Source organism: Ranitomeya variabilis, chromosome 7 (assembly GCF_051348905.1).
Source record: "Ranitomeya variabilis isolate aRanVar5 chromosome 7, aRanVar5.hap1, whole genome shotgun sequence".
Lineage (NCBI taxonomy): Eukaryota > Metazoa > Chordata > Amphibia > Anura > Dendrobatidae > Ranitomeya > Ranitomeya variabilis.
The window spans coordinates 114,904,559-114,976,647 of record NC_135238.1 but is presented as its reverse complement, the minus strand read 5'-3'; the positions used below and the strand labels follow the sequence as shown (position 1 = coordinate 114,976,647).

General features: G+C 45.1%; 1 protein-coding gene across 1 annotated transcript; it reads right to left on the bottom strand.

The window, feature by feature from the left end:
- Positions 1-23,757: 23,757 nt before the first annotated feature.
- On the bottom strand, positions 23,758-45,347 carry LOC143786251 (myosin-1-like). Its single transcript, XM_077275527.1, has 11 exons — positions 45,051-45,347; positions 38,590-38,755; positions 36,051-36,175; positions 35,282-35,590; positions 34,819-35,022; positions 34,505-34,630; positions 34,247-34,417; positions 29,125-29,229; positions 28,958-29,053; positions 28,396-28,533; positions 23,758-23,954 (listed from the first exon to the last, which is right to left on the bottom strand). The coding sequence occupies exons 1-11, from the start codon at positions 45,345-45,347 to the stop codon at positions 23,931-23,933; spliced, it is 1,761 nt and encodes a 586-aa protein (XP_077131642.1). The 3' UTR covers positions 23,758-23,930.
- Between the last annotated feature and the right edge of the window lie 26,742 nt (positions 45,348-72,089).

Here is a 72,089-nt window from a genome sequence, read left to right as displayed (position 1 = left end):
CCTGACCAACGAGCTTCCACCGACCTCGCCCACCTGCTTCCATTTCTATAACATCATTTTCAGAAGACTTCTGAAGATAATGGATATGAAGCAGATAGGATGCAACTATTACAACCCGAGTGACGCCACCAAAGTCAAAGCCCACCGATTCTCCATATGCCTGTTATCTGTGGTAATGTGGTGGGGGCGGGATTATCTGTAGTAATGTGGTGGGGGGCGGGATTATGTGTGGTGATGTGGTGGGGGGGCGAGATTATGTGTGGGAATGTGGTGGGGGGCGGGATTGTGTGGTGATGTGTTGGGGGGTGGGATTATGTGTGGTGATGTGTTGAAGGGGCAGGATTATGTGTGGTGATGTGGCGGGGGGCGGGATTTGGGGGGGGCAGGATTGTGTGTGGTGATGTGGTGCGGATTGTGTATGGTAATGGAGATGGGGTCAGTATTATGTGTGGTAATGGGGTGGGAAGGGCGGGACTATGTGTGGTGATGTGTTGGGGGGCGGGATTATGTGTGAAGATGTGGTGGGGGGCGGGATTATGTTTGGTGATGTGGTAGGTGGGCGGGATTATGTGTGATGATGTGGTGGGAGGGCAGGATTATGTGTGGTAATATGGTGGGGGGCGGGATTATGTGTGGTAATGTGGTGGGGGGTGGGATTATGTGTAGTAATGTGGTGGGGGGTGGGATTATGTGTGGTGATGTGGGGGGGCGGGATTATGTGTGGTGATGTGGGGGGGCAGGATTATGTGTGGTGATGTGGTGGGGGGGCAGGATTATGTGTGGTGATGGGGTGGGGGGCGGAATTATGTGTGGTGATGGGGTGGGGGTGGGATTATATGTGGTGATGTGTTGGAGGCGCGGGATTATGTGTGGTGATGTAGTGCGGGGGCGTGATTATGTGTGGTGATGTGGTGGGTGGGCGGGATTATGTGTGGTGATGTGGTAGGCGGGCGGGATTATGTGTGGTGATGTGGTGGGAGGGCGGGATTATGTGTGGTGATGTGGTGAGGGGGCTGGATTATGTGTGGTAATGTGATGAGGGGTGGGATTATCTGTAGTAATGTGGTGGGGTCGAGATTATGTGTGGTAATGTGGTGGGGGCAGGATTATGTGTGGTAATGTGGTTGGGGGGCGGGATTATCTGTAGTAATGTGGTGGGAGGGCGGGATTATGTGTGGTAATGTGGTAGGGGGTGGGATTATGTGTGGTAAGGTGGTGGGGGGCAGGATATCTGTGGTAATGTGGTGGGGGCGGAATTATGTGTGGTGATGTGGTGGGGGGGCGGGATTATGTGTGGTGATGTGGTGGGGGGGTGGGATTATGTGTGGTGATCGGGTTGGGGGTTGGGATTATGTGTGGTGATGTGGTGGGGGGCGGGATTTTGTGTGGTGATGTGGTGGGGAGGCGGGATTATGTGTGGTGATGTGGTGGGGGGCGGGATTATGTGTGGTGATGTGTTGGGGGCAGGATTATGTGTGGTGATGTGATGGGGAGGGATTATGTGTGGTGATGTGGTGGGGGGCAGGATTATGTGTGGTGATGTGTTGGGGGGCAGGATTATGTGTGGTGAGGTGGTGGGGGGCGAGAATATGTGTGGCAATGTGGTTTGGGCGGGATTATGTGTGATAATGTGGTGGGGGGTGGGATTATGTGTGGTGATGTGGGGGGGATTATGTGTGGTGTTGGGGTGTGGGGGCGGGATTATGTGTGGTGATGTGTTGGGGGGCAGGATTATGTCTGGTGATGTGATGGGAGAGGGATTATGTGTGGTGATGTGGTGGGGGGCAGGATTATGTGTGGAGATGTGGTGAGGGGTGGTATTATGTGTGGTGATGGGATGGGGGGATTATGTGTGGTAATGTGGTGGGGAGCGGGATTTTGTGTGGTGATGTGGTGGGGAGGCGGGATTATGTGTGGTGATGTGGTGGGGGGCGGGATTATGTGTGGTGATGTGGGGGGGATTATGTGTGGTGTTGGGGTGTGGGGGCGGGATTATGTGTGGTGATGTGTTGGGGGGCAGGATTATGTGTGGTGATGTGATGGGGGAGGGATTATGTGAGGTGATGTGGTGGGGGGCAGGATTATGTGTGGAGATGTGGTGAGGGGTGGTATTATGTGTGGTGATGGGATGGGGGATTATGTGTGGTAATGTGGTGGGGAGCGGGATTATGTGTGGTAATGTGGTGGGGGCAGGATTATCTGTGGTAATGTGGTGGGGGCGGGATTATCTGTAGTAATGTGGTGGGGGGCGGGATTATGTGTGGTGATGTGGTGGGGGGGCGAGATTATGTGTGGGAATGTGGTGGGGGGCGGGATTGTGTGGTGATGTGTTGGGGGGTGGGATTATGTGTGGTGATGTGTTGAAGGGGCAGGATTATGTGTGGTGATGTGGCGGGGGGCGGGATTTGGGGGGGGCAGGATTGTGTGTGGTGATGTGGTGCGGATTGTGTATGGTAATGGGGATGGGGTCAGTATTATGTGTGGTGATGTGGTGGGGGGCGGAGCTACTGTGCAGGGGGCCGGATTAGCGAGTAATCACGATGCCTCTTATATATATAGATATCTATAATAGTATTTCAATATTTTCATATTGTAGAAGTATACACTGGGTTATAACAGGATGGTGCAGAGATATAAAAGCTGGAATATATAAGAATAAATGGGAAAAGTATACGTACATCTCATTTTGATGACAGTTCCCCCGAGGGAGTTTTTGTTTCTCATTAGTAACAGGCATCAGAAAAACACCCTTGCACAAAAATTGAGTGACTTTTGCATCACGGAATACGCTCATTCGGGTGTTGTACTGATTGTGGATGATGAGGATGAGGATAAGGAGGAGGATAACAACAAACAGACAAAAACAGGAAGCGAATAGCCATGTGTGGTTGGGGAGAGGTGCATGACAATACACCTCCACAAAAAAGACAATGTATTAGAGGTAATGTTTCACTGTTTTCATTTGGTGGTGTACAGAAATCTTGCCCAATCCAGCCCTTGTTCATTTTTATGAGAGTTAGCCTGTCAGCATTTTCAGTTGACAGGCGGATGCGCTTATCTGTTATAAGTCCACCAGCGGCACAAAAAACACGCTCTGACAGAACGCTAGCAACATGGCAGGCCAGGACATCCAAGGGGAAGAGAGCCAGTTCATGCCACGTGTCCAGCTTGGATACCCAATAATTAAAAGGCACAGAGGAATCACGGAGGACGTTTGTACGATCTGCAAGGTACTCCCTCAGCATATTCCCAAACATTGCACTTCTTGTGACAGCACCCCTTGCCTCTTTGCCTGCACTATGGGAGGGTCTGAGAAAACTGTCCCAGAAATTTGCCATTGCTCCCCTGACTGAGCTGGATTGTACTTCTGTCTCTCTCACTTGGAGTCCTTGATTGTACAACAAACTCTGATGTCTGCTGCCAGCATTCTCACATGGGAATTTTCTGAGTAATTCTGCTACTAGGGCCCTCTGGTACTGCAACATTCTAGCACACCTCTCTGCCTCTGGCAGAAGAGATTGAAAGTTCTCCTTGTAGCGTGTGTCTAGAAGTGTCACCAGCCAGTAAAGTGTGTCACCAAAAATTTTTAGAATGCGAGGGTCACGTGAAACGCAGCGCAACATAAAGTCAGCCATGCATGCCAGACTGCTAACAAGCAAGACTTCCTTTTTCTCACCAACAGGACGACTGAACTTGCTGTCTTCCTCCTCCTCATCCTCCTCCTCCCTGTCCTCAGGCAATCCCAGCTGAACAGATGGTTTGACAGCTGTGCTTGTAGTACCATCTATAGCGCATGAATGTAGCTCCTGTTCTTTCTCCTCCTCATTGCCTACCAATCCACACTGGGAACACATGAGGCTGTGCTGAGTGTCCTGTATGGTTCCTTGATCCATGTCCTCGTGCTCTGCCTGCAATGCATCCTCATTAATTGTGAGCAGAGAGGTTTTCAGAATGCTGAGAAGCGTAATGGTGACTCTAATTATGGCGTCATCACCGCTCACCATCTAGGTGCAGTCCTCAAAATTTTGTAGGATGGCGCATATGTCTGACATCCATGTCCACTCCTGAGGTCTTATGTGTGGAGTCTGAACTGAATATCGACGGCCTTGTTGATGTTGGTAGTCAACAACTGCCCTCTTCTGCTCACAAATGCTTTCCAACATATGCAGTGTAGATTTTCAACGCGTGGGGACATCACACATGAGTCAGTGAGCCGGAAGCTGCAAAGCTGCTGAAGCACGGCAAGGGCGGCTGAAGCTGTAGCTGACTTTCTAAAATCGGCAGACAGACGGCGTACTTTCACTAGCAGATCCGGCAGCTCCAAGTAGCTTTTCCAAAAACATTGAACCACGAGGTTAAGCACATGGGCCAGGCAAGGTACGTGTGTGAGCTCACCTTGCCTTAGAGCCGCCACCAGGTTACGGCCATTGTCACACACAACCAAGCCTGGCTGTAGGTTCAGCGGTGTCATCCAAATATCTGACTGCTCTTTCAGTGCTGTCCACAACTCTTCTGCATTGTGCAGTTTGTCACCTATGCAGATTAGCTTAATCACAGCCTGTTGCCGCTTGGCTGAGGCAGTGCTGCAGTTCTTCCAGCTTCTGACTGATGTGTTGATTTCAGAGATGGAGGCTGAAGAGGAAGAGGAGGAGGATTCGCAGGAGCTGTAGACTATGGGGGCAACCATGATTGATGTAGGGCCCGCAATCCTCAGCGTGGGGAGGATGTGTTCCATCTCAAGGTCCGACTTGGCCCCGGCTTCCACTATGTTAACCCAGTGTGCCGTCAGTGAGATGTACCGTCCCTAACCACAAGCACTTGTCCACTTGTCCGTGGTTAGGTGGACTTTCCCAGTAACAGCATTGTTGATGGCAGGGTAATGTTGTGGGACCCATGCTGGTGTAATGCCGGTATGGCACACGTGGAGAAATAGTGGTGACTGGAGACCGAGTACCTTGAGACTGCCGCCGCCATCAGGTTGCAGAAAGCTTCCATCTCAACGAGCCTAAAAGGCAACATTTTGAGTGCAAGCAGAAGAGAAATGTTAGCATTTAGTACTGTGGCATGTGGAGCGTTGGCTGGGTATTTTCGCTTGCATTCCAATGACTGGGGTATAGACAACTGAAGGCTGTGCCAGGACAAGGACATGAACAGGCTTGATGATGGTAATGCTTGACTGTGGGCAACAACAGGTTCAGGGCTAGAGGCATCTTCACATGCACGGTGTACTGGGGATTGGCTTCTCTGCAAAACAGTGGAAGAAGCAGTGGTGTCACCTGCAGATAGTTCCTGGAGCCTGGGGTTCGGCCCACAAAGTCGGGTGCTTTGCTGCCATGTGCCTGATCATGCTGGTGGTGGTAAGGCTGGTAGTTTTGCTACCCCTGCTGATGCTGGCATGGCAGGTGCTGTAAATGGCCTGTTTGGGATTATCAGCAGAGTCTTTAAAAAATAACCAGACTCGGGAAGATCTAACAGTTGGAATGGCAACTTCCCTCATGTTGGTGTTACAGGGAATGGATGCACACCTTCTGTCTGTGGCCATCACACTGCTTCCTGCCTGTTGGGGTGATATGCCTCCTTCCCCATGTGTGCTGCTGTCCTCGTTCTGTATGTCCTCCTGCCAGGTTGGGTCAGTCACTATGTCTTCCACCACCTCATCTTCCACATCCACACCCTACTCCCCCTCTTGACTTTCTGGCAATTGTGTCTCATCATCATCCACCTCTTGTGACACTTTCCCACCATCACCTTCGTGTGACCGTGGCTGGTCAAAGCTTTGATCTCTACATGTGATCTCATTTGGTCCCACTTCAAGTTGACTGGCCGAGAGTCCGGAATCTTGAAAGGGGAAAACTGAACAGCTCTTCGGAGTGTCCAAGTGTGGGATCAGTTGTCTCAGGGAACTCAGCATGGTGGGAGGAAGGAGGATCAGGGTGAGGAATATCCAGTCCACACTCATGGCTACTCAGACTTCTCCGTGTGAAAGACATGTGATGGTGGTGGTGGCTAAGTGACTGGAAGCATTATCTACTATCCAACCATCAACCATTTCACACTGCTCTGGCATCAATAGTGCTGTGCTGTGATCCCCTAGAAACTGGGAATGGAAGGTCAAGCGAGAAGATGTGGGTCTTTGTTGTGGTCCACTTTCAGCTTGGCCATGGCATCGTCCTCTGCATGCACCATCAGCATCACGTCCACTTCCCCGTCCCTTGCCTTGCCCCTTTTATATGGAATACTGAACTATTTCAAAAGCTCAACACAAATGTATATATTTAGAGCAAAATTATATCTGATCAGTATGCTTTCAAATCTTCGATTTTTCCACCACAGATACAACAGGTCGCAGCCCCAGATAACAGACTGTATAATTTTTTTTTTCTGTTGTTTGCAAAATTTGCAAAAAAATTAAAAAGGAGTACAACAAGTCGAGCAGACAGAACTATGAAACTTATGACTGGGAAGCTACAAATTTTCCAACACAGATACAACAGGCATCAGCCTGACATAACAGACTGTATAAAATATTTTTTTTGAGGGTGAAACACACAGAACTATGATACATATGCTTGCGAAGCTATGATTTTTCCACCACCGATACACCAGCCGTCAGCCTCAGATAACAGACTGATCTAAATGTGGCCTTGATTTTTTGGGGCACAACTAAATTTTGTCAACAAGTTGGCTATGACTAGTGTTGAGCGATACCTTCCGATATTGAAAAGTATCGGTATCGGATTGGATCGGCCGATATTCAAAAAATATTGGATATCGCCGATACCGATACCCGATACCAATGCAAGTCAATAAAACCAAAATATTGGAATTAAAATAAACCCTGTCTTTCCTTGTAGGTTCATTCTACATGATGGAAAACAACTAAGAATAATGTAGGATGTATTGGGGGACGTGGAGGAGACATTAAAGGCAAAGAGTTTTAGCCCAATCAAATGGAATAGCAGGAATTATTATTTTGTTTTTTTTTAAGACGTACAAAGATATTGACTGTGTTAAGATTTTTTTATATTTTGTCAGATATTGATGTTTCACTAATTCCATGCTCTTCACCTTCTTTTTTAATTGTCCGACACTTTATTCTTCATCATCCTCAGCAGCAGCATCTTTTACATCAACAACTTCTTCACCTTATTCATCTTCTTCTTCACCTTCTTCCTATTATACTTTTTTGTTACATTCTTCATATTCTTTTTATTAAACTATTATTCTTCTTCATATTCTACTTCTTCATCATATTCTTATTTGTGACAGGCATTCCTGTCATTGTTATCGATAAAAGTTTGAAGATTACACCTTCCGTTCTGCCTGTCACAATTGAGTTACAACAAGATTTGTCCGCGTTCAGTTTGGCCTGCAGCAGCAGGCTTTTTCCAGGGGCACCACGAGGAGGAAAGGACTCACCCCCATACACTGCTTAGTCTTCTTCTGCTTATAATTTAGATAATATATTTTGCTCTGATTTTTAGTCTTATGCTTAATGTTCTTCTGCTCTTTGTTCTGCAGCTTCTTGTTCTTCTGCTTCTCGGTCTTCAGGGTCGTCCTCTCCAGGGTCGTCATCTCTAGGGTCGTCGTCTCCGGGGTCGTCGTCGTCTTCGGGGTGGTCTTCAGGATCGTCGTCTCCAGGGTCGTCATCTCAGGGGCCGTCGTCATCTTAGGGGTGGTCTTCAGGGTCGTCATCTTTAGGGTCTTGAACTTGGAAATGTAGCAGAAGGTACAAGAAGGCTGAGGAAATGCCGAGAACCAGCTGACGGTACTGGAACCCGGTTACTAAGCAGGAGGTACCCGTGCCAGAAAGCACTACCAAGGACCACCTGGAGGCACCTAAACCAAAGGATCTGCCCGGAACCAGCTGACGGTACTGGAACCCGGATGGCTACCCGAAGGTCCAAGAGCCAATGGAACTACCGAGGACCATCTGACTTACTGGAACCTGGTTACTAAGCAGGAGGTACCCGTGCCAGAAAGCACTACCAAGGACCACCTGACGTTGGTGGAACTCAGATACCCAGAAGGAGGCACCTAAACCAAAGGATCTGCCCAGAACCAGCTGACAGTACTGGAACCAGGATGGGGAGCAGAAGGTACAAGAGCCAAAGACACTGCCGAGAACCAGCTGATGGTACTGGAACCCGGATGGGTAGCCAAAGGTCCAAGAGCCAATGGAACTACCGAGGACCAGCTGACGTTACTGGAACCTGGTTACTAAGCAGGAGGTACCCATGCCAGAAAGCACTACCAAGGACCACCTGACATTGATGGAACTCGGATACCCAGAAGGAGGCACCTAAGCCAAAGGCTCTGCCCAGAACCAGCGGAAGGAACTGGAACCAGGGGGACCTATTCAAGATTGTCTTCCTAAGAACCAGGTAATGGTGCTGGAACTCAGATAGGCAGCAGAAGGTCCACAGTTAAAACAAAAGTTGCTAGGCCGCAATCCGGCCGTAGTTACTGAAAATCCACAGTCCTACAGGGGGAGCTTGTCCTATTGACACTACAGAACCAGCCTTGATTGCCAGTTCCCGCAGCCCACATAGGAAGCACCTAAACTGCAGTCACCATAGAGTCGGCTAACCTGACCACAACAGGACAGGACAATGTATTCTAGGCAAACTGACCTTGACACTACCTGAAAACAGTTGGCGTGCTGGAACCGGGCTGGGCAGGAGGGAGTACCAGTGCCAAAGACACTTCTGAGCAGCAACTGGTGGTGTTGGAGCCCAGGGAATAAAGGAGAAGCAGAGTGTAGGCTGAGGCCTAATTGGAGCAAGTTGAAAGGGAACTTTAACCCCCCCAGGCATTAGCAACTAGAAGAGCCACCTTGTGCAGCAGTAATGCTGCACAAGGAAAAGGTGGCTCTTTTAATTATGCTCCTTGCACACGCTGAACGAAACACTTAGAAAATTAGTCCCCTCATACCGTGAAACCCTCCCGGAGGCGAGACTTTCCTTCTTAATGAGACGCAGCACAGCTGTCATTCATATCCCCTTAGCGCCAGGCGCAGCCTTCTGAGCGTTGTTTGTTTGTGTACCGGAGTCTGCGCTGTTATGTTATCCCTTCGCCATGCAAAGTTAGCGCTGCCCGTCTTCTGACATCATTTGATATCTAATTACACAACAATTGTCCTAGGCAATAGGTTTTGGCACTTCACATTTTATAATAACACATAGAAGACTCAGTAGGAATTTTCCCCTGAGTCAAAAGAAGAGAACAAAGATATTTTTAACAATACAAACTAATTTTTTTGAACATATAAAAGATAAAAAGTACGATACATAAAATCCAAAAAATACCCAGGGAAGACAATGGGTCACTACCCTAGTATATATTTATAGTGTATGCTGAAAAAACACAGTATACTATAACATGCGATATCCTTTTGCCTAGTATAACCGGCTGTATAGAAATATATGTAGATCAAAATATATTTATTTAATAACCCAATTCGGGCATACTTATTAGAGTGTTCTCATATATAACCCCCAGCACAGAAAGTTGTATAAAGAAACTGCATGAATAACATAGCCGATGCGATGGAATGTGCAGATTCCAGTATACAGCAGAGTGAGATAGTCAATTATAATAATGCTATGATGGCATTGTCATGCAAAATAAATATAGAGACAAAAACAGCACTATCACAACATCTATTCAGTGCCCAGTACCGGGTATACCAGTTACACTATCTTGATATATAGTATCTGGCACAAATATGGCGGATAGCAACCATTTGTGCCAGATACTATATATCAAGATAGTGTAACTGGTATACCCGGTACTGGGCACTGAATAGATGTTGTGATAGTGCTGTTTTTGTCTCTATATTTATTTTGCATGACAATGCCATCATAGCATTATTATAATTGACTATCTCACTCTGCTGTATACTGGAATCTGCACATTCCATCGCACCGGCTATGTTCTTCATGCAGTTTCTTTATACAACTTTCTGTGCTGGGGGTTATATATGAGAACACTTTAATAAGTATGCCCGGATTGGGTTATTAAATAAATATATTTTGATCTATATGTATATACTCTATACCGCCGGTTATACTAGGCAAAAGGATATCGCATGTTATAGTATACTGTGTTTTTTCAGAATACACTAGAAATATATACTAGGGTAGTGACTAGTGTTGAGCGATACCGTCCGATACTTGAAAGTATTGGTATCGGATAGTATCGGCCGATACCCGAAAAGTATCGGATATCGCCGATACCGATACCCGATACCAATACAAGTCAATGGGACACCAAGTATCGGAAGGTATCCTGGATGGTTCCCAGGGTCTGAAGGAGAGGAAACTCTCCTTCAGGCCTTGGGATCCATATTAATGTGTAAAATAAAGAATTAAAATAAAAAATATTGATATACTCACCCGTCCGGAGGCCCCTGCACCATACTGCTGTTAACCGGCAGCCTGCTTTGCTTAAAATGAGCGCGTTCAGGACCTTCCATGACGTCACGGCTTCTGATTGGTCGCGTGCCGCTCATGTGACCGCCACGCGACCAATCACAAGCCGCGACGTCATTCTCAGGTCCTAAATTCCTAGAATGAGGAGTTTAGGGCCTGAGAATGACGTCGCGGCTTGTGATTGGTCGCGTGGCGGTCACATGAGCGGCACGCGACCAATCAGAAGCCATAACGTCATGGAAGGTCCTAAACGCGCTCATTTTAAGCAAAGCAGGCTGCCGGTTAACAGCGTTAAGGTGCAGGGGCCTCCGGAGAGGTGAGTATATCCATATTTATTATTTTGATTCTTTATTTTACACATTAATATGGTTCCGATACCGATTCCCGATACCACAAAAGTATCGGATCTCGGTATCGGAATTCCGATACCGCAAATATCGGCCGATACCCGATACTTGCGGTATCGGAATGCTCAACACTAGTAGTGACCCATTGTCTCCCCTGGGTATTTTTTGGATTTTATGTATCGTACTTTTTATCTTTTATATGTTCAATAAAATTAGTTTGTATTGTTAAAAATATCTTGGTTCTCTTTTTTTGACTCAGGGGTAAATTCCTACTGAGTCTTCTATGTGTTATCATTTGATATCTGCCTGACTGCGCCTGTGCGGTCGCGCTGCCCGAGATCAGGCCCCGCAGTGTCTTCTGATTTATTCACACTGCAGGGCTGGGATTCATGGCCTTGCGCAGTGCATATCTTAGCCTCTCTAACTCATCTCCTTCTGCCTTCTTCAGACTGTGCGGTGTCAGCTGATCCCTAATCACATGCCATGGCCGTGACGCCGCACAGTCTGAAGAAGGCGGAAGGAGATGAGTGAGAGGCGAAGATATGCTCTGTGCATGCCCATGAATCCCAGCTCCGCAGTGTCTTCTGATATATTCACACTGCGGGGCTGGGGTTCATGGCCTTGCGCAGTGCATACCTTAGCCTCTCTAACTCATCTCCTTCTGCCTTCTTCAGACTGTGCGGCGTCAGCAGATCCCTAATCACATGCCATGGCCGTGACGCCGCACAGTCTGAAGAAGGCGGAAGGAGATGAGTGAGAGGCGAAGATATGCACTGGGCATGCCCATGAATCCCAGCCACGCAGTGTGAGTAAATAAGACACTGTGGGGCGTGATCTCGGGCAGAGTGGCCGCACAGACGCAGCCAGCCTGACACCAAATGATGTCAGAAGACGGGCAGCGCTAACTGCGCATGCCCAAGGTTGAACATAACAGCGCAGGCTCCGGGACAGATTCAAACAACGCTGAGGAGGTGGCAAACAGCTCCAAGGGGGTAGGAATGATGGCTGTGCTGTGTCTCATTAAGAAGGAAAGTCCCACCTCCGGGACGGTTTGAAGGTACGAGGGTACACATTTTATAAGTGTTAACTTCAGCGTGTGCAAGGAGAAAACCAAACAGAGCCACCTTGTCCAAATGCATCATTAGTGCTGCACAAGGTGGCTTTTCTACAGTAGTTACAAATGTCTGGGGGGGACAGGTTCCCTTTAATTTCTGTTGTTGTGACAGCGTGGAGGTCGCAGGACACATTGCCGGATACACAGCTGGGGATCAGCTAACGTTTCTGAAACCCAATAACACGGCAGCAAGTGTTGACTGTGAAAACGGCACTTCCGGGCTGCAACCGGCAGTGTTGGAGCCCAGGGACAGCAGGAGGAGCTGACTTGAGTGATTGCCGCACACACAGCAGGGGAGCGGCTGGCATTACTGAACCCCACTAACACTGGAGCTTGTGTTTTTCTCTGTGCAGACAGCACTTCCAGGCAGCAACTGGCGGTGTTGAAGCCCAGGGATTACAGAAAAAAAGAGTGTAGGCTGAAGCCTAATTGAAGCAAGTTTAATTTCTTAAGTTGTGTGAGTTTGGAGGGAGCAGGAGCAATTGCCGCACACACAGCAGGGGAGCAGCTGGCGTTACTGAACCCCACTAACACTGGAGCTTGTGTTTTTCTCTGTGCAGACAGCACTTCCAGGCAGAAACTGGTGGTATTGGAGCCCAGGGACAGCAGGAGGAGCAGAATTTAGTGATTGCCGCACACACAGCAGGGGAGCAGCTGGCATTACTGAACCCCAATAACACTGGAGCTTGTGTTTTTCTCTGTACAGACAGCACTTCCGGGCAGCAACTGGTGGTGTTGAAGCCCAGGGATTACAGAAAAAAAGAGTGTAGGCTGAAGCCTAATTGAAGCAAGTTTAATTTCTGAAGTTGTGTGAGTTTGGAGGGAGCAGGAGCAATTGCCGCACACACAGTAGGGGAGCAGCTGGCATTACTGAACCCCACTAGCACTGGAGCTTGTGTTTTTCTCTGTGCAGACAGCACTTCCGGGCAGCAACTGGTGGTATTGGAGCCCAGGGACAGCAGGAGGAGCAGAGTGTAGGCCGAGACCTGCACTCGAGGCAGTTTAATATCTGTTGTACTGTCAGCGTGGCGGTCGCAGGACACATTGCTGGATACACAGCTGGAGATCAGCTGACGTTACTGAACCCCAATAACAGAGGAGCAACTGTTGACTGTGCAGACAGCACTTCTGGGCAGCAACTGGTGGTATCGGAGCCCAGGGACAGCAGCGGGAGCAGAGTGTAGGCCGAGAACTGCATTCGATGCACTTTAATATCTGTTGTAGTGTCAGCGTGGCGGTCGCAGGACACATTGCCGAATACACAGCTGGGGATCAGCTGACGTTACTGAAACCCAATAACAGGGGAGCAACTGTTGACTGTGCAGACAGCACTTCTGGGCAGCAACTGGCGGTATTGGAGCCCAGGAACAGCAGGAGGAGCAGAGTGTAGGCTGAAACTTGCACTCAAGGCAGTTTAATATCTGTTGTAGTGCCTGCGTGGTGTTCGCAGGACACATTGCCGGATACACAGCTGGGGATCAGCTGACGTTACTGAAACCCAATAACATGGCAGGAATTGTTGACTGTGCAAACGGCACTTCTGGGCAGCAACTGGTGGTATTGGAGCCCAGGGTCAGCAGGAGGAGCAGAGTGTATGCCGAGTAGTGTTGAGCGATACCGTCCGATACTTGAAAGTATCGGTATCGGAAAGTATCGGCCGATACCGGCAAAGTATCGGATCTAATCCGATACCGATACCCGATACCAATACAAGTTAATGGGACTCAAGTATCGGACGGCATCCCTGATGGTTCCCAGGGTCTGAAGGAGAGAAAACTCTCCTTCAGGCCCTGGGATCCATATTAATGTGTAAAAGAAAGAATTAAAATAAAAAATATTGCTATACTCACCTCTCCGACGCAGCCTGGACCTTACCGAGGGAACCGGCAGCGTTCTTTGCTTAAAATGCGCGCGTTTACTGCCTTCCGTGACGTCACGGCTTGTGATTGGTCGCGTGCCGCCCATGTGGCCGCGACGCGACCAATCACAGCAAGCCGTGACGTAATTTTCAGGTCCTGAATGCCTAATTCTAGGCATTCAGGATTTGAAAATTACATTACGGCTTGTGATTGGTCGCGTCGCGGTCACATGGGCGACGCGACCAATCACAAGCCGTGACGTCACGGGAGGCAGGAAACGCGCGCATTTTAAAATTACGTCACGGCTTGTGATTGGTTGCGTGCTGTCCATGTGACCGCGACACGACCAATCACAGCAAGCCGTGACGTAATTTTCAGGTCCTGAATGCAGAATTAGGCATTCAGGACCTGAAATGACGTCATGGCTTGCTGTGATTGGTCGCGTCGCGGTCACATGGGCGACGCGACCAATCACAAGCCGTAACGTAATTTTCAAATCCTGAATGCCTAGAATTAGGCATTCAGGACCTGAAAATTACGTCACGGCTTGCTGTGATTGGTCGTGTCGCGGCCACATGGGCGGCACGCGACCAATCACAAGCCGTGACGTCACGGAAGGCAGTAAACGCGCGCATTTTAAGCAAAGAACGCTGCCGGTTCCCTCGGTAAGGTCCAGGCTGCGTCGGAGAGGTGAGTATAGCAATATTTTTTATTTTAATTCTTTCTTTTACACATTAATGTTGTTTCGATACCGATACCCGATACCACAAAAGTATCGGATCTCGGTATCGGAATTCCGATACCCGCAAGTATCGGCCGATACCCGATACTTGCGGTATCGGAATGCTCAACACTAATGCCGAGGCCTGCACTTGAGGCAGTTTAATATCTGTTGTAGTGTCAGCGTGACGGTCGCAGGACACATTGCCGGACAGACAGCAGGGGAGCAGCTGACGTTACTGAACCCCACTAACACAGGAGCGAGTGTTTTTCTCTGTGCAGACGGCACTTCTGGGCAGCAACTGGCGGTTTTGGAGCCCAGGGACAGCAGGATGAGCAGAGTGTAGGCCAAGGCCTGCTTGGAGGCAGTTGAAAGGGAACCTTTAACCCCCCCAGGTGTTTGTAACTGAAAGAGCCACCTTGTGCAGCACTAATGCCGCACAAAGAAAAGTTGGCTCTTTTATTTATGCTCCTTGCAAATGCAGAACTAAACACTTATAAAATTTGTCCCCTAATACCGTGAAACCGTCCCGGAGGTGGGATTTTCCTTTGTAATGAGACGGAACACAGCGGTCATTCCTACCCCCTTGGTGCCTTGCGCCGCCTCCTCGGCGTTGCTTGAAACTGTCCCGGATCCTGCACTGTTATGTTAAACCTTGGTCATGTGCCGTTAGTGCTGCCCGTCTTCTGACATAATTTTGTGTCAGGCTGACTGCGCCTGTGCGGCCGCGCTGCCTGACATCCCGCCTCGCAGTGTCTTCTGATTTAATCACACTGCGGGCCTGGGATTCATGGCCATGCGCAGTGCATATCTTCGCCTCTCACTCATCTCCTTCCGGCTTCTTCAGACTGTGCGTCGTCACGGCCGTGGCATTCCATTACGGATCAGCTGACGGCACACAGTTTGAAGAAGGCGGAGGGAGATGAGTGAGAGCCTGAGGTGAAGATATGCACTGTGTAAGGCCATGAATTCCAGCCCCGCAGGGTGAATAAATCAGAAGACACTGTGAGGCGGGATATGGGGCAGTGCGGCCGCACAGGCGCAGTCAGCCTGACAACAAATGATGTCAGAAGACGGGCATCCGTAACTGCACATGGCCAAGGTTTAACATAACAGCGCTGGCTACGGGACAGATTCAAACAACGATGAGGAGGCGGCGAACGGCGCCAAGGGGGTAGGAATGATGGCTGTGTTGCGTCTCATTATGAAGGAAAGTCCCACCTCCGGGACGGTTTAACGGTATGAGGGGACACATTTTATGTGTTAAGTTCAGCGGGTGCAAGGAGCATAACTAAAAGAGCCACCTTTTCCTTGTGCAGAATTACTGCTGCACAAGTGGCTTTTTCAGTAACAAATGCCTGGGGGGGGGACAGGTTCCCTTAAATTTCTGTTTTAGTGTCAGCGTCAAGGTAGCAGGACACATTGCCGGATACACAGCTGGGGATCAGCTGACATTACTGAAACCCAAGAACACTGGGTCATGTGTTGACTGTGCAGACGGCACTTCTGAGCAGCAACTGACGGTGTTGGAGCCCAGGGATTGCAGTTCAGGTGGTAGAAACATGAACACAACAGGAGACCTGGATACTGTAGCCAACCAATTATTTAATCTGGAAGAGGACTGGCAAATTCCTGCGAGATCCAGGCCTTGTTCATTTTCAGAAAAGTAAGCCGGTCAATGTTATCGGAGAATAGTCGCATGGTCTGTTAGTACACCACCTGCAGCACTAAAGACATGTTCCAATAATACACTAGCAGCAGGGCAAGCCAGCACCTCCAATGCATACTGGCTAAGCTCTGGCCATGTATCCAGCTTAGAGACCCAAAACTTGAAGGGGGAAGAGCCGTCTGGGAGTACACTGAGAGGGCAAGACATGTAGTCTGTCACCATCTGAAGGAAACGTTGCCTCCTGCTGACTGGAGCCGTCTGTGATGGTGTAGACATTTGTGGCAGGCACACAAAACTGTGCCACAGTTGGGCCATACTGGTCTAGCCTTGCGCTGAGGCACTGCTTCTGTTCCCTCTTTGTACAGAGCTTCCTCCACTGCCTCAATGCACTGAGCTGCTTTGTAAAGCATTAGCAGCACTGCTCTCAGTTGGACTGGAGAAGATGATGGAATTCACCAGTGTGTCTTGGTACTCCCGCATTTTACGCTCCCGGTTCAACGGTGTTAAGAGTCTTTGTAAGTTGTCCCGGTAGTGAGGATCTAGGAGGGTGTACACCCAATAATCAGCCGTGTTGAGAATGTGGGCGATGCGGCGGTCGTTTCTCAGGCACTGCAGCATGAAATCAACCATGTGCTGCAGACTGCCAACTGGCCAAGAAACGCTGTCCCCTGCTTGAGGCGTGATCTCTGCCTGCTCTGCATCACCCCACCCATGCTCTACACACTGATTACTGGAGAATTGCGTTACTCCCTCCTCTGGACAGATGTCTTCCTCCTCCATTGACTCCTCCTCATCCTCCTCACAAAGTGTCCCCTGCCTAGGCCTTTTTGAGGAACCACGTTGCGCTGACTGTCTAGAAGCAGATGGAATTTTTTGATTCCTCATCCTCCACCTCTTCCACAACATCATCCCTTAGCACTTGCAGTGTTCTTTCAAGCAGGCAGATAAGAGGGACAGTCATGCTGACTAGTGCATCATCTGCACTTGCCATCCGCGTGGAATCATCGAAGGCACACAAAACCTGTCAGACGTCCTTCATAGTGGCCCACTCAGTGGTTGTGAAGTCTGAATGTCGCAGAGTGTGACTTCTTTGCGCCTGATGCAGCTGGTACTCCATTAATGCTGGCTGCTGCTCACACAACTGCTCCAACATATGTAACGTGGAATTCCACCTGGTGGGTAGGTCACATATGATGCGATGTTCCTGAAGGCGGAATCGGCGCTGGAGAGCTGCAATGCGCGATTTTGCTATGCTGGAACAACGCAAGTGAGCACACTCTAGGCGGACCTTGTGCAGCAGTGCATCAAGATCAGGATAGTCCCTCAAAAAACTCTGAATGACCAAGTTGAGCACATGTGCCAGACATGGGATGTGAGTGAGTTTGCCTAGGGCCAGAGCTGCCACCATATTTTGTCCATTGTCACACACTACCATGCCTGGCTGGAGATTCGCTGGCACAAACCACACGTCACACTCCTGCTTGATGGCATTCCAGAGCTCCTGTGCTGTGTGGCTTCGATTCCCCAAAGAAATTAATTTCAATATGGCCTGTTGAAGTTTGGCCACAGCTGTGCTCATATCGGTCGTAACAGGTAAGCATTCACAGGTCCATGTGGAGGTGGACTGTGACGGCTACTGCAGCGCTGATTCTGAGGAACTTGTGTATGAGGAGGAGTCAATGTGTACAGACTGGATTCCTGCAATCCTTGGAGTTAGCAGAACACGTACAGTGCCACTCTCACGATCTGTACCCGGCTCCACAACATTTACCCAATGGGCAGTGAGGGAAAGGTGTCGTCCCTGTCCATGGTGACTGGTCCACGCATCAGTGGTGAGGTGGACCTTGCTACTGATGGCGTTTAGTAGGGCATGTTTAATGTTTCCCTTCACATGCTTTTGCAGGGCAGGGACAGCTTGCCTGCTGAAATAAAAGCGGCTGGGCACGTTGTATTGTGGGACTGCCAATGCCATCAATTTACAGAAGCTGTCAGTCTCCACCAGCCTGAATGACAGCGTTTCAAGGGACAGTAGTTTTGCAATTCCAGCATTCAGAGCCTGTGCTCGGGGGTGGTTTGAATGGCCGCCTTTTCTCCCATGCCTGTGCTACTGATGGCTGTAGACTGGGCTGGGAGTGTGAGGATGACTGGGAACGTGGTGCTGTGGGTGGAATTACAGTAGGTCTCTGAACAACAGTGCCAGAGGTTCTTCCATGGCAATAATGTGAGGAAGCCGAACCAGCTGTGTGTGAGCTGGAAGAAGAGGCAACAACACAAGCTGAAGAGGAGGTTGTTGGTGCCGCTGTAGGTTGGCCTAGGTCTTCAGTGTATTTTTGTAACTCCACCGCGTGCTTGGTCGGCACATGTTTCCACATATTTGTGGCATTGAGGTTGCTGACACTTTTCCCTCTTTTGACTTTCTGATGACACACCTTGCATTTGACAAAGCAAATGTCATCTGCAACTGTGTCAGAAAAGGACCAGGCACTGCAAGTCTTGGGAGCACCCGTTTTGGCTTTTGGAAGAGGCATGCTCCTAACGGGTGCCGAAGTGGAGGCTACAGGCACCGCAGACTTCCCCCTCCCTCTCCCTCTTTGGGCCATTTGGGGAATCTCTTCCTCAGAGCTGCTCCCACCACCTTCCTGTACCTCAAGCCATGATGAGTCAAGTACCTCATCATCTACACTACCCTCTTCCACCAACTGATTCTCCTGGGTAGTCTCGACAGCACAGTACGCACCGGAAAGTGGCACCTGAGTCTCATCATCTGATGCGTACTGAGGTGTGCTGACCGGAGGCACTGGCCCACCCATATCTTCAGAGTCAGAGAGAAAAAGCTGTTGGGCATAACTGCATACTGCCTCTTCTTCCATTTCTCCAATGCTGCTTGGCTGGCCCCCTCTTTCCAAGCCAAGAGATTCAGAGAACAGAAGTAGAGATGGCTCCTGTCCTGGGCTCTCTGACTGCCTGGGCAATTTGGTAGGTGGTGAAGAGACAGATGGGTGCTCTTCAGTGCTCTGTGCCTGAGAGTATGTGAAACTAATTGAAGTCGATGCGTTAGCTGCCATCCATCCAACAAGGGCTTCAATTTTGTTCGTCCCGCAGCAGCGGGGCACAGCGAGCTCTGACAAAGCTGCGCATGAAGGACTGTTCCCTGCTAAAACTAGGGGATGATGACGAGTCACCGGTGCCCGCAGCAGGCACAGAATCCCCACATCCTCTCCCTGCTCCACCTCCACGCCCACGCCCACGTGCCTTACTCCCTGCCTTCTTCATCTTGGTAGACTGATAAAGATAATAATAATAATAATAATAATTTTATTTATATAGCGCCAACATATTCCGCAGCGCTTTACAACTTATAGAGGGGACTTGTACAGACAATAGACATTACAGCATAACAGAAATCACAGTTCAAAACAGATACCAGTAGGAATGAGGGCCCTGCTCGCAAGCTTACAATCTATGAGAAATATTTCCTATGACAGCTTGCTATGAAGCAAAGGAGAAATAAGAGCTGGGATGTGATTGGTTGCTATGTGGCAGATGAAAAATAAGACATGTGATGTGATTGGTTGCTATGGGGCAGATGACAAAAGAGATGTGAAGTGATTCGTTGCTAGGGGTCAGATGACACAAGAGCTAAGATGTGATTGGTTGTTATGTGGCAGATGAAAAATAAGACCTGTGATGTGATTGGTTGCTATGGGGCACATGGCATAAGAGGTGGAATGTGATTGGTTGCTATGGGCCAGATAGCACAAGAACTGGCATGTGATTGGTTGCTATGGGGCAGATGACATTAGCTGGAAGGTGATTGGCTGCTAGGGGTCAGATGACACAAGATCTAAGATATGATTGGTTGCTATGTGGCAGATGACATAAAAACGAGGATGTTATTGGTTGCTATGGGGCAGAAGAGCTGGATTGTGATTGGTTGCTATGGGGCAGATTGCACAAGAGATAGAATGAAATTGGTTGCTATAGGGCAGATGAAAAATAAGACCTGGGATGTGATTGGTTGCTATGGGGCAAAGGAAAAATAAGAGCTGGAATATGAATGGTTGCTAGGGGCATGTGGTATAAGAGCTGGAATGTGATTGGTTGCTATGGGACAAAGGAGAAATAAGAGCTGGAATGTGAATTATTGCTAGGGGCAGGTGGTATAAGAGATGGAATGTGATTGGTTGCTATGGGGCAAAGGAGAAATAAGAGCTGGAATGTCAATGGTTGCTAGGGGCAGATGACACAAGATGGTCACAAGAGCTGGGATGTAATTGGTTGCTATGGGGCAGATGGCATAAGAGCTGGAATGTTATTGGTTGCTATGTGGCAGATGAAAAATAAGACCTGCTATGGGGCAGAATACACAAAAGCTGGAATGTGATTGGTTGCTATAGGGCAAAGGAGAAATAAAAGCTGGAATGTGATTGGTTGCTATGGGGCAAAGAAGAATTAAGAGCTGAAATGTGATTGGTTGCTAGGGACAGGTGGCATGAGAGCTGGAATGTGGTTGATTGCTATGGGCCAGATGATACAAGAGCTGGGATGTGATTGGTTGCTATGGAGCAAAGAAGAAATAAGAGAAGGAATGTGATTGGTTGCTATGGGGCAGATGACACATAACAGCTGGGATGTGATTGCTTACTATGTGTCAAATGATACAAGAGCTGATTTTTGGTTGCTATGGGGCAGATGGCATAAGAGGTGAAATGTGATTGGTTGCGAAGGGAAGATTGCACAAGAGACAGAATGTAATTGGTTGCTATGGGGCAGATGAAAAATAAGACCTAGGATGTGATTGGTTGCTAGGGACAGGTGCCATAAGAGCTGGGGTGTGATTGGTGGCTATGGGGTAGATGGCATAAGATGTGGAATGTGATTGGTTGCTATGGGGCAGAACACCCAAGAGCTGGAATGTGATTGCTATGGGGCAACGGAGAAATAAAAGCTGGAATGTGATTGGTTGCTATAGTGCAGATGATACAAGAGCTGGAATGTAATTGGTTGCCATGGAGCAAAGGAGAAATAAGAGAATGTGATTGGTTGCTTGCTATGTGTCAGATGATACAAGAGCTGGAATGTAATTGGTTGCCATGGAGCAAAGGAGAAATAAGAGAATGTGATTGGTTGCTTGCTATGTGTCAGATGATACAAGAGCTGAAATTTGATTGGTTGCTATGGGGCACATGACACAAGAGCTTGAATGTGATTGGTTGCTATGGAGCAAAGGAGAAATAAGAGATGAGATGTAATTGCTTGCTATGGGTCAGATGACAGTAGAGCTAAAATGTAATTGGTTGCTAGGGGCAGATGGCATAAGAGGTCGAATGTGATTGGGTGATATGGGGCAGAACACACCAGAGCTGGAATGAGATTGGTTGCTATGGGGCAATGGCGAAAGAAGATCTGGGATGTGATTGGTTGCTATAGTGCAGGGGATACAAGAGTTGGAATGTATTTGGTTGCCATGGAGCAAAGGAGAAATAAGAGAAGGGATGTGATTGGTTGTTATGGGGCAGATGACACATAAGTGCTGGGATATGATTGCTTTCTCTGTGTCAGACGATACAAGAGCTGAAATTTCATTGGTTGCTATCGGGCAGATGGATAAGAGGTGGAATGTGATTGGTTGCTATGGGGGAGATGACGCAAGAGCTGGAATGTTATTGGTTGCCATGGGACAAAGAGGAAATTAGATCTGGAATGTGATTAGTTCCTACAGATCAGATGACAGAAGAGCTGGAATGCCAATGGTTGATATGGGGCAAAGGAGAAATAAGACCTGCAATGTGATTCGTTGCTATGAGGCCGATGACAAAAAAAGCTGTGAAGTGATTCGTTGCTAGGGGTCAGATGACACAAGAGCTAAGATGTGATTGGTTGTTATGTGGCAGATGAAAAATAAGACCCGTGATTGGTTGCTATGAGGCCCATGGCATAAGAGGTGGAATGTGATTGGTTTCTTTGGGCCAGATAGCACAAGAACTGGCATGTGATTGGTTGCTATAGGGCAGATTTCACAAGAGTTGGTATGTGATTGGTTGCTAGTAGTCAGATGACACAAGAGCTAAGATGTGATTGGTTGCTATGTGGCAGATGAAAAATAAGACCTGCAATGTGATTGTTTGCTATGGGGCAGATGGCACAAGAACTGGGATGTTATTGGTTGCTGTGGGGCAGAAGAGCTAGTATGTGATTGGTTACATGGGTCAGATGAAACAAGAGCCGGAATGTGATTGGTTGCTATGGGGCAGATGGCACAAGAACTGGGATGTGATTGGTTGCTGTGGGGTAGAAGAGATAGTATGTGATTGGTTACATGGGTCAGATGAAACAAGAGCCGGAATGTGATTGGTTGCTATGGGTCAGATTGCACATGAGATAGAATTTGGTTGGTTGCTATAGGGAAGCTGGCACAAGAGCTGGGATTTGATTGGTTGCTATGGGGCAGATGGCACAAGAGCTGGGATGTGATTGGTTGCTTCAAGTGACAGGTTTCTGATACATCCTTGATAGCGCTGCCTCTCCCTCTGGTGGCCGGATGTAAGAATGACACCGGGTGTCACAGAAGCTTCTATGGAAGGATTCAGGCTTCTGTGTATAACGGACAACGCTGCGATTAAAGGAGCCACGAGCAGTTTCTAGATTTCATTTATTGTATCAGGACTGATCAGACTGACGCAGTGTGAAAGACGACTACATGGCGAGACTGAATCAGCGGCAGAACGTCAGGGTGCAGGGGCATTGTGGGTACTGGGAGCCGGCGGTCAGGAGAGCCCCTCCCCCTCTGAAGCACAACGCCACCGACGGCGTGATTCTCCATTAGTGATGGCGGATATTCGTGGCTTCACGTGACATTCACCAGAGATCTCTACAGGAAATTCCCGCCCACAGCACCTGCCACCCCCATGAACCGATACCCGCCATCCATACGCCCGGATACCCACCTTGTCCATGCCCCGATACTCGCCACCTCCATGCCCCGATACTCGCCACCTCCATGCCCCGATACCCACCTTGTCCACGCCCCGATACCCGCCATCTCCATGCCCTATATCTGCTACCACCACCCCCATGAACCGATACCCGCCATCCCCACGCCCCGATACCCGCCATCTCCATGCCCTATACCTGCTACCACCACCCCCATTAACCGACACCCGCCATCCCCACGCCCCGATACCCGCCATCCCCATGGCCTATTCCCGCCACCCCCACACCTGATACCCGCCATCCCCACGCCCCGATACCTGCCATCTCCATGCCCCGATACCCACCACCCCCATGCCCCAATACCCACCATCTCCATGCCACTATACCCGCCACCCCCACGCCCCGATACCCGCCACCTCCACGGCCCAATACCCATCTTATCCACGCCCCGATACTCGCCATCTCCATTCCCCTATACCCGCCACCACCACCCCCACACCCCAATACACGCCACCCCCACACCCCGATACACACTACCCCCACTCCATCTCCACACCCCGGTACCCGCCATCCCCACGCCCCGATACCCCCCATCTCTACCACTGATACCTGTGATCCCCACGCCATGATACCCACCATGCCACGATACCTTTTTCTCCCCACGCCTCGATACCCACCATCTCCATGCCCAGATACCCGCCATCCCCACGCCCCGATATCCGCCATCTCTAAGCCCATCTGACGCTGTGGGATAAATGCTCCTGATAACAGCCGCCATACAGAATTGATTTCAGTCCCGTGGATGTAGTCAGCGTCTTCCGGTCACCGCAACCGCCATCTTCCCGTCTGTGGACTTATTCCTGAGTCGTCATAAACACCTAAAATCACAAAGGAAGCCAATGAGACAAAAGCACCTCAGCGTACACTCCAGTCACATCCAGAGCTGCGCTCATAAATCCTATACTCCACTCACATCCAAAGCTGCACTCATAAATCCTATACTCCAGTCATATCCAAAGCTGCATCATAAATCCTATACTCCACTCACATCCAAAGCTGCATCATAAATTATATACTCCAGTGACATTTGGAGCTGTGTGATGTGACGACACAGCATTCCTTCTTAACCCCTTAAGGACCATGCCACTTTGTAGGTTAATGACCAGGCCTGAGTGTTGAAATCTGACCACTGTCACTTTATGAGGTAATAGCTCTGGAACGCTTCCATGGATCCTGGTGATTCTGAAAATGTTTTTTGTGACATATTGTACTTTATGATAGTGGTAACATTTCTTCAAAATTTATTGAAAATTTCACAATTTTCAAACTTTTATTTTTTGTACCCCTAAATCAAAGCATTATGTCACACAAAATAGTTACTACATAACATTTCCCACATGTCGACTTCACATCAGCACAATTTTTTAAGCTTTTTTTTTGTTAGGAAGTTATAAGGGTTAAAAGTTGACCAGCAATTTCTCATTTTTACAACAAAATTCACAAAACCATTTTTTTAGGGACCATCTCACATTTAACGTCACTGAGGGGTGTACAAGACAGAAAACACCCAAAAGTGACACCATTCTAAAAACTGCACCCCTCAAGGTGCGCAAAACCACATTCAAGAAGTTTATTAACCCTTCAGGTGCTTCACAGTAATTGAAGCAATGTGGAAGGGAAAAATGAACATTTCACTTTTTTTCACAAAAGTTTAACTTCGGACAAAATATTTTACATTTTGTCATGGGTAACAGGAGGAAATGAACCACAATATTTGTTGTACAATTTGTCCTGAGTACACCAATACCCTATATGTGCAGGTAAACCACTCTTTAGGTGCATGGCAGGGCTCGGAAGGGAAGGAGCGCCGTTTGAGGTTTTGAACGTAAAATTGACTGGAATTGAGAGCGGATGCCATGTCGCGTTTGCAGAGCTCCTGATGTTCCTAAACAGTGGAAACCCCCCACAAGTGACCCCATTTTGGAAACTAGACCCCCCCACGGAACTTATCTAGATATGTGGTGAGCATCTTGAACCCCCAGGTACTTCACAGAACTTTATAACGTAGAGCCGTGAAAATTAAAAATCACATTGTTTCCTCGAAAATCATATTTTAGCACCAATATTTTTATTTTAAAAAAGGAAACAGAAGAAAATGGATGCCAATATTTATTGTGTAATTTCTTCTGAGTACGCTGATACCCCATATGTGGGGGTAAACTACTGTTTGGGCGTATGGCAGAGCTCGGAAGGGATGAAGAAAGGTTTGACTTTTTGAACACAAAATTGGCTCGAATTGAGATCGGACACCATGTCACTTTTGGAGACCCCCTGATGTTCCTTAACAGTGGAAACCTCCCACAAGTGATACCATTTTGGAAACTAAACCCCTCAAGGAGCTTATCTATATGTGTCATGAGCATCTTGAACCATCAGGTGCTCTACAGAAGTTTATAACAGAGTTAAGAAAAAAAACACATTTTTTCTGCTAAATTTTTCTTTTAGCCATTTGCCTTCTGCAGCACAGATTTTCCTAGAATAGTTTGCGGACTCCATATACAGAGCCCCCTAAGTGCTAGAAGTGACGTTTTTATCGGTACCATTTTTGGGCACGTGACATTTTTTGATCACTTTCTATTCCGATTTTTGTGGAGGCAGAGTGAACAAAAAAAACAGCAATTCCGGATTTTTCTTTTCTCCGTTCCGCGTGTGGTAAAATCGATAAGACAGCTTTATTCTTCTGGACAGTATGATTACAACAATGCCACATTTATATATTTTTTCTTCATGTTTTGGCGTTTTTACACAATAGATATTTTTATAGAAAAAAACAATTTTTGCTTCGCTTTATTCTGAGTGTTATAACTTTTTTATTTTTGCTGCTGACGGAGCTGTACGGCGGTTCGTTTTTTGCGGGACAAGTTGGTGTTTTCAGTGATACTATTTTGTTGTTTTTTTGGTTTTTTTTACGGTGTTCACTGAAGGGGTTAAATAGTGTGACACTTTTATAGAGCAGATTGTTCCCAACGCGGCGATACCAAACGTGTACTTTTTTTGTTTATTTAATTTTTTTTTACATAAAAATGTGTATTTCTTAGTGGATTTTTTTATTATTATTATTATTTTGTAATATATATATTTTTGTACATATTTTTTTTTAAATGTTTTCTTTTTTTACCTAGTCCCTTTATGGACTTTATTTCACTATTTTCACAGACAGCTGTCGGCCCTGAACTACCACTGTGTTTTTACTCGCAGTGATAGTTTAAATGCATGAGGGGTATAGCCCATCCTGGTGCGGGCACTGACACCCAGAAATGAAGGGCTATGCCCGTCATTGGACGTTAAGGGGTTAATTATACTTTTTGTAAATTGATGAATGGTTGCTATTTACCTCTTACATCAGCTCCTGATCAGGGACGCAGGGTCAACAATGAACAATGATGTTTGCTGATATGTAGATTACACATTATACCAGGCCATGCAGTTTGTTGACTTGCAAACAATGAAGGATAAACTATAAATAATTTAACGCTGCGGGTCAACATCATCACCCCTGCCCCCTGTGAATGATGGCTTGAAAATACTTGTGAACTATATACGGAGACTTTTCCTCTGGTCCCAATAAATCTACAGAATGTCAGCTTAGGGGACCACGACCCCAGCTGGAAGAACACAGATCTGCTCCAATGACCATCGCTGAACCCTCAAAGACGTCTTGAAGAATCCAGGTTGGGACAATCAGGTCACCTGGCCTCATACCTCACTGCTCTCGGTCAGCTTACTATGCTTGCTGTTATCTTTTGTGGGTGCCCATCAAAAGCGGAGTGCCAATGGTGGGGGTATAATTCATCATCCAATGTTTGCAAGTCAACAAACTGCATGGCCTGGTATAATGTGTAATCAACGTATCAGCAAACATCATTGTTCAGTGACCCTGCGTCATTGATTTGCAAAGATAACAGTCCAATAAACTGCAGGAGCTGATATAAGAGGTAAATAACCATTCATCAATTTACAAATATCAATTTAACCCACCAGAAGAGACAATAGTCTATGCTTCCGAGCTTACGGAATTTACACCTGGCATGATTAAGAAGAAATGCTGTGTCCTCACAAGCTGCATCATAAATTACATAAGCCAGTTACACACAGAGCTGCATTCATAAATCTTATCCTCTCCTCACATGCAGAGCTGCAGTCACAATTCTTCTACACAATTCGCATCCAGAGCTGCGCTCATAAATCCTATACTCCAGTCACATTTAGTGCTGCATTCAGTATTCATAGACTTACTCTCCATAACTGGCTATGCGAGATATGGACACAACTAAGCTACATGTTAATAAGGTAAGCCCCGCCTATGTGGAACCTTCATTGGTGGGACTATGGAACCTGTTATGATCTGGTGGTTTAGGAGCAACATGGGACGTGCTCTGGAGGAGGTGGTACCTGTACTGACCGCAGACCCTGAACTTAACACAACAACTAGAAGTAGCCGTGGGATGTTCCTAACACTGCCTAGACACCTCGTCACAGCCTGAGGACTAAATACCCCTAAAGATAGAAACAGGAAAGCTATCTTGCCTCAGAGAAAATCCCCAAAGGATAGACAGCCCCCCACAAATATTGACTGAGAGGGGAGAGGAAAATAACAAACGCAGAATGAAACCAGGATTTAGCAAAGGAGGCCACTCTAGCTAGATAGAAAGTACAGGACAGAATACTGTGCGGTCAGTATTAAAATACTAGAAAAATCCACCACAGAGATTACAAAAATCTCCACACCTGACTAAAGGTGTGGAGGGTAAATCTGCTTCTCCAGAGCTTCCAGCTTAACTGAATAAATCCATACTGACAAAGCTGGACAAGAAAAAACATAGAATGCACTGAACTATTAAGTCCACAGCATGTGGACTGCAAAAAACCAAGCCAGGACTTATCTTTGATGATTTGGTCAGAATAGCAGGAGAATCCAAGCAGAGATGTGAATCCACCAAAGAACAATGGACAACTGGCACTAAGGAAAGGGTCTAGCCAGATTAAATAGCCCAATCAGAACTGGTAATAAGTGGACGCACCTGATAATTGCTGAAATCCAAAGGAGCAGCAATACCACTTATAACCACCGGAGGGAGCCCAAGATCAGAACTCACAACATTACCACTTATAATCACCGGAGGGAGCCCAAGAGCGGAATTCACAACAGGAACCCCACCCCTGCAGAGTCCCCATTGGTGTACATAAGGTAAAACTCTGCCCCTGCAGAACCTACAATGGTGTTAATAGGGGCATACATCTGGACCGCGCAGGACCCACCTTGGTGGTGATGGTTTCCCGAGTCTTCAGCCGCAGCTTGTTGACCTGGGATTCGGCAATGTCCGCTCGCTCTTCGGCCTCCTCCAGGTCATGCTGAACCCTCCTGCACTTGGACATGTGGGTGTTTGAATGTTCCTCCTGTACATGAGACATGAAAGAGTTAATCAGTGGCATCAATGACGAGTGGATACATTGTAACTATCCAGAAATATTTAATTATACTCTAGTCACATCCAAAGCTGCAGGCACAAAAATAATGCTCTGCTGTTAGCACTAGGTGTACAGAACATCACAGCTGTCTTCTGCCTCCTGCTGGCAGAGAACTGGTACATCGTGAGCACTGCTGTGTGGTATTAGGGTGGATATAGTGACTGCAGCTCTGGAGGTGACTGGAGGATAAGACATGATGTAACAACAGAATAGTGAGTGCAGCTCTGGAGGTGACTGGATTATGAGCAGTGATCATCTTCAGAATGGGTCGTGCACATTTAACCCCTATGATGCCGCTTGCTGGCCTCTGCTGCAGCCCCGGCGCCTCCTCCCTCCCGCTGTTCACACTCACCGCCTCCTCTGTAAGCCTCTTGTAGGACTTGACTTTCAGCTGCAGTTTATCCACCAGATCCTGCAGCCGCAGATTATTCTTCTTGTCCTCCTCAGCCTGAAGTACAGAAAAAAGGTTAATAAGACAATCAGCGGAGGGATCAACCGGATCCCAGGATCATCTCTTACCTGGAACGTGAGCTCCTTCACCCGTCTCTCAAACTTCCTAATGCCCTTAATCACATCTGTACTTCTCTTCTGCTCCAGATCCAACTCTGCCTCCAGCTCTCTGACCTGTGCACAAACCGGCCACAGGGGGCAGTATTATAGTAGTTATATTCTTATACATAGGGGCAGTATTATAGTAGTTATATTCTTGTACATAGGAGCAGTATTATAGTAGTTATATTCTTGTACATAGGGGCAGTATTATAGTAGTTATATTCTTGTACATAGGAGCAGTATTATAGTAGTTATATTCTTGTACATAGGGGCAGTATTATAGTAGTTATATTCTTGTACATAGGGGCAGTATTATAGTAGTTATATTCTTGTACATAGGGGCAGTATTATAGTAGTTATATTCTTGTACATAGGGGCAGTATTATAATAGTTATATTCTTGTACATAGGAGCAGTATTATAGTTGTTATATTCTTGTACATAGGGGCAGTATTATAGTAGTTATATTCTTGTACATAGGGGCAGTATTATAGTAGTTATGTTCTTGTACATAGGAGCAGTATTATAGTTGTTATATTCTTGTACATAGGGGGCAGTATTATAGTAGTTATATTCTTGTACATAGAAGCGGTATTATAGTAGTTATATTCTTGTATATAGGAGCAGTATTATAGTAGTTATATTCTTGTACATAGGAGCAGTATTATAGTAGTTATAGTCTTGTACATAGAGTGCTGTATTATAGTAGTTATATTCTTGTACATAGGGGCAGTATTATAGTAGTTATATTATTGTACATAGGGGGCAGTATTATAGTAGTTATATTCTTGTACATAGGGGCAGTATTATAGTAGTTATATTCTTGTACATAGGGGCAGTATTATAGTAGTTATATTCTTGTACATAGGGGCAGTATTATAATAGTTATATTCTTGTACATAGGAGCAGTATTATAGTTGTTATATTCTTGTACATAGGGGGCAGTATTATAGTAGTTATATTCTTGTACGTAGAAGCGGTATTATAGTAGTTATATTCTTGTATATAGGAGCAGTATTATAGTAGTTATATTCTTGTACATAGGAGCAGTATTATAGTAGTTATAGTCTTGTACATAGAGTGCTGTATTATAGTAGTTATATTCTTGTACATAGGGGCAGTATTATAGTAGTTATATTATTGTACATAGGGGGCAGTATTATAGTAGTTATATTCTTGTACATAGGGGCAGTATTATAGTAGTTATATTCTTGTACATAGGAGCAGTATTATAGTAGTTATATTCTTGTACATAGGGGCAGTATTATAGTAGTTATATTCTTGTATATAGGAGCAGTGTAATAGTAGTTATGTTCTTGAACATAGGGCAGTATTATAGTAGTTATATTCTTGTACATAGGGGCAGTATTATAGTAGTTATATTCTTGTACATAGGGGGCAGTATTATAGTAGTTATATTCTTGTACATAGGGGCAGTATTATAGTAGTTATATTCTTGTACATAGGAGCAGTATTATAGTAGTTATATTCTTGTACATAGGAGCAGTATTATAGTAGTTATATTCTTGTACATAGGAGCAGTATTATAGTAGTTATATTCTTGTACATAGGAGCAGTATTATAGTAGTTATATTCTTGTACATAGGGGCAGTATTATAGTAGTTATATTCTTGTACATAGGAGCAGTGTTATAGTAGTTATATTCTTGTACATAGGAGCAGTATTATAGTAGTTATATTCTTGTACATAGGAGCAGTATTATAGTAGTTATATTATTGTACATAGGGGCAGTATTATAGTAGTTATATTCTTGTACATAGGAGCAGTATTACAGTTATATGAAAAAGTTTGGGCACCCCTATTAATCTTGAGCTTAATGTTTTATAAAAATTGTTTTTTTGCAACAGCTATTTCAGTTTCATGTATCTAATAACTGTTGGACACAGTAATGTTTCTGCCTTGAAATGAGGTTTATTGTACTAACAGAAAATGTGCAATCTGCATTAAAACAAAATTTGACAGGTGCATAAGTATGGGCACCCTTATCATTTTCTTGTTTTAAATACTCCTACCTACTTTTTACTGACTTACTAAAGCACTTTTTTTGGTTTTGTAACCTCACTGAGCTTTGAACTTCATAGCTAGGTGTATGCAATCATGAGAAAAGCTACTTAAAGTGGCCACTTGCAAGTTGTTCTCCTGTTTGAATCTCCTCTGAAGAGTGGCATCATGGGCTCCTCAAAACAACTGTCAAATGATCTGAAAACAAAGATTATTCAACATAGTTGTTCAGGGGAAGGATACAAAAAGCTGTCTCAGAGGTTTAACCTGTCAATTTCCACTGTGAGGAAGATAGTAAGGAAATGGAAGAACACAGGTACAGTTCTTGTTAAGGCCAGAAGTGGCAGGCCAAGAAAAACATCAGAAAGGCAGAGAAGAAGAATGGTGAGATCAGTCAAGGACAGTCCTCAGACCACCTCCAGAGAGCTGCAGCATCAACTTGCTGCAGATGGTGTCACTGTGCATCGGTCAACTATACAACGCACTTTGCACAAGGAGAAGCTGTATGGGAGAGTGATGCGAAAGAAGCCGTTTCTGCAAGCACGCCACAAACAGAGTCGGCTGAGGTATGCAAAAGAACATTTGGAGAAGCCAATTTCTTTTTGGAAGAAGGTCCTGTGGACTGATGAAACCAAGATTGAGTTGTTTGGTAATACAAAAAGGAGTTATGCATGGCGGCAAAAAAACACAGTGCGTTGTATAGTTGACCGATGCACAGTGACACCATCTGCAGCAAGTTGATGCTGCAGCTCTCTGGAGGTGGTCTGAGGATTGTCCTTGACTGATCTCACCATTCTTCTTCTCTGCCTTTCTGATGTTTTTCTTGGCCTGCCACTTCTGGCCTTAACAAGAACTGTACCTGTGTTCTTCCATTTCCTTACTATGTTCCTCACAGTGGAAATTGACAGGATAAATCTCTGAGACAGCTTTTTGTATCCTTCCCCTGAACAACTATGTTGAATAATCTTTGTTTTCAGATCATTTGACAGTTGTTTTGAGGAGCCCATGATGCCACTCTTCAGAGGAGATTCAAACAGGAGAACAACTTGCAAGTGGCCACTTTAAGTAGCTTTTCTCATGATTGCATACACCTGGCTATGATGTTCACAGCTCAATGAGGTTACAAAACCAAAAAAAGTGCTTTAGTAAGTCAGTAAAAAGTAGGTAGGAGTATTTAAAACAAGAACATGATAAGGGTGCCCATACTTATGCACCTGTCAAATTTTGTTTGAATGCAGATTGCACATTTTCTGTTAGTACAATAAACCTCATTTCAAGGCAGAAACATTACTGTGTCCAACAGTTATTAGATATATGAAACTGAAATAGCTGTTGTAAAAAAAACAATTTTTATAAAACATTAAGCTTAAGATTAATAGGGGTGCCCAAACTTTTTCAAATAACAGTATAGTAGTTATATTCTTGTACATAGAAGCAATATTATAGTAGTTATATTCTTGTACATAGGAGCAGTATTATAGTAATTAAATTCTTGTACATAGGGGCAGTATTATAGTAGTTATATTCTTGTATATAGGGGCAGTATTATAGTAGTTATATTCTTGTACATAGGAGCAGTATTATAGTAATTAAATTCTTGTACATAGGGGCAGTATTATAGTAGTTATATTCTTGTATATAGGGGCAGTATTATAGTAGTTATATTCTTGTACATAGGAGCAGTATTATAGTAGTTATATTCTTGTACATAGGGGCAGTATTATAGTAGTTACATTCTTGCATATAGGGGCAGTATTATAGTAGTTATATTCTTGTACATAGGAGCAGTATTATAGTAGTTATATTCTTGTACATAGGAGCAGTATTATAGTAATTAAATTCTTGTACATAGGGGCAGTATTATAGTAGTTATACTCTTGTACATAGGGAGCAGTATTATAGTAGTTATATTCTTGTACATAGGGGCAGTATTATAGTAGTTATATTCTTGTACATAGGAGCAGTATTATAGTAGTTATACTCTTGTACATAGGGAGCAGTATTATAGTAGTTATATTCTTGTACATAGGGGCAGTATTATAGTAGTTATATTCTTGTACATAGGGGCAGTATTATAGTAGTTATATTCTTGTACATAGGAGCAGTATTATAGTAGTTATATTCTTGTACATAGGGGCAGTATTATATTAGTTATATTCTTATACATAGGGGCAGTATTATAGTAGTTATATTCTTGTACATAGGGGCAGTATTATAGTAGTTATATTCTTGTACATAGGGGCAGTATTATAGTGGTTATATTCTTGTACATAGGGGCAGTATTATAGTAGTTATATTCTTGTACATAGGAGCAGTATTATAGTAGTTATATTCTTGTACATAGGGGCAGTATTACAGTAGTTATATTCTTGTACATAGGGGCAGTATTATAGTAGTTATATTCTTGTACATGGGGGCAGTATTATAGTAGTTATATTCTTGTACATGGGGGCAGTATTATAGTAGTTATATTCTTGTACATAGGGGCAGTATTATAGTAGTTATATTCTTGTACATAGGGGCAGTATTATAGTAGTTATATTCTTGTACATAGGGGCAGTATTATAGTAGTTATATTCTTGTACATGGGGGCAGTATTATAGTAGTTATATTCTTGTACATAGGGGGCAGTATTATAGTAGTTATATTCGTGTACATAGGAGCAGTATTATAGTAGTTATATTCTTGTACATAGGGGCAGTATTATAGTAGTTATATTCCTGTACAAAGGAGCAGCATTATAGTAGTTATATTCTTGTACATAGGGGGCAGTATTATACTAGTTATATTATTGTACATAGGAGCAGTATTATAGTAGTTATATTCTTGTACATAGGGGCAGTATTATAGTAGTTATATTCTTGTACATGGGGGCAGTATTATAGTATTTATATTCTTGTACATAGGGGCAGTATTATAGTAGTTATATTCTTGTACATAGGGGCAGTATTATAGTAGTTATATTCTTGTATATAGGAGCAGTATTATAGTAGTTATATTCTTGCACATGGGGCAGTAGTATACGAGCTACATTGTTGTACATTTTATAGGTTTTGCTCGGTTCTTACTCTAGCCTCAAGCTTCTGAAGTTGTTTCCTGCCGCCCTTAAGTGCGAGCTGTTCAGCTTCTTCCAGACGCAATTGCAGATCCTTCACCATCTGATCCAGATTCTTCTTCATCCTCTCGAGGTGGGCGCTGGTGTCTTGCTCCTTTTTCAGTTCCTCGGCCATCATGGCTGCCTGAAAATTCCAAATAACAACAACTTTCCCTGATGTGATCACAGATTTACAGGTTCCATCCCTGTATAAGAGTCATGCGTGTCTTACATCAGTGATGGCTTTCTTTGCTTTTTCCTCGGCGTCCCTGGCCTCCTTGGTCACGTCCTCCATGTCACCTTGCAGTTGTGAGACGTCGCTCTCCAGCTTCTTCTTGATGCTGATGAGGCTCGTGTTCTGGTGAAAAGAAAAGTATTTTCTGAAAACCCACTGCCATCACAGTCACTACCTGTCAATGGGAGGGCCTGACGTCTTCATGACTGATGAAGACCATCACATGCAGGATGATCTGTAGATAGTCAGCACTGGGGTCACCATGTACCATCTTCACCCATAAGTAACGCATCATGAGGTCATTCCCTTACCTGGGAATGCAGGAGCTGAACTCGCTCGGTGGAGTCCATGAGCTCCTGTTCCGCAATCTTCCTGGATCTCTCTGTCTGTTCTAGGGAAGTCCTCAGCTCCTCGATCTCCACCACCAAGAGGTTGTTTCTACGTTCAACGATGGCAAGCTGCTCCTTGAGCTCTTCCTGTCCACGGACAGCATCATCAAGGTGGATCTGAGCATCCTAGCAGGAGATAGATAACCCAAGGGTCACTGGGGAACAGGCAAAATGTCCACCAGATAGAGGACTCTACAGCTTTGGGTGAAGAACCAACAAACCTTGAGTTTTCATGACTAGACTTATCAGCAGAAGTCCACTGTCCAAAAGAAGAGAGGACTACACAATAGTGACTATTTCATATACTACTCTGAAGGCAGGAGTCAATTGTAGGTCAACAGCTGTGATTGAGTTGTTGCCATCTTCTACCCCACATGAGACTCACCTTGAGTTGTCCTTGAATGTTCCTCAGGTATTTTTGAGCTTCTGCCGCGATGCGGTGTGAATGGCTGAGCTGTATCTCCATCTCGTTGAGGTCGCCCTCCATCTTCTTCTTAATTCTGATAGCCTCGTTTCTGTTCCTGATCTCAGAATCCAGGGCCGTCTGCATGGTCTCAAATGTCCTCTGGTAGTTCCTCTTCATCTGTTCGATCTCCTCATCCTTCTCTGCCACCCTGCGTTCGATGTCAGCCCTCACTTGGGTCAGTTCCAGCTGGATGCGTAGGATCTTGGCCTCTTCATGCTCCAAAGTTGCCTTTAAACAGACAACAGGGGATTGGTGATATAATAATCTATCGAGACGATGAGAACAGGACGTGACCAAAATCCCACCTCTCTCCCGGAGTTGGTCCATCTGGACAATTTTCTCTCCCATTGGTTCACATTGAGCAGGTTATGACCTAGATGGTGGAACTTTTTGCAGACTAGAGCACCCCTTTAATTGGAATTTTTCACCTTAAAATGGAATTTACTCCACCCCCCAAATCTGAATGCAGCAGTCTAAGGATATGTTCACACAATGTGTTTTTTGCCACAATGGTCCAAAACTGCGTTGTGTGAACATATCCTATATGAGCAGAAAAAGCCCATTTATTGAATAGGTCGGGAGGGCACGGTTGTCCGTGTTCATGTCTGGGGATGAAGCAGGAGGACTTCACCGCCCCCTGCCTGTGGTGATCGGGCACTGCACGTGATCTGATGTACAGGCGGGGTACCTCCGCTTCCTCCAGTGAAGCCTGCATTTCGCTCTTCTCCATCTCCACCTGCTTCTTGGCCTTCTCCAGCTCATGAATGGTCTTACTGCTCATGGTCACTTGTTCCGTGAGGTCCGTGATCTCCTCTGTATAAGGCTGGGGTCACACATGCGAGTTTTACGGACGTAAGAGCGCAGAAACTACGTCCGTAAAACTCGCATTACATACGGCACAATTATTCTCAATGGGGCTGCTCCTATTAGCCGTATATTACGGTTCAGTATTATACGGCTTTCTACGGCCGTACAAAATCGCAGCATGCTGCGTTTGTCAGCGTACTGCGCAAATAATACGCCAATGAAAGTCTATGGGGGCGCGAAAAATACGGATTCCACACGGACCTGCAGTGTGACTTGCGAGAAATACGCAGCGCTGTTAGTGAAAAGTCGGTAATTCAATTGCCGGCTTCTCATTTCTCCTGCACAAACCCGACAGGATATGAGACATGGTTTTCATACAGTAAACCATCTCATATCCCCTTTTTTGTTGCATATTCCACACTACTAATGTTAGTAGTGTGTATGTGCAAAATTTCAGCGCTGTAGCTGCTGAAATAAAGGGTTAAATGGCGGAAAAAATTGGCGTGGGCTCCCGCGCAATTTTCTCCGCCAGAGTGGTAAAGCCAGTGACTGAGGGCAGATATTAATAGCCAGGAGAGGGTCCATGGTTATTGGCCCCCCCGTGGCTACAAACATCTGCCCCCAGCCACCCCAGAAAAGGCCCATCTGGAAGATGCGCCAATTCTGGCACTTGGCCACTCTCTTCCCACTCCCTGTAGCGGTGGGATATGGGGTAATGAAGGGTTAATGCCACCTTGCTATTGTAAGGTGACATTAAGCCAGATTAATAATGGAGAGGCGTCAATTATGACACCTATCCATTATTAATCCAATTGTAGGAAAGGGTTAAAAAACACACACACACATGATTACAAAGTAGTTTAATGAAATAAACACAGCGGTTGTTGTAATAATTTATTGTTCTCCCATTCCATTTCCAGGACCTCGCTTGGCAACATAATAAACGCACAAGATACATACCTTCTGCTGTCAGATCTCGTCCCACGAAGTAATCCATCTGAAGGGGTTAACTAATATTACAGGCAGGAGCCCTGCAAATGCAGCTGTGCTCCGTGCTTGTAATCCCCGGGGAATGAATGAAATGTAGGTCATTGACCTACATTTCCTTCAGTCGCGGTGATGCGCCCCTGCTGGATGTTCTCATGAACTGCAGCCTGGGAACTTTTTCCCACGCTCCAGGTCATATGAGGACATCCACCAGGGGGCGCATCACCGCGACTGAAGGAAATGTAGGTCAATGACCTACATTTCATTCATTCCCCGGGGATTACAAGCACGGAGCACAGCTGCATTTGCAGGGCTCCTGCCTGTAATATTAGTTAACCCCTTCAGATGGATTACTTCGTGGGACGAGATCTGACAGCAGAAGGTATGTATCTTGTGCGTTTATTATGTTGCCAAGCGAGGTCCTGGAAATGGAATGGGAGAACAATAAATTATTACAACAACCGCTGTGTTTATTTCATTAAACTACTTTGTAATCATGTGTGTGTGTGTTTTTTAACCCTTTCCTACAATTGGATTAATAATGGATAGGTGTCATAATTGACGCCTCTCCATTATTAATCTGGCTTAATGTCACCTTACAATAGCAAGGTGGCATTAACCCTTCATTACCCCATATCCCACCGCTACAGGGAGTGGGAAGAGAGTGGCCAAGTGCCAGAATTGGCGCATCTTCCAGATGTGCCTTTTCTGGGGTGGCTGGGGGCAGATGTTTTTAGCCACGGGGGGGCCAATAACCATGGACCCTCTCCTGGCTATTAATATCTGCCCTCAGTCACTGGCTTTACCACTCTGGCGGAGAAAATTGCGCGGGAGCCCACGCCAATTTTTTCCGCCATTTAACCCTTTATTTCAGCAGCTACAGCGCTGAAATTTTGCACATACACACTACTAACATTAGTAATGTGGAATATGCAAAAAAAAGGGGATATGAGATGGTTTACTGTATGTAAACCATGTCTCATATCCTGTCGGGTTTGTGCAGGAGAAATGAAAAGCCGGCAATTGAATTAGCGGCTGTTCACAGATATCGCGCTGAATGAAATCTAAATACAGAATATATATATATGTGTCTCAATGACATATATATATATATATATATACTGTATATATGTTTTCCCTAACATTTGAGCACATAAATCCATTAGATGTCGGTTTTGCAAGCCTGCGCGAAAATCTCGCAGTACGGATGCCATACGGATTACATACGGAGGATGCCATGCGCAAAATACGCTGAAACACCCTGACTACGGATCAATATTTTGGGGACATTTCTCCGTATTACGGCCGTAGTACGGACGTATAATACGTGGCGTATTTTCTTACGCCATGTGTGACCCCAGCCTTAGACACAGCGGGTTATTTCCCATAATTCCCGGTACATGAGGCTGCTCATGCACGGGTGCTGCACTCACCCTGCAGGTTCTTATTTTCCCTCCTTATCGTCTCCAGACTGTCCAGGGTCTCCTCGTATGCGTTCTTCATTTTGAAGAGCTCTGTGCTTAGACATCTCGATTCTTTCATAGAAGATTCAAGTTCAGACTGAGATTCCTCGTATTTCTGCCGCCATTCTGAGAGGATCTAATGTGGGAAAATTACAACCAAAAGTCAAATATCAAAGCTCTGACTTATTATCCCAGATCCTGACCTCATATCTGATATTATCCCAGAGCCCTGACTTACTATCCCAGATCCTGACTTTATATCTGCTATTATCCCAGAGCCCTGACTTACTATCCCAGATCCGACCTGATATCTGATATTATCCCAGAGCCCTGACTTACTATCCCAGATCCTGACCTTATATCTAATATTATCCCAGAGCCCTGACTTACTATCCCAGATCCTGACATCATATCTGATATTATCCCAGAGCCCTGACTTACTATCCCAGATCCTGACTTTATATCTGATATTATCCCAGAGCCCTGACTTACTATCCCAGATCCGACCTGATATCTGATATTATCCCAGAGCCCTGACTTACTATCCCAGATCCTGACCTTATATCTAATATTATCCCAGAGCCCTGACTTACTATCCCAGATCCTGACATCATATCTGATATTATCCCAGAGCCCTGACTTACTATCCCAGATCCTGACTTTATATCTGATATTATCCCAGAGCCCTGACTTACTATCCCAGATCCGACCTGATATCTGATATTATCCCAGAGCCCTGACTTACTATCCCAGATCCTGACCTTATATCTAATATTATCCCAGAGCCCTGACTTACTATCCCAGATCCTGACATCATATCTGATATTATCCCAGAGCCCTGACTTACTATCCCAGATCCTGACTTTATATCTGATATTATCCCAGAGCCCTGACTTACTATCCCAGATCCGACCTGATATCTGATATTATCCCAGAGCCCTGACTTACTATCCCAGATCCTGACCTTATATCTAATAATAATAATAATAATAATAATAATAATAATTTTATTTATATAGCGCCAACATATTCCGCAGCGCTTTACAACTTATAGAGGGGACTTGTACAGACAATAGACATTACAGCATAACAGAAATCACAGTTCAAAACAGATACCAGTAGGAATGAGGGCCCTGCTCGCAAGCTTACAATCTATGAGGAAAAGGGGAGACACGAGAGGTGGATGGTAACAATTGCTTTAGTTATTTGGACCAGCCATAGTGTAAGGCTCGGGTGTTCATGTAAAGCTGCATGAACCAGTTAACTGCCTAAGTATGTAACAGTACAGACACAGAGGGCTATTAACTGCATAAAGTGTATGAGAACATGATGGAGGAACATGATTATGTTGTTGTATTTTTATTAATAGGCCACACAGGGATAATTAGGTTAATGCGTTGAGGCGGTAGGCCAATCTGAACAAATGAGTTTTTAGGGCACGCTTAAAACTGTGGGGATTGGGGATTAATTGTATTAACCTAGGTAGTGCATTCCAAAGAATCGGCGCCGCACGTGTAAAGTCTTGGAGACGGGAGTGGGAGGTTCTGATTATTGAGGATGCTAACCTGAGGTCATTAGCAGAGCGGAGGGCACGGGTAGGTTGGTAGACTGAGACCAGAGAGGAGATGTAGGGTGGTGCTGAGCCATGGAGTGCTTTGTGGATGAGGGTAGTAGTTTTGTACTGGATTCTGGATTGGATGGGTAGCCAGTGTAATGACTGGCACAAGGTAGAGGCATCGGTGTAACGGTCGGCGAGGAATATGATCCTGGCAGCAGCATTCAGGACAGATTGGAGCGGGGAGAGTCTGGTAAAAGGTAGGCCAATTAGTAGAGAGTTACAATAGTCCAGACGAGAATGAATAAGTGAGACAGTAAGAGATAGGCAGAAAAGTACTAAGGGTTTAGTGTGCTTATTCATGAACAGCTGCAAAGAGGTATAAGGAACACTAATTTTATCAAGTGTGGACTAGACTATAATATGAGCTAATGTGGCCTACACAACTCTAAAGTGGAGTGTTTGGTGAACTTTATTAGCTGTTTGTTTTTTCCGCAGAACAGACTACAGACTGAGCTGCACTCACACAGAGACCGTGCAGACAGCCATTAACGGCACGGCAAGGTCAAAAAAAGCTCCTCTATGTAATCCTAGATAGTGTTTTTCCACAATCTAGCAGGATACGGATGGAAAGCCACTAACAGGATAAATTTGAGAAAGTGTGCAGCAGGCTGCACTAATTGAGAAACTGACAATGGAACGGTATGAGGCAGTGATGCACCCTGAGCTGACTACAACTGGCTGTGGCGGCAGAACAGACTACAGAGTGAGCTGCACTCACGCGGAGAACGTGCAGACAGCTGTAAATGGCACTGCAAGGCCAAAAAAAAGCTCCTCTATGTAATCCTATATAGTGTTTTTCCACAATCTAGCAGGATACGGATGGAAAGCCACTAATAGGATAAATTTGAAAAAATGTGCAGCAGGCTGCACTTTTTGAAAAACGGACAATGGAATGGTATGAGGCAGTGACGCACCCTGAGCTGACTACAACCAGCGGTGGCTGCAGACCAGACTACAGAGTGAGCTGCAATCACACAGACACCTTGCAGACAGCCGTGAACAGCTCTGCAAGGCAAAAAAAAGGTCTCTCTCACAGCGGTTGCTATATTAGCCTGGGTAAAGCACAATGAAGCAAATCGCTATCTCTAAACTGGCCCTCAGTCAGAACACAGCATCCTGTCCCTAACTGAATACACAGCAGAGTGAGCCCAAAATGGCGGCAGCGACTTTTATAGTGCATCATGACATTATTTCAGCAGCCAATCACAGCCATGCCAGTAGTTACATGCCTACCATGCAGATCAGGATGTGCCCACACTTCTAATTAGTCTTCATTAGCTGAATTCTGGCTCTGTGAATTATGGGAACTTCCGATTCCTGTATCCGATATACTGAAAGTATCGGAACTTGGTATAGGAATGCTCAACACTAGCTATGACACAAAAAAAATTGGTAGATTTGCACATTTTTAGATTACAATAACCTGGCTGTAGTAGGCAGCGTGACCAAGCAAATAAGTGTTGAAATAAGGGGCTATGGATTGCTTTACAATAAAAGGAGCAGGTATAAGGTGAAGAAAATCGTAGTTACTTACCGATAACGGTTTTTCTCTGATCCCATGACGGCACCACAGAGAGAGGGGATCCACCCTCAGGGAAACCTACAGGTGAAAAATGTGGTACCTCTCCCCTGCATTAGTTGGCTTTACAGAGCATTAATAGAACTTCAGCTGCAACTTGAATGGTTATACAAAAAAAATGTTTAATATTCAACTAAGCTTAATAGAGGCACCGCGTGGCTAATTACTAACTAATTCCAGTGTGCACACCCACACGTGAAGGGAGGGAATGTACGGGTGCCGTCAAGGAATCAGAGAAATACAGTTATCGGTAAGTAACCACGATTTTCTCTTTTTCCTCCATGACGGCACCACAGAGAGAACTACAGAGATTGTACATTGGGGGGGGGGACCACTGCAGCCAGAACCCTTCTCCCAAAGGTGAGATGTGAAGAAGAGGCAAAGTATAGCCGTTAATGATTAAAGAATGTAGAGGTAGAAGACAAAGTAGCGGCTCTACATATCTGCTCTATCGAGGCGCCGGCTCTCAGCCCAGGAAGTCGCCACTGCTCTGGTTGAATGGGCTTTTATCTCCCTTGGAACAGCTGGAATGTGATAGGATGATAGCGTCTCTTACCCATCTTGCCAGTGTGGCCTTTGATGCTTTCTGTCCCTTCCGTGGACCCTGGAAGCATACAAAAAGAGACCTAGCCTTCCTACATTCCCTCCTAGCTACCAAATACTGGACTAGGCATCCCTTTACATCTAACGTGTGCAGCACTTCTTCCCCCTCACTTTTGGGATTGGGGCAGAAGGGAGATTTCTTCGGCCCTATGAAACTGCGATTCAACTTTCGGAAGATAAGCTGGGTAGGTTTTTCAGGATGACTCTATCCTCCAGTATCTGTGTAAAGGGTGGGTATGCCGATAAAGCCTGCATATCGCTAACCCTATGAGCTGATGTTACAGCTACGAGAAGATAGGTCTTAAAGGATATGATTTTCAATAGGGCTTCTGACAGAGGTTCAAAGGGAGCCTTAGTTAGTGCATTAAGGACAAAATTCAGGTCCCAGGGAGGAGTAGCATGAAGGGAAATAGGTCTGGATTTACTTGAAGCCTTAATAAATCTTGCTACCCAAAGGTACCTGGCCAGGTCGTAGTTGTACAGGGCTCCTAGCGCTGCAACCAGAACTTTTAAGGTGCTTGTTGACAACCCCTGTTCCAACCCGTTCTGTAATAATTCTAGGATTTTGTTTATTGGGACTTCCCCAGTTAGGTTGGCATCTAATACTGAGATCCATTTTTTCCACACTCGCCCATACACCTTAGTAGTTACCGGTTTCCTACTTTGTAGTAGGGTGGATAATAAGTTTGAAGAGAACCCCTTACTGCTCAGAAGTTCCCTATCAAATGCAAAGCTGTCTTGTGTAAGTTTTCTACCTGTGAATGATTCACTGGCCCCTGGGACAAGAGATCCGGAATGTCCGGAAGGACCCAAGGGTCGGAGATGGACATCATCCTCAGCCATGAAAAACATATTCTTCGTGGCCAGAAAGGTGCTATTATGATAACACTTGCGTTGTCCTCACGAATTTTCCTCAACAATAAGGGAATCAGCGCTATTAGTGGAAAAGCGTAAGCTAGATGGTAATTCCAGGGTATCGTAAAGGCGTCTAGAGCTACTGGGCCCGAGAACTGGTGCCCCCCTGGTGGTTTAAGTATGCTACCACCACCTGGTTCACATTAATATAATTGTAAAGCACCACCATACATTGAAGCCGAGAGAAAAGTATTCCAGCTCTCCCAAAATGACTAGAAAATGTAAATTCAAATGGATCGCTCCAGCTATATTTCAACAGAGAAAAAAAGAGCAAAAATGTCCCAAACAACATCTTGAGGATAAAAAAATATTCATTTATTTGAAAAAACACATACAAAAAGTGTTTAAAATGTACATGTTAGCCCTCTTTCACACTAGCGTCGTGTACGTCGAGTGACGTACGTCACAATCCGTCGTTTTTGGAAAAAAACGGATCCTGCAAATGTGCCCGCAGGATGCGGTTTTTTTCCCATAGACTTTTATTGCCAACGGATTGTGACGTATGGCCACACGTCGCGTCCGTCTTGCACAGGATCCGTCGGTATTTGGCGGACCGTCGTAGCGAAAAAACGTTCAAGTGAACGTTTTTTCGTACATTGAGTCTGCCATTTTCGACTGTGCATGCCCGGCCGAAACTCCGCCCCCTCCTCCCCAGACTTTAGACTGGGCAGCGGATGCGTTGAAAAACTGCATCCGCTGCCCATGTCGTGCTACATTTTCACAACGTGCGTCGGTACGTGGGCCCGACGCATAGCGACGGACCCGTACCAACGCTAGTGTGAAAGTAGCCTTACATACATCAAGGGATTTTAAATGGAGGAGATCTGCAGATATGCAAGACTAAGGGGGAACAATACAATACACCCCAGGGAAGCAATTATGTAATACATACACTATAGTTATGGGCCACTGGCTTTCAGTAATCAGAAGAACTCACAATGCCTTAATAAATTACAAGTCCACTCAGACCGGGAGTAAATCCAAAAACATGCTTACCCATTGTTTATCAGGGGAATGTCCCCACCTCGCCCCTCAGCCCCTGATGCGCTTTTCGCATGTTAGCTTTTTGTGAGTTCTTTTTGTATGTGTTTTTCAAATAAATGAATATTTTTTATCCTTAAGATGTTGTTTGGGACATTTTACTCTATTTTTCTCTGTTGATACCACCACCTGGTTGTTCAAAAACACCCTTACTTGGAGGGATCGAAGGGAGCCCAGAAAGTGGATGAGAGCAAATTTTACTGCTAGTAGCTCTTTCATGTTTGAGGAAGTTAATTTGTGTTCTTCTGACCAAGGACTTTGGAAAATTTGATCTCCTAGATGCGCACCCCACCCCCAAGAGCTTGTGTCCGTGGTTAGAGTTTTGGATGTTGGCCATACCCAGGGAACACCTCTGGTTAAATTGACTGAATCTGCCCACCATACAAGGGAGTGTACCATTTTTGATGAGATGTTTAACTGCCCTTCTAAATTCCCATCTAGGGATGCCCCTGCCTCTAATATTTCCCATTGTAGATCCCAGGCATGGCTTTGTGCCCACTGGACCGCCGGGATACAAGCTGTCATTGATCCCAGCAGGGACATTGCCTTCTTCAAGGTGGTGACAGGGGAGTCTCTTATACGTGATATCATCTGTATCATATTTAGTATTTTTCCCAGTGGGAGATAACATTCTTGTTTATTCGAGTCTAGGATTATTCCCAAGTACTCTTATACCTGACTCGGTATGACTCTGGACTTGGATAAATTTAGCATCCATCCCAGACTCGTCAGAGACTTCATGACCTCGTCCAACTGTTTGCAGTGATAAGAGGAGACGCCTATTACTAGGGGATCATCCAGATATGGGATTATCAGAATGTTTTGTTCTCTTATATGGGCCATATCTTCCGCCATTATTTTGGTAAATACTCTTGGAGCAATGGCCAGGCCGAAAGGGAGTGCTCTGAACTGGTAATGTTTTACATCCCCCTGAATCATTACTGCTACTTTGAGGAATTTTTGATGGTCCATGTGGATGGGTACATGATAGTACGCATCTCTTAAGTCTAATACAGTCATGAAAAACAACAGAAAAAGCATTTTTACACATGACTTTATTGTTTCCATTTTGAAATGTTGGGTTTCCAGGAACTTGTTTAATTTTTTTAAATTTACGATTGTCCTGTACGTCCCATCTGGTTTCTTCCACAGAAAGAGAGGGGAGTAGAAACCTTTCTTGTAGCACGGCACGTCTTTCTCTATCAGATTAAAAATTTATTTTTGAAGGGTTAATTGTTCTTCTTCTGCTGCTTTTTGAGGAGTTACTGTGAAGGAATTGGCTGGAAGGGCATGAAATTTCAATTTTAGGCCCCTTGTTATTATGTCCAGGATCCATGAACTTCCGGATATTTTTTCCCAGGCCGGGAAAAAGTAGGTCAACCTTCCTCCGACCTGGAGAACACCTTCATTGTGGTTGCTTTTTATTATCGGGGGTCTATTGAACATAAACCCTTTGCCTTTATTTCTTTTATCTTCCCATCCATCCCGACCAGCATATGAACCATAGGGCTCGCTTTGTAGCATTTGAGAAGGAGGCGGACCTGGCCGCTAACCTGGCTGAGTCTACAGATGAGTCCACTAAGAATGCTGCTGCTCCTCTCATTACAGAGACCGATTTTTGAATAGTTTCTCTGGGGGCTTTCCCTTTCAGCTGCAAGTCTAAGTGGTCTAGCCATACCATTAAGGCTCGGTCAGTACACGTGGCTGCTATAGCTGGTTTTAATCCTCCCCCAGCTGCCTCCCAGGAACCTTTTAAAAAACGTTTCTGCCTTTTTATCCATGGGGTCTTTTAATGTCCCCACGTCTTCGAAGGCAGGGAAAATCTTTTGGAGGCTTTCGCTATCGCCACATCTAGCTTTGGCGCTTTCCCCCAAAGAGAGCATACAGGGTCATCAAAGGGATACTTCCTTTTTCGAGAAAGGAGAACTTTTTTATCTGGTCTCTTCCACTCTCTTTTGATTAGGGAGTGGATTTTTTCATTTATTGGGAAAGCCCTCCACTTTCTTTGCTCTAATCCACTAAACATTAGGTCCTGGGCTGTTTTTTTCAGGCCGTTCATCTACTAGCCCCATGGTTGTTCTGACAGCCTTTACAAGAGCGTCAGTCTCTTCAATCGGGAAGCAGCTGCGACCCCCTTCTGAGGATGATGAGGAAGACTGGGAAGATGACAAATTACTTGAATCGGACAAGTCCCTCTCCGCCTCACTAATACAGCATTCAGGAGATCTGTGCCTGGACCTATGTTTTTCTTTGAGCCTTAAATGCCTTTGAGGGCATCTTCTTCCTGATTGTTTATCAGTGTTCTGAGTAGGGTTGAGCGAAACGGATCGTTCATTTTCATAAGTCGCCGACTTTTGGCAAAGTCGGCGTCTCATGAAACCGAGCCGATCCCTGTGTGGGGTCTGCCATGCGGTACGCGACTTTCACGCCAAAGTCACGTTTCAATGACGCTAAAAGCGCCATTTCTCAGCCAATGAAGGTGGACGCAGAGTGTGGGCAGCGTGATGACATAGATCTCAGTCCCCACCATCTTAGAGAACGGCATTGCAGTGATTGGCTTGCTTTCTGCGGCGTCACAGGGGCTATAAAGGGGCGTTCCCGCCGACCGCCATCTTACTGCTGCTGATCTGAGCGTAGGGAGAGGTTGCTGCAGCTTCTTCGGAAGCAGGGATAGTGATAGGCAGGGTACATAAAGCTACAAACCGCTTGTGCTGTAGCAATTTCCACTGTCCAACACCACCTTTTGATTGCAGGGACAGTGGAAGCTACATTTTTTTTTCCTCAGCGCTGTAGCTCATTGGGCTGCACTAGAAGGCTCCCTGACCCTGATAGCTGCGTTGCTGTGCCTGTGTGTACGCCGCCGTGCAAACCAACTGCTTTTTTCAAAGCACAAATCCTGTTTTTCCTTCCTTTCTGCACAGCTATCTTGTGTGTTTGTCCACACTTTTGTGTGCAGCAGTCCTTTTTATAGCTGCCTGCCATACTTTTCTGAGATAACTGCAGGGAGATAAATATTGGCAAGTCTGCCTCCGTGCCATTGCTGTGTGTGGTATCTGTCTCTCATTGTGTGCCACCGAAAACACTGTGTAATACTTGGCCCTTTTTTTTTTTTGCTAAATTCTCCCTTTTCCAAAAAAAAAATTAGTGGGAGACAAATATTGGCAAGTCTGCCTCCGTGCCATTGCTGTGTGTGGCATCTGTCTCTCATTGTGTGGCACCGAAAACACTGTGTAATACTTGGCCATTTTTTTTTTTTGGGGGGTACATTCTCCCTTTTCCCAAAAAAAAATTAGTGGGAGATAAATATTGGCAAGTCTGCCTCCGTGCCATTGCTGTGTGTGGCATCTGTCTCTCATTGTGTGGCACCGAAAACACTGTGTAATACTTGGCCTTTTTTTTTTTTTGGGTACATTCTCCCTTTTCAAAAAAAAAAAATTAGTGGGAGATAAATATTGGCAAGTCTGCCTCCGTGCCATTGCTGTGTGTAGTATCTGTCTCTCATTGTGTGCCACCGAAAACACTGTGTAATACTTGGCCCTTTTTTTTTTTTGCTAAATTCTCCCTTTTCCAAAAAAAAATTAGTGGGAGACAAATATTGGCAAGTCTGCCTCCGTGCCATTGCTGTGTGTGGCATCTGTCTCTCATTGTGTGGCACCGAAAACACTGTGTAATACTTGGCCATTTTTTTTTTTTTTGTTGGGTACATTCTCCCTTTTCCAAAAAAAAAAATTAGTGGGAGATAAATATTGGCAAGTCTGCCTCTGTGCCATTGCTGTGTGTGGCATCTGTCTCTCATTGTGTGGCACCGAAAACACTGTGTAATACTTGGCCATTTTTTTTTTTTTTTGGGGGGTACATTCTCCCTTTTCCAAAAAAAAAATTAGTGGGAGATAAATATTGGCAAGTCTGCCTCCGTGCCATTGCTGTGTGTGGTATCTGTCTCTCATTGTGTGCCACCGAAAACACTGTGTAATACTTGGCCTTTTTTTTTGTTTGCTAAATTCTCCCTTTTCCAAAAAAAAATTAGTGGGAGATAAATATTGGCAAGTCTGCCTCCGTGCCATTGCTGTGTGTGGCATCTGTCTCTCATTGTGTGGCATCGAAAACACTGTGTAATACTTGGCCATTTTTTTTTTTTTTTATGTACATTCTCCCTTTTCCCCAAAAAAAATTAGTGGGAGATAAATATTGGCAAGTCTGCCTCTGTGCCATTGCTGTGTGTGGCATCTGTCTCTCATTGTGTGGCACAGAAAACACTGTGTAATACTTGGCCATTTTTATTTTTTTTTGGGGTACATTCTCCCTTTTCCAAAAAAAAAAATTAGTGGGAGATAAATATTGGCAAGTCTGCCTCTGTGCCATTGCTGTGTGTGGCATCTGTCTGTCATTGTGTGGCACCGAAAACACTGTGTAATACTTGGCCATTTTTTTTTTTGTTGGGTACATTCTCACTTTTCCAAAAAAAAAATTTGTGGGAGATAAATATTGGCAAGTCTGCCTCCGTGCCATTGCTGTGTGTGGCATCTGTCTCTCATTGTGTAGCACCGAAAACACTGTGTAATACTTGGCCATTTTTTTTTTTTTTTGGGGTACATTCTCCCTTTTCCAAAAAAAAATTAGTGGGAGATAAATATTGGCAAGTCTGCCTCCGTGCCATTGCTGTGTGTGGCATCTGTCTCTCATTGTGTGGCACCGAAAACACTGTGTAATACTTGGCCATTTTTATTTTTTTTTTATGTACATTCTCCCTTTTCCCCAAAAAAAATTAGTGGGAGATAAATATTGGCAAGTCTGCCTCCGTGCCATTGCTGTGTGTGGCATCTGTCTCTCATTGTGTGGCACCGAAAACACTGTGTAATACTTGGCCATTTTTTTTTTGGGGGGGGTACATTCTCCCTTTTCCCAAAAAAAAATTAGTGGGAGATAAATATTGGCAAGTCTGCCTCCGTGCCATTGCTGTGTGTGGCATCTGTCTCTCATTGTGTGGCACCGAAAACACTGTGTAATACTTGGCCATTTTTTTTTTTTGTTGGGTACATTCTCCCTTTTCCAAAAAAAAAAATTAGTGGGAGATAAATATTGGCAAGTCTGCCTCTGTGCCATTGCTGTGTGTGGCATCTGTCTCATTGTGTAGCACCGAAAACACTGTGTAATACTTGGCCATTTTTTTTTTTGGGGGGTACATTCTCCCTTTTCCCAAAAAAAAATTAGTGGGAGATAAATATTGGCAAGTCTGCCTCCGTGCCATTGCTGTGTGTGGCATCTGTCTCTCATTGTGTGGCACCGAAAACACTGTGTAATACTTGGCCATTTTTTTTTTTTTGGGGGGGGTACATTCTCCCTTTTCCCAAAAAAAAATTAGTGGGAGATAAATATTGGCAAGTCTGCCTCCGTGTCATTGCTGTGTGTGGTATCTGTCTCTCATTGTGTGCCACCGAAAACACTGTGTAATACTTGGCCATTTTTTTTTTTTGGGGGGGGGTACATTCTCCCTTTTCCAAAAAAAAATTAGTGGGAGACAAATATTGGCAAGTCTGCCTCCGTGCCATTGCTGTGTGTGGCATCTGTCTCTCATTGTGTGGCACCGAAAACACTGTGTAATACTTGGCCATTTTTTTTTTTTTTTGGGGGGTACATTCTCCCTTTTCCAAAAAAAAAATTAGTGGGAGATAAATATTGGCAAGTCTGCCTCCGTGCCATTGCTGTGTGTGGTATCTGTCTCTCATTGTGTGCCACCGAAAACACTGTGTAATACTTGGCCTTTTTTTTTGTTTGCTAAATTCTCCCTTTTCCAAAAAAAAATTAGTGGGAGATAAATATTGGCAAGTCTGCCTCCGTGCCATTGCTGTGTGTGGCATCTGTCTCTCATTGTGTGGCATCGAAAACACTGTGTAATACTTGGCCATTTTTTTTTTTTTTTTATGTACATTCTCCCTTTTCCCCAAAAAAAATTAGTGGGAGATAAATATTGGCAAGTCTGCCTCTGTGCCATTGCTGTGTGTGGCATCTGTCTCTCATTGTGTGGCACAGAAAACACTGTGTAATACTTGGCCATTTTTATTTTTTTTTGGGGTACATTCTCCCTTTTCCAAAAAAAAAATTAGTGGGAGATAAATATTGGCAAGTCTGCCTCTGTGCCATTGCTGTGTGTGGCATCTGTCTGTCATTGTGTGGCACCGAAAACACTGTGTAATACTTGGCCATTTTTTTTTTTGTTGGGTACATTCTCACTTTTCCAAAAAAAAAATTTGTGGGAGATAAATATTGGCAAGTCTGCCTCCGTGCCATTGCTGTGTGTGGCATCTGTCTCTCATTGTGTAGCACCGAAAACACTGTGTAATACTTGGCCATTTTTTTTTTTTTTTGGGGTACATTCTCCCTTTTCCAAAAAAAAATTAGTGGGAGATAAATATTGGCAAGTCTGCCTCCGTGCCATTGCTGTGTGTGGCATCTGTCTCTCATTGTGTGGCACCGAAAACACTGTGTAATACTTGGCCATTTTTATTTTTTTTTTATGTACATTCTCCCTTTTCCCCAAAAAAAATTAGTGGGAGATAAATATTGGCAAGTCTGCCTCCGTGCCATTGCTGTGTGTGGCATCTGTCTCTCATTGTGTGGCACCGAAAACACTGTGTAATACTTGGCCATTTTTTTTTTGGGGGGGGTACATTCTCCCTTTTCCCAAAAAAAAATTAGTGGGAGATAAATATTGGCAAGTCTGCCTCCGTGCCATTGCTGTGTGTGGCATCTGTCTCTCATTGTGTGGCACCGAAAACACTGTGTAATACTTGGCCTTTTTTTTTTTTTTTTTTGGGTACATTCTCCCTTTTCAAAAAAAAAAAAATTAGTGGGAGATAAATATTGGCAAGTCTGCCTCCGTGCCATTGCTGTGTGTAGTATCTGTCTCTCATTGTGTGCCACCGAAAACACTGTGTAATACTTGGCCCTTTTTTTTTTTTGCTAAATTCTCCCTTTTCCAAAAAAAAATTAGTGGGAGACAAATATTGGCAAGTCTGCCTCCGTGCCATTGCTGTGTGTGGCATCTGTCTCTCATTGTGTGGCACCGAAAACACTGTGTAATACTTGGCCATTTTTTTTTTTTTGTTGGGTACATTCTCCCTTTTCCAAAAAAAAAAATTAGTGGGAGATAAATATTGGCAAGTCTGCCTCTGTGCCATTGCTGTGTGTGGCATCTGTCTCATTGTGTAGCACCGAAAACACTGTGTAATACTTGGCCATTTTTTTTTTTGGGGGGTACATTCTCCCTTTTCCCAAAAAAAAATTAGTGGGAGATAAATATTGGCAAGTCTGCCTCCGTGCCATTGCTGTGTGTGGCATCTGTCTCTCATTGTGTGGCACCGAAAACACTGTGTAATACTTGGCCATTTTTTTTTTTTTGGGGGGGGTACATTCTCCCTTTTCCCAAAAAAAAATTAGTGGGAGATAAATATTGGCAAGTCTGCCTCCGTGCCATTGCTGTGTGTGGTATCTGTCTCTCATTGTGTGCCACCGAAAACACTGTGTAATACTTGGTCTTTTTTTTTGTTTGCTAAATTCTCCCTTTTCCAAAAAAAAATTAGTGGGAGATAAATATTGGCAAGTCTGCCTCCGTGCCATTGCTGTGTGTGGCATCTGTCTCTCATTGTGTAGCACCGAAAACACTGTGTAATACTTGGCCATTTTTTTTTTTTTTTGGGGTACATTCTCCCTTTTCCAAAAAAAAATTAGTGGGAGATAAATATTGGCAAGTCTGCCTCCGTGCCATTGCTGTGTGTGGCATCTGTCTCTCATTGTGTGGCATCGAAAACACTGTGTAATACTTGGCCATTTTTTTCTTTTGTTGGGTACATTCACACTTTTCCAAAAAAAAAATTTGTGGGAGATAAATATTGGCAAGTCTGCCTCCGTGCCATTGCTGTGTGTGGCATCTGTCTCTCATTGTGTAGCACCGAAAACACTGTGTAATACTTGGCCATTTTTTTTTTTTTTTGGGGTACATTCTCCCTTTTCCAAAAAAAAATTAGTGGGAGATAAATATTGGCAAGTCTGCCTCCGTGCCATTGCTGTGTGTGGCATCTGTCTCTCATTGTGTGGCACCGAAAACACTGTGTAATACTTGGCCATTTTTATTTTTTTTTTATGTACATTCTCCCTTTTCCCCCAAAAAAATTAGTGGGAGATAAATATTGGCAAGTCTGCCTCCGTGCCATTGCTGTGTGTGGCATCTGTCTCTCATTGTGTGGCACCGAAAACACTGTGTAATACTTGGCCATTTTTATTTTTTTTTTGGGTACATTCTCCCTTTTCCAAAAAAAAAATTAGTGGGAGATAAATATTGGCAAGTCTGCCTCTGTGCCATTGCTGTGTGTGGCATCTGTCTGTCATTGTGTGGCACCGAAAACACTGTGTAATACTTGGCCATTTTTTTTTTTTTTTTGCTAAATTCTCCCTTTTCCAAAAAAAAAATTAGTGGGAGATAAATATTGCAAGTCTGCCTCCGTGCCATTGCTGTGTGTGGTATCTGTCTCTCATTGTGTGGCACCGAAAACACTGTGTAATACTTGGCCATTTTTTTTTTTTTGGGGGGGGTACATTCTCCCTTTTCCAAAAAAAAAATTAGTGGGAGATAAATATTGGCAAGTCTGCCTCCGTGCCATTGCTGTGTGTGGCATCTGTCTCTCATTGTGTGGCACCGAAAACACTGTGTAATACTTGGCCATTTTTTTTTTTGGGGGGGGGTACATTCTCCCTTTTCCAAAAAAAAAAAATTAGTGGGAGATAAATATTGGCAAGTCTGCCTCCGTGCCATTGCTGTGTGTGGCATCTGTCTCTCATTGTGTGGCACCAAAAACACTGTGTAATACTTGGCCTTTTTTTTGTTTGCTAAATTCTCCCTTTTCCAAAAAAAAAATTAGTGGGAGATAAATATTGGCAAGTCTGCCTCCGTGCCATTGCTGTGTGTGGCATCTGTCTCTCATTGTGTGGCACCGAAAACACTGTGTAATACTTGGCCATTTTTTTTTTTTTGTTGGGTACATTCTCCCTTTTCCAAAAAAAAAATTAGTGGGAGATAAATATTGGCAAGTCTGCCTCCGTGCCATTGCTGTGTGTGGCATCTGTCTCTCATTGTGTAGCACCGTAAACACTGTGTAATACTTGGCTATTTTTTTTTGGGGGGGGGTACATTCTCCCTTTTCCAAAAAAAAAATTAGTGGGAGATAAATATTGGCAAGTCTGCCTCAGTGCCATTGCTGTGTGTGGCATCTGTCTCTCATTGTGTGGCACCAAAAACACTGTGTAATACTTGGCCATTTTTTTTGGGGGGGGTACATTCTCCCTTTTCCCAAAAAAATTAGTGGGAGATAAATATTGGCAAGTCTGCCTCCGTGCCATTGCTGTGTGTGGCATCTGTCTCTCATTGTGTGGCACCGAAAACACTGTGTAATACTTGGCCATTTTTTTTGGGGGGGAGGGTACATTCTCCCTTTTCCAAAAAAAAAAAAATTAGTGGAAGATAAATATTGGCAAGTCTGTCTCCGTGCCATTGCTGTGTGTGGCATCTGTCTCTCATTGTGTGGCACCAAAAACACTGTGTAGTACTTGGCCATTTTTTTTTTTTTGGGGTACATTCTCCCTTTTCCAAAAAAAAAAATTAGTGGGAGATAAATATTGGCAAGTCTGCCTCCGTTCCATTGCTGTGTGTGGCATCTGTCTCTCATTGTGTGGCACCGAAAACACTGTGTAATACTTGGCCATTTTTTTTTGGTGGGGGGTACATTCTCCCTTTTCCAAAAAAAAATTAGTGGGAGATAAATATTGGCAAGTCTGCCTACGTGCCATTGCTGTGTGTGGCATCTGTCTCTCATTGTGTGGCACCGAAAACACTGTGTAATACTTGGCCATTTTTTTTTTGGGGGGGTACATTTTCCCTTTTCCCAAAAAAAAATTAGTGGGAGATAAATATTGGCAAGTCTGCCTCCGTGCCATTGCTGTGTGTGGCATCTGTCTCTCATTGTGTGGCACCGAAAACACTGTGTAATACTTGGCCATTTTTATTTTTTCTTTGGGTACATTCTCCCTTTTCCCAAAAAAAAATTAGTGGGAGATAAATAATGGCAAGTCTGCCTCCGTGCCATTGCTGTGTGTGGCATCTGTCTCTCATTGTGTGGCACCGAAAACACTGTGTAATACTTGGCCATTTTTTTTTTTTTTTTGCTAAATTCTCAATTTTCCAAAAAAAAAATTAGTGGGAGATAAATATTGCAAGTCTGCCTCCGTGCCATTGCTGTGTGTGGTATCTGTCTCTCATTGTGTGCCACCGAAAACACTGTGTAATACTTGGCCATTTTTTTTTTTTGCTAAATTCTCCCTTTTCCAAAAAAAAAATTAGTGGGAGATAAATATTGGCAAGTCTGCCTCCGTGCCATTGCTGTGTGTGGCATCTGTCTCTCATTGTGTGGCACCGAAAACACTGTGTAATACTTGGCCATTTTTTTTTTGGGGGGGGTACATTCTCCCTTTTCCAAAAAAAAATTAGTGGGAGATAAATATTGGCAAGTCTGCCTCCGTGCCATTGCTGTGTGTGGCATCTGTCTCTCATTGTGTGGCACCGAAAACACTGTGTAATACTTGGCCATTTTTTTTTTGGGGGGGTACATTTTCCCTTTTCCCAAAAAAAAATTAGTGGGAGATAAATATTGGCAAGTCTGCCTCCGTGCCATTGCTGTGTGTGGCATCTGTCTCTCATTGTGTGGCACCGAAAACACTGTGTAATACTTGGCCATTTTTATTTTTTCTTTGGGTACATTCTCCCTTTTCCCAAAAAAAAATTAGTGGGAGATAAATAATGGCAAGTCTGCCTCCGTGCCATTGCTGTGTGTGGCATCTGTCTCTCATTGTGTGGCACCGAAAACACTGTGTAATACTTGGCCATTTTTTTTTTTTTTTTGCTAAATTCTCCCTTTTCCAAAAAAAAAATTAGTGGGAGATAAATATTGCAAGTCTGCCTCCGTGCCATTGCTGTGTGTGGTATCTGTCTCTCATTGTGTGCCACCGAAAACACTGTGTAATACTTGGCCATTTTTTTTTTTTGCTAAATTCTCCCTTTTCCAAAAAAAAAATTAGTGGGAGATAAATATTGGCAAGTCTGCCTCCGTGCCATTGCTGTGTGTGGCATCTGTCTCTCATTGTGTGGCACCGAAAACACTGTGTAATACTTGGCCATTTTTTTTTGGGGGGGGGTACATTCTCCCTTTTCCAAAAAAAAATTAGTGGGAGATAAATATTGGCAAGTCTGCCTCCGTGCCATTGCTGTGTGTGGCATCTGTCTCTCATTGTGTGGCACCAAAAACACTGTGTAATACTTGGCCATTTTTTTTGGGGGGGTACATTCTCCCTTTTCCAAAAAAAAAATTTAGTGGGAGATAAATATTGGCAAGTCTGCCTCCGTGCCATTGCTGTGTGTGGCATCTGTCTCTCATTGTGTGGCACCGAAAACACTGTGTAATACTTGGCCATTGTTTTGGGGGGGGGTACATTCTCCCTTTTCCAAAAAAAAATTATTGGGAGATAAATATTGGCAAGTCTGCCTCCGTGCCATTGCTGTGTGTGGCATCTGTCTCTTATTGTGTGGCACCGAAAACACTGTGTAATACTTGGCCATTTTTTTTTGGGGGGGGGTACATTCTCCCTTTTCCCAAAAAAAAATTAGTGGGAGATAAATATTGGCAAGTCTGCCTCCGTGCCATTGCTGTGTGTGGCATCTATCTCTCATTGTGTGGCACCGAAAACACTGTGTAATACTTGGCAATTTTTTTTTTTTTTCGGGTACATTCTCCCTTTTCCAAAAAAAAATTTAGTGGGAGATAAATATTGGCAAGTCTGCCTCCGTGCCATTGCTGTGTGTGGCATCTGTCTGTCATTGTGTGGCACCGAAAACACTGTGTAATACTTGGCCATTTTTTTTTTTGCTAAATTCTCCCTTTTCCAAAAAAAAAATTAGTGGGAGATAAATATTGGCAAGTCTGCCTCCGTGCCATTGCTGTGTGTGGCATCTGTCTCTCATTCTGTGGCACCGAAAACACTGTGTAATACTTGGCTTTTTTTTTTTGGGGGGGGGTACATTCTCCCTTTTCCAAAAAAAAAATTAGTTGGAGATAAATATTGGCAAGTCTGCCTCCGTGCCATTGCTGTGTGTGGTATCTGTCTCTCATTGTGTGGCACCAAAAACACTGTGTAATACTTGGTCATTTTTTTTGGGGGGGTACATTCTCCCTTTTCCAAAAAAAAAAATTAGTGGGAGATAAATATTGGCAAGTCTGCCTCTGTGCCATTGCTGTGTGTGGCATCTGTCTCTCATTGTGTGGCACCGAAAACACTGTGTAATACTTGGTCATTTTTTGGGGGGGGTACATTCTCCCTTTTCCAAAATAAAATTAGTGGGAGATAAATATTGGCAAGTCTGCCTCCGTGCCATTGCTGTGTGTGGCATCTGTCTCTCATTGTGTGGCACTGAAAACACTGTGTAATACTTGGCTATTTTTTTTTTGGGGGGGGGGTACATTCTTCCTTTTCCAAAAAAAAAAAATTAGTGGGAGATAAATATTGGCAAGTCTGCCTCCGTGCCATTGCTGTGTGTGGCATCTGTCTCTCATTGTGTGGCACCAAAAACACTGTGTAATACTTGGCCATTTTTTTGGGGGGGTACATTCTCCCTTTTCCAAAAAAAAAAATTAGTGGGAGATAAATATTGGCAAGTCTGCCTCTGTGCCATTGCTGTGTGTGGCATCTGTCTCACATTGTGTGGCACCGAAAACACTGTGTAATACTTGGCCATTTTTTTTGGGGGGGGTACATTCTCCCTTTTCCAAAAAAAAATTAGTGGGAGATAAATATTGGCAAGTCTGCCTCCGTGCCATTGCTGTGTGTGGCATCTGTCTCTCATTGTGTGGCACCGAAAACACTGTGTAATACTTGGCCATTTTTTTTGGGGGGGGGTACATTCTCCCTTTTCCAAAAAAAAATTAGTGGGAGATAAATATTGGCAAGTCTGCCTCCGTGCCATTGCTGTGTGTGGCATCTGTCTCTCATTGTGTGGCACCAAAAACACTGTGTAATACTTGGCCATTTTTTTGGGGGGGGTACATTCTCCCTTTTCCAAAAAAAAAATTTAGTGGGAGATAAATATTGGCAAGTCTGCCTCCGTGCCATTGCTGTGTGTGGCATCTGTCTCTCATTGTGTGGCACCGAAAACACTGAGTAATACTTGGCCATTGTTTTGGGGGGGGGTACATTCTCCCTTTTCCAAAAAAAAATTATTGGGAGATAAATATTGGCAAGTCTGCCTCCGTGCCATTGCTGTGTGTGGCATCTGTCTCTTATTGTGTGGCACCGAAAACACTGTGTAATACTTGGCCATTTTTTTTTGGGGGGGGGTACATTCTCCCTTTTCCCAAAAAAAAATTAGTGGGAGATAAATATTGGCAAGTCTGCCTCCGTGCCATTGCTGTGTGTGGCATCTGTCTCTCATTGTGTGGCACCGAAAACACTGTGTAATACTTGGCAATTTTTTTTTTTTTTTTCGGGTACATTCTCCCTTTTCCAAAAAAAAATTTAGTGGGAGATAAATATTGGCAAGTCTGCCTCCGTGCCATTGCTGTGTGTGGCATCTGTCTGTCATTGTGTGGCACCGAAAACACTGTGTAATACTTGGCCATTTTTTTTTTTGCTAAATTCTCCCTTTTCCAAAAAAAAAAATTAGTGGGAGATAAATATTGGCAAGTCTGCCTCCGTGCCATTGCTGTGTGTGGCATCTGTCTCTCATTCTGTGGCACCAAAAACACTGTGTAATACTTGGCTTTTTTTTTGGGGGGGGGGTACATTCTCCCTTTTCCAAAAAAAAAATTAGTTGGAGATAAATATTGGCAAGTCTGCCTCCGTGCCATTGCTGTGTGTGGTATCTGTCTCTCATTGTGTGGCACCAAAAACACTGTGTAATACTTGGTCATTTTTTGGGGGGGGTACATTCTCCCTTTTCCAAAAAAAAAAATTAGTGGGAGATAAATATTGGCAAGTCTGCCTCTGTGCCATTGCTGTGTGTGGCATCTGTCTCTCATTGTGTGGCACCGAAAACACTGTGTAATACTTGGTCATTTTTTTGGGGGGGGTACATTCTCCCTTTTCCAAAATAAAATTAGTGGGAGATAAATATTGGCAAGTCTGCCTCCGTGCCATTGCTGTGTGTGGCATCTGTCTCTCATTGTGTGGCACCGAAAACACTGTGTAATACTTGGCTATTTTTTTTTTTTTGGGGGGGTACATTCTTCCTTTTCCAAAAAAAAAAAATTAGTGGGAGATAAATATTGGCAAGTCTGCCTCCGTGCCATTGCTGTGTGTGGCATCTGTCTCTCATTGTGTGGCACCAAAAACACTGTGTAATACTTGGCCATTTTTTTGGGGGGGTACATTCTCCCTTTTCCAAAAAAAAAAATTAGTGGGAGATAAATATTGGCAAGTCTGCCTCTGTGCCATTGCTGTGTGTGGCATCTGTCTCTCATTGTGTGGCACCGAAAACACTGTGTAATACTTGGCCATTTTTTTTTGGGGGGGGGTACATTCTCCCTTTTCCAAAAAAAAATTAGTGGGAGATAAATATTGGCAAGTCTGCCTCCGTGCCATTGCTGTGTGTGGCATCTGTCTCTCATTGTGTGGCACCAAAAACACTGTGTAATACTTGGCCATTTTTTTGGGGGGGGTACATTCTCCCTTTTCCAAAAAAAAAATTTAGTGGGAGATAAATATTGGCAAGTCTGCCTCTGTGCCATTGCTGTGTGTGGCATCTGTCTCACATTGTGTGGCACCGAAAACACTGTGTAATACTTGGCCATTTTTTTTGGGGGGGGTACATTCTCCCTTTTCCAAAAAAAAATTAGTGGGAGATAAATATTGGCAAGTCTGCCTCCGTGCCATTGCTGTGTGTGGCATCTGTCTCTCATTGTGTGGCACCGAAAACACTGTGTAATACTTGGCCATTTTTTTTGGGGGGGGGTACATTCTCCCTTTTCCAAAAAAAAATTAGTGGGAGATAAATATTGGCAAGTCTGCCTCCGTGCCATTGCTGTGTGTGGCATCTGTCTCTCATTGTGTGGCACCAAAAACACTGTGTAATACTTGGCCATTTTTTTGGGGGGGGTACATTCTCCCTTTTCCAAAAAAAAAATTTAGTGGGAGATAAATATTGGCAAGTCTGCCTCCGTGCCATTGCTGTGTGTGGCATCTGTCTCTCATTGTGTGGCACCGAAAACACTGTGTAATACTTGGCCATTGTTTTGGGGGGGGGGTACATTCTCCCTTTTCCAAAAAAAAATTATTGGGAGATAAATATTGGCAAGTCTGCCTCCGTGCCATTGCTGTGTGTGGCATCTGTCTCTCATTGTGTGGCACCGAAAACACTGTGTAATACTTGGCCATTTTTTTTTGGGGGGGGGTACATTCTCCCTTTTCCCAAAAAAAAATTAGTGGGAGATAAATATTGGCAAGTCTGCCTCCGTGCCATTGCTGTGTGTGGCATCTGTCTCTCATTGTGTGGCACCGAAAACACTGTGTAATACTTGGCAATTTTTTTTTTTTTTTTCGGGTACATTCTCCCTTTTCCAAAAAAAAATTTAGTGGGAGATAAATATTGGCAAGTCTGCCTCCGTGCCATTGCTGTGTGTGGCATCTGTCTGTCATTGTGTGGCACCGAAAACACTGTGTAATACTTGGCCATTTTTTTTTTTGCTAAATTCTCCCTTTTCCAAAAAAAAAATTAGTGGGAGATAAATATTGGCAAGTCTGCCTCCGTGCCATTGCTGTGTGTGGCATCTGTCTCTCATTCTGTGGCACCAAAAACACTGTGTAATACTTGGCTTTTTTTTGGGGGGGGGGTACATTCTCCCTTTTCCAAAAAAAAAATTAGTTGGAGATAAATATTGGCAAGTCTGCCTCCGTGCCATTGCTGTGTGTGGTATCTGTCTCTCATTGTGTGGCACCAAAAACACTGTGTAATACTTGGTCATTTTTTGGGGGGGGTACATTCTCCCTTTTCCAAAAAAAAAAATTAGTGGGAGATAAATATTGGCAAGTCTGCCTCTGTGCCATTGCTGTGTGTGGCATCTGTCTCTCATTGTGTGGCACCGAAAACACTGTGTAATACTTGGTCATTTTTTTGGGGGGGGTACATTCTCCCTTTTCCAAAATAAAATTAGTGGGAGATAAATATTGGCAAGTCTGCCTCCGTGCCATTGCTGTGTGTGGCATCTGTCTCTCATTGTGTGGCACCGAAAACACTGTGTAATACTTGGCTATTTTTTTTTTTGGGGGGGGTACATTCTTCCTTTTCCAAAAAAAAAAAATTAGTGGGAGATAAATATTGGCAAGTCTGCCTCCGTGCCATTGCTGTGTGTGGCATCTGTCTCTCATTGTGTGGCACCAAAAACACTGTGTAATACTTGGCCATTTTTTTGGGGGGGTACATTCTCCCTTTTCCAAAAAAAAAAATTAGTGGGAGATAAATATTGGCAAGTCTGCCTCTGTGCCATTGCTGTGTGTGGCATCTGTCTCTCATTGTGTGGCACCGAAAACACTGTGTAATACTTGGCCATTTTTTTTTGGGGGGGGTACATTCTCCCTTTTCCAAAAAAAAATTAGTGGGAGATAAATATTGGCAAGTCTGCCTCCGTGCCATTGCTGTGTGTGGCATCTGTCTCTCATTGTGTGGCACCGAAAACACTGTGTAATACTTGGCCATTTTTTTTTGGGGGGGGTACATTCTCCCTTTTCCCAAAAACAAATTAGTGGGAGATAAATATTGGCAAGTCTGCCTCCGTGCCATTGCTGTGTGTGGCATCTGTCTGTCATTGTGTGGCACCAAAAACACTGTGTAATACTTGGCCATTTTTTTTTTTTTTGCTAAATTCTCCCTTTTCCCCAAAAAAAATTAGTGGGAGATAAATATTGCAAGTCTGCCTCCGTGCCATTGCTGTGTGTGGCATCTGTCTCTCATTCTGTGGCACCGAAAACACTGTGTAATACTTGGCTTTTTTTTTGGGGGGGGGGGTACATTCTCCCTTTTCCAAAAAAAAAATTAGTTGGAGATAAATATTGGCAAGTCTGCCTCCGTGCCATTGCTGTGTGTGGTATCTGTCTCTCATTGTGTGGCACCAAAAACGCTGTGTAATACTTGGCCATTTTTTTGGGGGGGGTACATTCTCCCTTTTCCAAAAAAAAAAATTAGTGGGAGATAAATATTGGCAAGTCTGCCTCTGTGCCATTGCTGTGTGTGGCATCTGTCTCTCATTGTGTGGCACCGAAAACACTGTGTAATACTTGGCTATTTTTTTTTTGGGGGGGGGTACATTCTTCCTTTTCCAAAAAAAAAAAATTAGTGGGAGATAAATATTGGCAAGTCTGCCTCCGTGAAATTGCTGTGTGTGGCATCTGTCTGTCATTGTGTGGCACCGAAAACACTGTGTAATACTTGGCCATTTTTTTTTTTTCTGCTAAATTCTCCCTTTTCCAAAAAAAAAATTAGTGGGAGATAAATATTGCAAGTCTGCCTCCGTGCCATTGCTGTGTGTGGTATCTGTCTCTCATTGTGTGCCACCGAAAACACTGTGTAATACTTGGCCATTTAGTTTTTTTGCTAAATTCTCCCTTTTCCAAAAAAAAAATTAGTGGGAGATAAATATTGGCAAGTCTGCCTCCGCGAAATTGCTGTGTGTGGCATCTGTCTGTCATTGTGTGGCACCGAAAACACTGTGTAATACTTGGCCATTTATTTTTTTTTTTTTCTAAATTCTCCCTTTTCCAAAAAAAAAATTAGTGGGAGATAAATATTGGCAAGTCTGCCTTCGTGCCATTGCTGTGTGTGGCATCTGTCTTTCATTGTGTGGCACCGAAAACACTGTGTAATACTTGGCCATTTTTTTTGGGGGGGTACATTCTCCCTTTTCCAAAAAAAAAAATTAGTGGGAGATAAATATTGGCAAGTCTGCCTCCGTGCCATTGCTCTGTGTGGCATCTGTCTGTCATTGTGTGGCACCGAAAACACTGTGTAATACTTGGCCATTTTTTTTTTTTGCTAAATTCTCCCTTTTCCAAAAAAAAAATTAGCGGGAGATAAATATTGGCAAGTCTGCCTTCGTGCCATTGCTGTGTGTGGCATCTGTCTCTCATTGTGTGGCACCGAAAACACTGTGTAATACTTGGCCATTTTTTGGGGGGGGGTACATTCTCCCTTTTCCAAAAAAAAAAAATTAGTGGGAGATAAATATTGGCAAGTCTGCCTCCGTGCCATTGCTGTGTGTGGCATCTGTCTGTCATTGTGTGGCACCGAAAACACTGTGTAATACTTGGCCATTTTTTTTTTTTTTAGGGGTAAATTCTCCCAGAAAAAAAAAAAAAATAGTGGGAGATTAAGATTGGCATTTCTGCTTGAGTGCTGGTCCTGTGTGTGCCATCTGTCTCAAATTATTGGGGCACAGAAAACCTAGTGTGTAACATTGGGCCTGATTTTCCTTTCAGTGTCAGGCACCTATAAAGGTATATATAAATCCTACAGAAGTTTGAGTTCACCTGATAAGTTGTTTTACAGTAACAAATAGCGTTACTTTGGTTACGTTTTGCAAACAATGAGGAAGTCTAGTGGAAGAGGTCGTGGCCGTGGGCGGTCATTGTCAGCTGGTAATGATGGTAGTGGTGGTGGAGCATCAGTTGGTTGTGGTAAAAGCAGTACAGCACCTAAGTCTCGAGTTGTTGAGCCAGGTTCGTTGTCTGGCTACACAAGGCCTCGAACGCTCTCTTTTCTGGGAGTAGGAAAACCACTTTTGAAGCCGGAGCAGGAGGAACAAGTATTGGCTTTCATTGCTGACTCTGCCTCTAACTCTTTTGCCTCCTCCTCGGAAAGTGCCAAATGTCAGAGCAGTGCATCGTCAGTGGATGCTCCCGGTCAGGAACAAGTTGCTTCCTTGTGTCCTTCACTAAAAACAACAGTGAAGGATGCGTCAGTCGACACAACAGGTTACTCCATGGAGCTCTTTACACATACTGTTCCTGGGTTACACAGTGAAACAGTTAACAGGCTATGCCCATTAGAAGTTGAATCGGACATGGAGTGCACAGATGCACAGCCACAGCCAGATTACTATGCTGTTCCTTTGACTCAGACCAGAACATTGCCCTCGCAGTGTACTGAGGCAGAATCAAAACCAGCGGAGACTATGGTGCTCCGTCACGAACGCAATACCACCGGCTTACACGGTGACACAGACGAAGTTGCACACAACCTAGAAGAGGAGGTCATAGATGACCCAGTTGTGGACCCCGATTGGCAGCCATTGGGGGAACAGGGTGCAGGCGGCAGTACTTCTGAAGCGGAGGAGGAGGAGCCTCAGCAGGCATCAACATCACAACAGGTTCCATCTACCGGGCCCGTATCTGGCCAAAAACGCGTGGCAAAACCAAAACCAGTTGGAGGACAGCGTGGCCATCCGGTTAAAGAAGCTCAGTCTGCAATGCCTGAAAAGGTATCCGATAGTAGAAAGAGTGCAGTCTGGCATTTTTTTAAACAACATCCAAATGATCAGCGCAAAGTCATCTGTCAAAAATGTTCAACTACCTTAAGCAGAGGTCAGAATCTTAAAAGTCTAAATACAAGTTGCATGCATAGACATTTATCCACCATGCATTTGCAAGCCTGGACTAACTACCAAACGTCCCTAAAGGTTGCAGCACCCTCGGCCAATGAAGCTAGTCAGCAACGCTACATCCCTTCCCTCCCTGTAAGCCCACCATTTCCCGCGCCACCTGCAGTATCTGTGCAGCTTTCGTTGCCAGGCCAAAGCAGTCAGGGAATCACCAGGTTAGTAGTAGGAAACACTGCATGTAGGGCACTGGCAAGAATACCATCTCCAACCCTCTCTCAGTCACCCATGTCCACCGGCACCACCGCTAGTTCCACGATCTCCAGCTCTCCAGTCCAGCTCACCCTACATGAGACTCTTGTTAGAAAAAGGAAGTACTCATCCTCGCATCCGCGTACACAGGGTTTGAACGCCCACATTGCTAGACTAATCTCATTAGAGATGATGCCCTACTGGTTAGTTGAAAGCGAAGCTTTCAAAGCGCTGATGGACTACGCTGTACCACGCTACGAGCTACCCAGTCGACACTTCTTTTCTAGAAAAGCCATCCCAGCCCTCCAACAGCATGTTAAAGACCGCATCGTCCATGCACTCAGGCAGTCTGTGACTACAAAGGTGCACCTGACAACAGATGCATGGACCAGTAGGCATGGCCAGGGACGTTACGTGTCCATCACGGCACACTGGGTGAATGTGGTGGATGCAGGGTCCACAGGGGACAGCAATATTGGGACAGTTCTGCCTAGCCCACGGTCAAGGAAAGAGTTGGCTGTAGGCGTTCGCCCCTCCTCCTCCTCTTCCTCCTCCTCCTGCAAAAGCGAGAGCTCGTCCACAGACCGCAGTCGCACATCCACTCCATCTGCAGCTGCCACTGTTGCACACCAGGTGTGCCATTATGGGACAGCTAGTGGCAAGCATCAGCAGGCTGTATTGGCAATGAAGTGTTTGGGTGACAACAGACACACCGAGGAACTTCTGTCCGAGTTCTTGCAGAAAGAAACTCAGTCATGGCTGGGCACTGTACATCTTGAGGCAGGCAAGGTAGTGAGTGATAACGGAAGGAATTTCATGGCTGCCATAGCCCTTTCCCAACTGAAACACATTCCTTGCCTGGCTCACACCTTAAACCTGGTGGTGCAGTGCTTCCTGAAAAGTTATCCGGGGTTACCCGACCTGCTCCTCAAAGTGCGCAGACTTTGCTCGCATATCCGCCGTTCGCCCGTACACTCCAGCCGTATGCAGAACTATCAGCGGTCTTTGAACCTTCCCCAGCATCGCCTAATCATCGACGTTGCAACAAGGTGGAACTCAACACTGCACATGCTTCGGAGACTGTGCGAACAGAGGCGTGCTGTTATGTATTTGTGGGAGGATACACGGGCAGGCAGTTGGATGGTAGACATGGAGTTGTCAGGTGTGCAGTGGTCGAAGCTACAAGACCTGTGTCAAGTCCTTCAGTGTTTTGAGGAATGCACACGGCTGGTTAGTGCAGACAACGCCATAATAAGCATGAGCATCCCCCTAATGCGTCTGCTGATGCAAAGTTTGACGCACATAAAGGAGCAGACGTCTGCAGCCGAGGAAGAGGAAAGCCTTGATGACAGTCAGTCATTGTCTGGTCAGGGCCGTGTAGAGGACACGGTAGCGGGCGAAGAGGAGGAGGAGGACGAGGAGGATGATGGGGATGAGTACTTTTTTAATGAGGAAGCTTCTCCTGGGCCAACCGAAATTAGTGGCGTTGCAAGGCCGGGTTCTGTTTTTTTAAGGGAGACAAGTGACGTAGATTTGCCTGTAACTGCCCCTCAAACCAGCACAACCGCAGATTTGACAACTGGAACTATGGCCCACATGGCGGATTATGCCTTACGTATCCTCAAAAGGGACCCACGCATTATTAAAATGATGAGCGATGACGATTACTGGTTGGCCTGCATCCTTGACCCTCGCTATAAAGGCAAATTGCAAAATATTATGCCACATGAGAATCTCGAACAAATATTAGCAACCAAACAAGCTACTCTTGTAGACCGTTTGATTCAGGCATTCCCAGCACACAGCGCAGGTGATGGTTCTCACACGAGCTGCAGGGGGCTACAGGGCAGAGGTGTTAGAGGTGCACAGATCAGAAGTGGTGTTGGACAGAGGGGTTTTCTGACCAGGTTGTGGAGTGATTTCGCAATGACCGCAGACAGGACAGGTACTGCAGCATCTATTCAAAGTGACAGGAGACAACATTTGTCCAGTATGGTTACTAACTATTTTTCAGCCCTTATTGATGTTCTCCCTCAACCGTCATTACCATTTGATTACTGGGCATCCAAATTAGACACCTGGCCTGAATTGGCAGAATATGCGTTGCAGGAGCTTGCTTGCCCAGCAGCTAGTGTGCTATCAGAAAGAGTATTCAGTGCTGCTGGTTCAATATTAACCGAAAAAAGGACTCGTCTGGCTACCCAAAATGTGGATGATCTCACCTTCATTAAAATGAACCACTCCTGGATTTCAAATTATTTTGCCCCACCTTTCCCGGCTGACACCTAGCTTTCCTATAAAAAGGTCTTGCTTGTGGACTGGTCTTACTGAGTGTTAATATCTCTTAATATGCAGCAGCTGTTTGACCAGCATACGACATGTTTACACATCCCCCAATGGGAAAACTCCCCCCACGGGGCCGTTGTCTCGCTCTCGACACTTGGCGCAAGCACCCGTTAGTTACAGTGCTGTTTGTCAGAAGAGGTGGGTGTGCTCGCTTTTGGTCGACAGCACTGCCACTGGGTCCCTCATAGTACAATGTAGTGTCTCTGGCGGTGGTGGTGCGCACCCAACGTCAGACACACCGTTGTAACATGAGGGGCCCTGGGGCGGTACCGCCGGCCACAAGAGAGTCCCCCCCCCAGCTCAAACTGTGCTCTACCACGTGCCAAATTGTCTCTCACAGCTCCACCAATGTTTAGTCTATGCGCTGACATCATTCAATGCCTGGCACTGACAATCAATACCAATTTGTTGACATCTATGATGATAGTTACAGTAGTCTGGGTCAGTGTCCTATATTGACACCAGTAAATACTAATTTACTGCCAAATTACTTTGTCATAAACTCTGCAGATGAACCCACCCCTGTACCTAAGCATGCCACCCTTTTTTTTATTTATAGTTGTTTTGCGAGACATTAACATCTATGTATTTTTTGGGAGTACTAACTGTGTCAGACACTTCTTGCAATACTCCTCCACTGACCACAATGCTGCCTGCCTGTGTATCCATGTAACCGATTTAAAACTGCCATGCCTGCCTATTGTTTGTTATTTTAGGCCTTTGATAGCCTGTCTGCGGCCCCTACTTCCAATACTCCTCCACTGACCACAATGCTGCCTGGAGTGCCTGCCTGTGTATCCATGTAACCGATTTTAAACTGCCATGCCTGCCTATTGTTTGTTATTTTAGGCCTTTGATAGCCTGTCTGCGGCCCCTACCTGCAATACTCCTCCACTGACCACAATGCTGCCTGCCTGTGTATCCATGTAACCGATTTAAAACTGCCATGCCTGCCTATTGTTTGTTATTTTGGGCCTTTAATAGCCTGTCTGCGGCCCCTACTTGCAATACTCCTCCACTGACCACAATGCTGCCTGCCTGTGTATCCATGTAACCGATTTAAAACTGCCATGCCTGCCTATTGTTTGTTATTTTAGGCCTTTGATAGCCTGTCTGCGGCCCCTACTTGCAATACTCCTCCACTGACCACAATGCTGCCTGCCTGTGTATCCATGTAACCGATGTAAAACTGCCATGCCTGCCTATTGTTTGTTATTTTAGGCCTTTGATAGCCTGTCTGCGGCCCCTACTTGCAATACTCCTCCACTGACCACAATGCTGCCTGGAGCGTCTGCCTGTGTATCCATGTAACCGATTTAAAACTGCCATGCCTGCCTACTGTTTGTTATTTTAGGCCTTTGATAGCCTGTCTGCGGCCCCTACCTGCAATACTCCTCCACTGACCACAATGCTGCCTGCCTGTGTATCCATGTAACCGATTTAAAACTGCCATGCCTGCCTATTGTTTGTTATTTTAGGCCTTTGATAGCCTGTCTGCGGCCCCTACTTGCAATACTCCTCCACTGGCCACAATGCTGCCTGCCTGTGTATCCATGTAACCGATTTAAAACTGCCATGCCTGCCTATTGTTTGTTATTTTAGGCATTTGATAGCCTGTCTGCGGCCCCTACTTGCAATACTCCTCCACTGACCACAATGCTGCCTGGAGTGCCTGCCTGTGTATCCATGTAACCGATTTAAAACTGCATGCCTGCCTATTGTTTGTTATTTTAGGCCTTTGACAGCCTGTCTGTGGCCCCTACTTGCAATACTCCTCCACTGACCACAATGCTGCCTGCCTGTGTATCCATGTAACCGATTTAAAACTGCCATGCCTGCCTATTGTTTGTTATTTTAGGCCTTTGTTAGCCTGTCTGCGGCCCCTACTTGCAATACTCCTCCACTGACCACACCAATGCTGCCCGTGTACCCCTGGAACCTATTTAAAAGTTCATAGAGCCTAGTTATATATTTTATTTACTATTAATAAGGCCATGATGGACTACGCTGTACCACGCTACAAGCTAACCAGTCAACACTTCTTTTGCGAGAAAAGCCATCCCAACCCTCCACCAGCATGTAAAAGACCGCATTGTCCATGCACTCTGGCAATCTGTGAGTACAAAGGTGCACCTGACAACAGACGCATGGACCTGTAGTCATGGCCACGGAAGATTACGTGTCCATTAAGGCGCAATGGGTTAATGTGGTGGATGCATGGTCCACAGGGGACAGCCTACTAAGTCTGTCTGCAGTCCCTAATTCAAATTGTCCTCCACTGTCTAAATCGGAGCTTCCACCTTCTGGCTTTCGGCCTATAGTATCAGATATTAAACTGCATTTGGCCTTCAACTTTGGTTACGGCCTACTAACGGTGTCTGCCCCTGCCTGGTGTTTGTCCTCAACTGAATAAAGCTGAGCTTCAACCTTCTGGCTCTCATTAAGTGCTGTGTTTTTAAAAATTGGTGGTTAGGGCCTACTAACGGTGTCTGCCCCTCCCTGGTGTTTGCCCTCAACTGAATAAAGCTGAGCTTCCATCTTCTGGCTTTCGGCCTATAGTATCAGATATTAAACTGCATTTGGCCTTGAACTTTGGTTACGGCCTACTAACGGTCTCTGCCCCTGCCTGGTGTTTGCCCTCAACTGAATAAAGCTGAGCTTCCACCTTCTGGCTTTCGGCCTATAGTATCAGATATTAAACTGCATTTGGCATTCAACTTTGGTTACGGCCTACTAACGGTGTCTGCCCCTGCCTGGTGTTTGTCCTCAACTGAATAAAGCTGAGCTTCAACCTTCTGGCTCTCATTAAGTGCTGTGTTTTTAAAAATTGGTGGTTAGGGCCTACTAACGGTGTCTGCCCCTCCCTGGTGTTTGCCCTCAACTGAATAAAGCTGAGCTTCCACCTTCTGGCTTTCGGACTATAGTATCAGATATTAAACTGCATTTGGCCTTCAACTTTGGTTACGGCCTACTAACAGTGTCTGCCCCTGCCTGGTGTTTGTCCTCAACTGAATAAAGCTGAGCTTCAACCTTCTGGCTCTCATTAAGTGCTGTGTTTTTAAAAATTGGTGGTTAGGGCCTACTAACGGTGTCTGCCCCTCCCTGGTGTTTGCCCTCAACTGAATAAAGCTGAGCTTCCACCTTCTGGCTTTCGGCCTATAGTATCAGATATTAAACTGCATTTGGCCTTCAACTTTGGTTACGGCCTACTAACGGTGTCTGCCCCTGCCTGGTGTTTGCCCTCAGCAGAATAAAGCTGAGCTTCCACCTTCTGGCTTTCGGCCTATAGGATCAGATATTAACTGCATTTGGCATTCAACTTTGGTTACGGCCTACTAACGGTGTCTGCCCCTGCCTGGTGTTTGTCCTCAACTGAATAAAGCTGAGCTTCAACCTTCTGGCTCTCATTAAGTGCTGTGTTTTTAAAAATTGGTGGTTAGGGCCTACTAACGGTGTCTGCCCCTCCCTGGTGTTTGCCCTCAACTGAATAAAGCTGAGCTTCCACCTTCTGGCTTTCGGCCTATAGTATCAGATATTAAACTGCATTTGGCCTTCAACTTTGGTTACGGCCTACTAACGGTGTCTGCCCCTGCCTGGTGTTTGTCCTCAACTGAATAAAGCTGAGCTTCAACCTTCTGGCTCTCATTAAGTGCTGTGTTTTTAAAAATTGGTGGTTAGGGCCTACTAACGGTGTCTGCCCCTCCCTGGTGTTTGCCCTCAACTGAATAAAGCTGAGCTTCCACCTTCTGGCTTTCGGACTATAGTATCAGATATTAAACTGCATTTGGCCTTCAACTTTGGTTACGGCCTACTAACAGTGTCTGCCCCTGCCTGGTGTTTGTCCTCAACTGAATAAAGCTGAGCTTCAACCTTCTGGCTCTCATTAAGTGCTGTGTTTTTAAAAATTGGTGGTTAGGGCCTACTAACGGTGTCTGCCCCTCCCTGGTGTTTGCCCTCAACTGAATAAAGCTGAGCTTCCACCTTCTGGCTTTCGGCCTATAGTATCAGATATTAAACTGCATTTGGCCTTCAACTTTGGTTACGGCCTACTAACGGTGTCTGCCCCTGCCTGGTGTTTGTCCTCAACTGAATAAAGCTGAGCTTCAACCTTCTGGCTCTCATTAAGTGCTGTGTTTTTAAAAATTGGTGGTTAGGGCCTACTAACGGTGTCTGCCCCTCCCTGGTGTTTGCCCTCAACTGAATAAAGCTGAGCTTCCACCTTCTGGCTTTCGGCCTATAGCATCAGATATTAAACTGCATTTGGCCTTCAACTTTGGTTACGGCCTACTAACGGTGTCTGCCCCTGCCTGGTGTTTGTCCTCAACTGAATAAAGCTGAGCTTCAACCTTCTGGCTCTCATTAAGTGCTGTGTTTTTAAAAATTGGTGGTTAGGGCCTACTAACGGTGTCTGCCCCTCCCTGGTGTTTGCCCTCAACTGAATAAAGCTGAGCTTCCACCTTCTGGCTTTCGGCCTATAGTATCAGATATTAAACTGCATTTGGCCTTCAAATTTGGTTACGGCCTACTAACGGTGTCTGCCCCTGCCTGGTGTTTGTCCTCAACTGAATAAAGCTGAGCTTCAACCTTCTGGCTCTCATTAAGTGCTGTGTTTTTAAAAATTGGTGGTTAGGGCCTACTAACGGTGTCTGCCCCTCCCTGGTGTTTGCCCTCAACTGAATAAAGCTGAGCTTCAGTCTTAGGCTTTTGGCCTAAAGTATCAGATATTAAACTGCATTTGGCCTATTAGTGTGTTTGGGCCCTTAAAACAGTGTCTGCTGCTCCTGGGTTTGCTACTCCACTGAACAAAGCAATGCCGCCTGTTTAGTCCTGTTACCAATTTTGAACTGCATTTATCCTACTTTATCCTTTGGCCCTATATCTGTTTCCTCCTCATCCTACCCATTGCCCAGCCACTGCTAGATGAGTCTGCTGGTACATTGACCTAGACCACTACATTCCCCTTGCACTCTACACAGCCAGAATCTGACCCTGCTGAAAGTAAGGTTCCCCTTCCCGCATGTTACACCACCTTACACAGGGACAAAGAGGAAGGTGCAGATGAAAGTGCAGGTTCCTTCATCAGGTGGGGGGGCATACTCGTTGGCGACGTCACTGGCACAGGGCCCCTCAGAGTACGCAAAAGTGTCGCTGCTGGTGGGAGGCGCCCCCGCCGTGCAAACACACCGCTGTACTTTGAGGGGCCCTGTGCCAGTGCCAATGCGAACAAGTGTGCCCCCCTGCTTGCTCAGGATCACAGCACTTGCAACGTTTAAATACTTACCTCTCCCTGCTCCACCGCCGTGACGTAGTCCACGATTCCTGGGCCCACTAAAACCTTGAACCAGCCCTACCCCCCACAACTTTTGCCAAATGACCCAAGTTCCATTGAACAACTGTTATTATAAAGTTAATTAAGATTGACAAGCTTCAGAAACAA

Bases quoted from the DNA above. Each gene is read 5' to 3' on its own strand.
- LOC143786251 (XM_077275527.1), bottom strand. From the start codon at position 45,347: ATGGACCATCAAAAATTCCTCAAAGTAGCAGTAATGATTCAGGGGGAT. The intron at 29,230-34,246 runs GTAAGAACCGAG...GTTTGTGCACAG, and splicing joins TTCAGAAGCTTGAGGCTAGA to GTCAGAGAGCTGGAGGCAGA. The intron at 28,534-28,957 runs GTGAGTGTGAAC...TCTCATGTACAG, and splicing joins AGAGGCTTACAGAGGAGGCG to GAGGAACATTCAAACACCCA.